This window comes from Anolis sagrei, chromosome 2, assembly GCF_037176765.1.
Source record: "Anolis sagrei isolate rAnoSag1 chromosome 2, rAnoSag1.mat, whole genome shotgun sequence".
Lineage (NCBI taxonomy): Eukaryota > Metazoa > Chordata > Lepidosauria > Squamata > Dactyloidae > Anolis > Anolis sagrei.
In genome coordinates this window covers 85529052-85589999 of record NC_090022.1, presented here as the reverse complement: position 1 = coordinate 85589999, position 60948 = coordinate 85529052, and the positions used below count along the sequence as shown (strand labels likewise).

Genomic DNA, 60948 nt, shown 5'->3' with positions numbered 1-60948 from the left:
AGTATGGGTAGTGCCTTGTCCCATTGTCCCCGTCTGATGGGGGAAAGAGGTAGGGTGCATGGAGTGCCATGAAGCAGCCCGCACACCTGCCATTTCACCAACGACAAAAACAGGAACACCAGAGCAAATCATTCCCTAACTGAAAAAAGGAAGCCTTTGGAAGAGAACTGCAATAGATTCAAGAAATCACTATAAACAGACTCCTCATGGAATTAGTGGATGTGGAGGCAAAACCCAGGAAGCTCTATTTCAAGAATGTAAACTTGGATTGATCTGGACTGCACGGCCCCAGTGTGAAGAGGCCCTTAGTTTGAAAGGCTTGTGAGGAAAAACCCAATTACAGCTCAAAAGTTTACATGCTTTTGGATGTTCATATGCTCTTGATTAAAAAAAAAATCTACATCTATTGATTAAAACTGCCATCATTTCCTCCCTTTTTCTACACCAGAATAGCAACCTTGCACAAGTAAATGTGTTACTTGCTACCTACTATACAAGCCAAAAAAAAATAGGTTGCCTATAAGTGTATCTACATTGTAGAATTAATGCAGTTTGACACCACTTTAACTATCAGGACTCAGTGCTTGGTTTCTGCACTTTTTACCATCTTAGGGCTCCTCCAGATCAATCCAAGTTTACATTCTTGAAATAGAGCTTCCTGGGTTTTGCCTCCACATCCACTAATTCCATGTTTATAGTGATTTCTTGAATCTATTGCAGTTCTCTTCCAAAGGCTTCCTTATTTTTCAGCTAGGGAATGATTAGCTATGGTGTTCCTGTTTTTGAAGGACAAATGTTCTCACCTTTTTTTAAAAGTTAATAGTTATATTTATAGTGTGAAAGTGCCATTTCATTGATGCATTATAGCACTATAACTCGCTAAAAATTAAAAGAAGAAGAAAAGGGAACATACTGTTCTGATATGTCTTACAATTAAAAAGAAAACACTAGGGTGAGAATAAAATTTTGTAACTGTTCTCTAAAATTGCTAGGAAAAAAAGTCCAGGACAAAAGAAATGTCACATGGATATTTTTGAAAACCCTGAGAACTATGGAAAGAAATGCTGTAGCCTCCCACATTTTCCCTCTTTGGAAGAGCCCTTAGTCACCTTCCTCTGAGTTGATCCAGATAATAAGCAGATTACAAATGGGTGAGGGAGGGTTACGTGCAAAATGCTCAGACTTTCTTCTTGCAATTCACTATTGTTTTCTCTTAGATAGGCAGAGGTCCTTCTCATATGTTCAGCATGGAAACACATTGGGCTTAGCATAGAAAGCAAGCAACCTGGCAAAGGAAAGACCAAGTCCTCTTCCCTGAGACAGTTGTGTTTCTAGCTTTTCACTTCCCTGTTTTTTACTCATCGGAGAGTCTGGTAAATGAGGAATGGAGTGTTCTGCCTCTCCTCTGAATAATAACAGATGGGTAAAATGCAATTGCAAGCTAGGAATATGAGTGTGACTGTCTGCACATACAAGCAATTTACAGTGCTGACACCTATAAGCCCAGACTTACCACAGCGTGTGTGTGTGTGTGTGTAATGAAAATTCTATTTGTAAATTATCAGAGGGGTTATCTAGATTCATTTTGAAAATTACATTTATTGCCACATATGATTATTCAGATGCAAGATACATTTCAGATTTCAGTCACAGTTATTTTGATATTAGAGGCACAAACAATCACAACTGAAAGGACCAACTAGTTCCCAAATAGATTTAGATATACCTAAACAGGAAGGAGTTTTAAGAACAATTCGTTTTCTCTTATATATTCTTTGTCTTCTATTGTGAAGCTGCAAACAGTTCGGTTATCCTCAGCTCTATTTTGTAGGGGTATGGGGTTAGGAAAAAATATATTTTAATTTTTGAAGAGAGACTATAACTTTGTGTGCTGAAGGTCCCATGTACGGTATCTGAGGATCTATGTCTAAAACCTCAGAGAACTGCTGCCAGTTTGTGTGGTAGATAATTTTGAGCTAGATGGAACAGGGTAAAGCTAGACAGCTTCTTGTCTAGGAAACCAAACCCATTCAGTTTTTAGGAGGATTCAAAAACAATGATGATAGAACCTCTTAGGCACATTTGTTCATCTGAAACTCCATTGTCCTATTCTAATAATCCCTCTATCTGGAAGTTGTTTTATGTGGAGGAATTTACAACATTTGGAGTCAACTCCTGCAGCATGCCAGGGCCGGTTGTATCATTAAACAGAAGAAGGCAGTAGCTACAGGCCCTACTTGAATCAACCACTGGCTAGTTCTCCTAAGGTTTCCAGGAAACTGTGCCCACGATTGGTAGAGAGACCACATGAGTCATGTGATCCACCCTATCCCCTCCCTATACAAACTGACTGTGCAGAAGTCATTAATACTATGTATATGTTTAACTGTTAGAGTGTATGTTTATGTTTGTAACAGTAGCTAAGACTAGAGTTATCTGGTTTGAACCAACAGGGAGCGTTGCCAAGGAAACCAGGCAGGCTAGCTCAGAGAGTGAGAAGTGGGCGGAGCCAAGGAGGAGAAGTTATCTGCGTCTTTGGAAAAGGGGCAGTGTGAGTCTGAGAGAGTTGGAGTCAGTCAATGTGTGAGAGTGGAGGCTTGAAAAGCCTGGGAGAGAGGTGTGTGTGGATAGCTAGAAGTTTTTCAGTCTAGGAGGGCAGAAGGGAGAAACCTAACCAGTTTCTTTAGTTAAAGTAGACTAAAGGAAGCTTGTAAGATCCCTAGTCGAAGAAGGAGTAGAGATCAGATATTTGATCAAGGAAAGATCAAATGAGAAGGCTATTCATATTAGGAAACATTGTTCACCAAAGTGCTTCGCCTCAGTAAGAGGTAATCACGAGCTGTTTCATCTAGAAAAGGACTATATTACTAACCAAGTTATATTCAAAGTTCTATAAGTTATTTAACAGCCTGCAACCATAAGCTTTGTACTCAATAAACTTGTTAACTTTTGTTGAAGACCGTCTCATCTCCATTAATCTGCATCTGTAGAGCCAGATCTCATCAGTGATACCTTAAATACCTCACGTTGGTGGCAGTTACCTTAATTTACAAACAATAATTGGCCTCCTCTATAACAAATTCTTATCAACAATAGAGGCCTGAGATTAATTCTCTCTATAATCATCCACACCTGTAAAACAGGTGCGTGCACCTGTACAATTGGTGGCAGCCCTCTACAAATTGGCTCGAGACTTCTACAATTGGTGACAGTGGGATCTTTAAAGTAAAAAATCCCTATGCCCTGTCTATTGTTGGGTTTGCACCTGTACAATTGGCTAGCATCTGTACACTGACCTATCTCAAAACCATTGCTGCTAGTGTTAGAAGCTGCTAGTTCAATTGGCTTGTGTGTGTAAAGTGGGGAAGGAGCACAATTACAACCTTCACTCAAGCAGCAAAATGTCTTGTCCCAACCCTGCAACACAGCAAATACTTGGAGGAAAATACAGTCAACCTTCCAAATCTGCTGTGGTTTGAGGCCCCAGTGAAAGTTTAAAAGCACAATGAAATTGCTCTTTTTACACAGGTCTTCCAGCATTACTATGACCAACTTCCACTGGAAGCTGACCATATAATTGCATTGGAAGACCTAGAGATATCTAGAGAGTTATCTAGCTCCTCCAGCTTGATTGGGGGAGTGGACAGTACAGGCACTTTGGAGGACCTGTGAATTCATAGACATTCATAGAAATAACATTTTAAATAAAATATGTGAATGATCAATTTTGCAAAAGTCAAAACCACAAATGTGGAGGGGAAACTGCATTATCGTTGGCTAATATGCAATTTCTGTTGTGAATCTGCAGCCAGCTTGTTGGTGCCTCCCACCCAATGTATTTTCAGCTTGAAGTCTGAAGATGTAACATTCTTTTGATTTGGTATGCAAGAGAGTGAAGTTAGACCTCTTCTTAAATTCTTTTCCAATCAACCCTTGTCTATGCCACAGAAGTGCAAGGAAACACCAAATGTTGAAAACCAAACATTTGGGAGATGAATGGAAAATCATCAGATAAACTAGAGGAGGAGTATGGAGCACATTAGTACAAAAGGGAAATCAATCTCTCATACAGCATCATAACATTTAGCAAACAACTGTGCAGTGCCTTGTTATTGTTTTCCTTATGTCCCAAACAACTTCACAATGGGAGGCAAAAGTAGGGAGGATCAAGTGATGTTGAATCCAATGGAAAGGCACAGTGTTGCTGCTGGTGCTAAAAATTCCAGGAAAACAACTGCACAGAATTGCCCAGAACAAGAGGGATTACATTTGCAGCTCATCCTGGATTATTGTTCTGCGGAGTCAAGAAGGGCTGGCTGTTTTACTTTGAAAATCTATATTTTCACAATGCTTTCTTGAACCTAATTGCTTTTTCTCTCTTGCTGTGCTCTTTATGGATTGACATACTGAGCAAAGGGAAATCAACAGCTTTCACAGACGCTTCCCTGAGGCGATTTCATATGCTCTCCAAGTATTCACAGCTTTCCAAGCTTGCTACAGTGATGGCCACGGCAGCAAGTCCAAACTGGGGCTTAGTGGGGACTATCAAATGCAGTGGCCCAGCCAAAGAGAGACAGCTGCAGGAACTCCTGTCATTCTGCTTGTTCCCTTTCATGCCAAAACCATGTTGCTTGATTTGACACTGCTCATTGCCCAGAGCCCACCATGGGACATTTTGCAGCTGGTCTTGCTGACACATTAAAGAGCTCTTACAAATATACATTAGCTCACAGAGAATCAGCAGAACAAGTAAATTGTCTCCTTATATCTTGGCATTTCTCCAGCAAAAATATAACCAGGCAGAAGTTGTTCTGGGAAGACAAAGACAAGGCAAATGTGAGTCAGCCTATGTCATCCCATTGCCATGATTCACAGAAGAGATGGTATGAGATGGGCACTCCTATATGAATGAGTTTGACCTTGAGTCGCAATTAAATCTAATACTTCCAAAGCTCAAGCACTCACAATTTTTATTCCAATTGTGTTTTGTAAATTGGCGTGTTTCCCCCAATTTCACGAAGCTTCCATGCAAAAAAATAGCAATAGAACATAGAACAATTATTAACAAATGGGAACCCACTACATATCATAATTAAAAATGCCTAGAACTATTGTACTAGAATCAAACTTAAAATTCATTATTTCTTTGGGTTTTTTAAGGTTTTCTCTTAAATTGTCAATTTATTAAAATCCTGAAACCTCCAGATGTAACGTATACTGAGATTATCACTCATATTCCTAAGTGGTTCCTGTGTAAGATTTTATGTTATGTGTTATGACAGGAGAAGAAAACAATTGCTTTTGCCATATCACAGTAACACAATAAACACCTGGAAGTATTTCTAAGGAAGTAGACTTACAATGGTATCACAGCATGGCTTTAAAGCAGGTAGCCCCACATTTCTGTCACCTGCAGAATTCTGAGAAATGTAGAGCGGGGCCTTTTGAATTCTCAGCTACAGAGGTCCTCACCTTCCCAAACTACATTTCCCAGAATTTTGCAGGTGGCAGAAATGCAGGGCTGTCCTCTTTAAAACTCTGGTGTGATATGATTAAGGTGCATCTACTCTAGAATTCATAGAGTTTGAATGTACTTTTACTGCCATAGCTCAATGCTATAGGATCCTGAGATTTGTAGTTTGGTGAGGCACAAGCACTCTCTGGTAGAGGCTTGTATTATTATTAGTGTTCATACGATATATTATAATTATTAGAATAGCACAATATTAGTATTATATATTACTATATTGTACTATACAACTGTTCCGCAATATTATTAGTAATATTACACGCAATATATAATATACCATTATTGTCATATTATTATTATTATATTACATTATAATATTATCAATATTATACATATATATGTGTGTGTGTGTATTGCTAGCACAGCACAATATTAGGGGCTCCCAACTGATGACCCAGGAGACATGGTGGAACTGCCTTCCTGGCTCCCTTCTTCACTCTGTTTCATGTCTAACATTTCTAGATCTTTGAATTCTACACCCTTGGTGATGGTTACAAAAGAAACCAAACTACACAGACATTTCAAGGTTCACAACATAATTTGTATTATGCTCCTGGCAGTGACACTGGGAAAACTAAGGCCAAGAAGCCAACAAATGGCAAATATCATTATCTGATAAGGGAGGAATGTGTTTATACTTACTTAATACAAATAAGGGAAATGGCTGTTTATTTTTATCCCTTACTAAATCTAGCTACAGCTGCAGGTGTAGTCACTAAAAGTACGGTTTAAATGGGTTTCTAATTTTGAATTTGTTTTAATGTTTTTAACTGGGATTTTTTAGTACTGTCTATATTTAATCCTGTTTTAATGTTTGTATATTTTAAATTGTTATGATGATGCTTTTATGTTATGCTGCTTTAAGTCCTCTTCGGGGGAGATAAAGGGGGTATAAATAAGTATAATATTGGTGGTGATGGTGGTGATGGTGATGATTGGATGAGATCTCCTTGGGAAGGTGAAACCAGTCACTGCTGAAATTTTCTTTTAAATCCAGAGGACCTTTTGATGAGAGAATATGGGGCTTATCACTGCCGCACAGCCAAGAGCTGGATTCTATCGACCAGGTTTCATGTCTTTTCCCAATTTTGAAATCCTTCAGGGCAGCCTAAGGAAATTTATCTGCATGAAAATCCAATATACAACACCCTGTAGCTCAGTCAGCCTTAATGTTTAGTAAGCATGTTTTGACTTGCAGTCCAAATTCATTTGAGCTGGGGGCGGGGATGATGGAGAGAAGAATCAATCAGATTTTAAGACCCAGAGGGCCCCAATATGCCAGAACAGGGGGATTATATAATAGAAAACAACAAATGGAGGTTGAATTTCATGACAGTAATATTATGAAGAGGCAGTTCATTGCTTACTTGATGTCATCACAGGAAAAGGTGAGATGGGACAGAAGAACATCAGCTTGTGCTTCCAATTGAAAGAAAGGGGGACACTACCTCATCTCCTGGGCCGGTTGTGTGGCTTGATGTCATCTGAGTTTTAATCTGCAGCACTCAAATCACCTAAACCTTCAAAAGTATGAGATTTCAACTCCAAAGATGTAAAAATAGAGGAGATGCCATTCAGCGTGAAGGATCAAGCTTGGGCAGGCTGGACAAATCCATAAGCATCCACTTACCAAATAGCTATAGAGCAGTATGTTGCAATAGAGCAGTGGTTCTCAACCTGTGGTCCCCAGGTGTTTTGGCCTACAACTCCCAGAAATCCCAGCCAGTTTACCAGCTTTTGGGGTTTGGGTTGGGGTTGAAGGCTAAAACATCTGGGGACCCACAGGCTGATAACCACCACAATAGATACTACTTCATTGTTTCAGTTTCCTTGATTTTTTTTTCATTGGATGGACATTCCCATCTTGGAAACATTATTTTTCTGGATTACAACTTTCAGAATCCTGCAGTTAATATATGTGTTGTGAAGATTATTAGGATTTGGCCACAGCATCCTAAGGGAAATCACCACCTAACAGTGATATTAATTTCTTCTCCTTCTGAATCAGAATTATTGATAGGTTTTACATTTATTTAGAACACCTCAGAATAGTGAAAGTGGAACCTTACTTCTTTAGCTATTTCAAGGGGAAAGCCACCAGTTGCTGCATCACACTTCTTTTATTATTCCTCACCTCTTTCCCATTTGCGATGTCCCCTTCCTGCAGGCCCAAAGAAATGGGAAGCCATTGCTGTGGTAAAAACAGAAGTAACACTGCAAATCCATGTTTTGTGTAAAAACACACACAGATCTCAAAAGTACCACCAAAAGGTACACAGTATAAGAGTTGCCAACTGTCACAACTTCTAGTGACAGATTTTAAACGAATGTTATTTCATTTTTTTTTTCAAAAGAAAGAAAGAAAAAGACCCTCACACAGCTCATCCAAGTGCTGACAAGTCTTAACAGGGCTCATTTTCCAGTGACAAAAATAACTTTTTTTTTTCAAAATTCACAGAAGGGCTCTCGCCTACACACAATGCACCAAGTAAAACCTGGGGGAGAAAATATAAAATGCATTTTGTAAATGTAAATGCATATCATAGTCTTTAAAGACATTTACCCTCTTTCTTTATGGTAAATCCCCATCTGGGGTACCAATACAGAGATGACCACTTTGAAAGGGCTTGAAATTGAAGGAAAGCGAGCTGAGTGGAGGAGGCGGCCATTCGCACATTGCCAAAACGTTCCCAATGACTTCCTTCAGATAACAGATGTCACCTCCTTGCTATAAAAACTGAGTGATACTCAGTGGGAAATTAAGAAAGCAAGCAAGTTGATTCAGCATCGTGTGACAGTTCAGTCACTTATGCAGCTGCCCTCTGCATATGTTAACAGACCTGTATTTCACAGTACACCTAAAAGATGCTTAAGCTGAAACCCCAAATGCCACTTTTGTCTCCTGTGCCTGGGGCCTGTAGACAACCCTCTGTCTACTACCAGTACACAGGAAAACAGTCCTCCAAACAATGGTTGTAATCAGGCCCGTAGCCAGGATCTCGTTTTTTGGGGGGGGGGGGCTGAATTTTTTTCAGGGGGGGTTTCGGGGGGTTGAGTTTCAGGGGGGGGGGCTGAGTCTGAGTGAAAGAGGGTCTAGCCTAGCAAATCTTTTGTATCATTACCCCAATACCCCCATGCATATGGGATATATTGAGTATGGTGATCAGATCATGATATGAATAAACATAACAGTTTAAATAATGCACCAGTAAGGCCTTTTCACGAACCACCATGAGAATTCGGGGGGGGGGGGGGCTGAAGCCCCTTTGGTGTGCCAGGTTCCATATGGTAGATAGCTTTCATTAAACTACTCTAAGGGCCCTTCCACACAGGCCTATATCCCAGAATATCAAGGCGGAACATCCCACATTATCTGGGTGTGGAGTCAGATAACCCAGTTCAAAGCAGATATTGTGAAATTTTCTGCCTTGATATTCTGGGTTGTAGGGCTGTGTGGAAGGCCCTTAAAGAGTCAATTCTGCATTTTAAAATGATAAAGTTAGGCTCTGAATATAAACTCTGTCTGTGAGTGTATATATATCAAAAATAGCAAATCACTGAAATCAATTATTCAGATTAACACTATACAGCTTGCACTATAAATAGCAACACAGGAGAAGGTCTATAGGACACAAAGCATGTATTGACAGAGATGATGGTCCAATGTCTCATTTGATTCTTAATTTAAACAGAAGCTGGATGCATTTAGACTAGCAGATTTCATCAATGGCCTATGTTGTTGTTTGTTGATTCATGCTTATATGTTTTATTTAACTGTATTAATTGTTTTCCTTTTATGTTCTGTTTTGAAGCACAATGACGGGATACAATAAGGTTGTTATTATTATTATTATTATGTAAATCATATATTTCTTAAACAAAAGACAATGTTATACAAATTTGTTACAAATTAAAATTGCCTCTGATGAAGACTACGAAGTCAAAACACATCTGTCTTCTGTTTAAATCAGGGAGCCTCAAACTTTTTAAGAGAGCCGGTTCATGATTCCTCAGACTGTTGGGGGACTGAACAATAGTTTGAGGGGAAAAAAACATTAACAAATCCATATGCACACTGCACATATCTTACTTTTAGTGTAAAAAAAATGAAAGAACAATACAATATTTAAAATGAAGAACAATTTTAACCAACATAAACTTACCAGTATTTCAGTGGAAAGCGTGAGCCTGCTTTTGGCTGATGAAATAGTCAAGTTAATTAAAGTTCTTGTTGTTGTGTGCCTTCAAGTTGTTTCAGACTTAGGGCAACACTAAGTTTAAATTAAGGGTGGAGGCCCAGTCAATGAACTTGGAGGGCTGCATTCAGCCTGCGGGCCTTAGTTTGCAGACCCCTGGCTTAAATGAAGAATCAGCTAAGAAGTTAGACCATCTATGCATGTCCTACGAACTTTTTCCATATTGCTATTTATTGTGAGGACTATGTAATTTGAATAACTGATTTTAGTGATTTATTGTATAAATTATATATTTCTGCACACACATATTGTATATTCATATCCAAATTTTTTGTTTACCTTTTACCAGTTCAGTAAATTAGGACTTCTCTCTTACTTTAGTCCTGTGTTGAAAATGTAGCTGAGAGAAAATGGATGCCCATTAGGCAGATGTTTCCTCACATGATCAGTGGGGTATCACCAGCCTTGGGATAAGAGCCTGTGTCCGCCTTTTCCTCACATGATGCATTCTGAAGTCACTCTGTTTTAATGTGGAACATGATATTTAAGCCATCTTTGCTCAAGTGCTATAGTGCAGTGCTAGAACTGTTTCTGAAGTCCCAGATTCAAGCTCTTTTTAAAAGTTTAACCCTATAATCACACTTTAACTGCCAGGTTAAAGTGTGATTATAGGATTATAGGATTTCCTAATTAGGAATGGGACAATTCCTAATTATGAAATCAAAAAAACCTTTCCTTTTAGAATTCCATGGGATGGAAGTTAAAATGGAATCATACCATTATAGTGTGGTATGAAAGGGGCATAGGGTTCCAAGCAGGTCTAGACAAAAACCGAACCCTTGGAAGAGATTCTGCCAATGAGTGTAAACAACAGTACTGGGCTAGTTGTAACAATAGTCAGATTTGGTGTGAAACAACATGCTATAGTCTAACAATCTTGTTGTTTTTACCAAGAGTAGGCAGCTTTGGCAGCTCTGGGAGCCAATGTTCATTCCTGTAGACTACGCCTTTGCTTAAAATGGGTTTTTCTGTGTTTCCTCCACCAGGCCAGAGAGTTCATTTCCACTTCTACAAACTCTAAAAAAGGCCTAAAGACTTGCAATTGCTTTAAACAATTGCTTCTGGTAGCTGCAAATCTTCATATTGGGAGGAAAGGAAGTTTCTTCTTTAGAGAACCCAAGACTACAAAGCACCACATGTAAGCTCACATTGCCTAGCCCTGGTTTACATACTTGTCAATTGTAGGAAAAAACAGAATGCCTGAAACAGAATGCCTCTAGAACATGGCCATACAGCCCGAAAAAAAATCTACAACCCAGAATGCCTGGTTTTTCTAAGGTTTGTAGATTCCTATTCAAATGGTTACAGACTCTTTGAATGGGAAAATGTTGCCACTTATGAAATGTGAGATCATCAGAACTGTTTTGCTGGACCAGACTGCTGGCTCTTCTTATACATAACATCTCCCATGGCACCAGTCCGATGTTTCTGCACACAGCCCATGTTGGTTATTCCATATTTTTCAGTTAATATTTGACACTCTGCTTTTGAATATGGTTTTATTTTGCTGTCATGACTAATGGCTATTAGTAGACTCATCCACTTGCATTTACCTAATCTCCTTCCAAAGCTAGTACTACTAAGCTAGTAGTCATCACCACCTTTGTAGCAATTAATTCCACAAATTAATTATGCACTGCATGAACAAATCCTGGAAGCAACTGCTGCCAGAGTGTAACAACAGTAGGATTCTGATTAACTGTTTCTGGCCTAATCATATGTATGCACCATTCCCATGTTCTGTTGTCAAACATAAACTCTTGTATGGAAGCATCATGTGCTAACTCTCCTATATCCTAAACTGAAATATAAGCACATAAGAGATACCTATAGCCTTCCTGAGATTACAAAATAGCACCCATATGGTGGAGGAAGCTTCATAACAGCAGCAGCTTCTTTTCATGTCCGATGTGAGTCATTGTGCGTATGTCAGTGGCTAAGTAAATAGATGGGCAATCATTTCTCTCTGCATTTCCGTAACAGCTGGCAACTCCCATGTCAGTGAGGTGCTGAATTCACACTGGGATTTAGTCTGAACTTTAAAGATGTCCAAGGGGCTGAACTTATTTTGAGGACAGGCTACAGCTATTTGGATAGTTCTGTCAAGTTTAGACTAAAATGCTGAGTGGATACACCACTAGTTACGTACATGGAATCCACCAGCCCTATACCGCTACAGGTACATGGACAGCTATGTAAACATTGCTCAGTTTTCAAGATTTGCCTGTTCATGTAGACCATGTAATACTTGTGGACCTTTTACTCATGCCCACATTCACAAGTTGTTTGGCATTATACGTATTTAGGATGAAATGTTCACACTGTTCAAGATCAGTATTCTATTTCAGATAAAAATAACCATCCCAAGTCTTCTGCACCACCACCCACATGCAATGAAGTTACCTGGAGGGGGAGGCTGCAGCCTTAAGGGAAAGCAGAACCCACAGACATTTTCTCCAGAGCAAAAAAAAAGTTACATAAATGAAGGCTTATTTGTGGTCAGCAAACAAAGCAACTCCTCTTCCTCAGAAGTTGTGCCTGAATACCTTTAGCACTTGGAGTGTGATTGGTTTGATCTTTGAAGACAAGCTATTCCATATAAGTGCTTTCCCCTTAGCTCCTGAATTGCCTGAAAAGGACACCTTCTCTGCATTGTATCTCATCTTAACATGCAAGGGTGCATTGATCACCCTGCCAAGTGGTTACATGTTGCAATGAAGAATCAATAGGAAGGTGCTGTCCCTACAACTGGTCAAGCACTCATAAGTAAGAAATAATAGGTACTGCATAGTTTCCCAACATAGATGTGTGCCAAAGGATGGGAACAAAAGTGGGATGAAAAAGAATTGGAATAAAGTTGGTTCTGTCCAACTGATATCCCACTCAACTAAGCACCGAATGTTAATGGAGATGGGTAGAATGAGACTAGCCTATTCTGTCTGTGTTCCTTTCCCTCCCTACTTGCACATCATTTATATGCAGGAGGTCCCAGGTTCAATCCTTGGTATTTTGAGGTAGGGTAGAATAGTTTCCTGCCAGGCGTTGTCAGCAGTCCTGGGATAGATAGTTCAAAGGTCCAACTCAGTATCAGGCAGCTGCCTATGTTCATATAATACTGAGTGGCTATGATAAGCTGCACCTCTTTAAGGCTGCGTTTGGCAACACACATACACACACACACAAGTTAGATGCGGTTTGACATCATCCGGGTGTTCAGTTTCCGGAAGAAAGAGCGCAGCTTGCAGATCTTGCACTTCTTCTTCCGCTTCTTGTTTTTCACTTTCCCATGCCCTGGCTCCCACACATCTTCTTCACCCGTTGCCCAAGGTCCCCAGGCACCACCGTTGAAGTCTGGATGAGCGCGAGGATTTTCTGCTGGATACCTGACAGGGATAGCTGTCTGGTTGTAGTGAACCAGTCTGAGGAGGAGAGCCCGGACAACATCAGGACGCTGCTCTGAAAGATCATAGCGCTCATAGGGATCAGCAGTAATGTTGAAAAGCCAGACAGACTTCCGTATGCCACCTGTCATGCGCTCCAGGTTCCACCAGCTCCCAGGGAAGGTGGCTAGAGTCTGTGGTGGGATCCAGTCGCTGTAACCTGGGTCTCCAGTCAAGAGCTTCCAGTCCCCTACCCGTACAGAGGCTTGAACTGCTGTGTTCCAGATGCCAAACCCACTTTCTAAGGACCCATATTTGGCATGGTTATAAAGGGGATCAATGTTATGCAGGATTTCAGTCCGTGGAGATTCTTTTCCCTCACTGATGGCTGGCCACACATTGTAACCATCCAAATTATCTGCTTCAGACACATTGCCCCGAGCCAGGGTCACTAGAGTTGGGTACCAGTCTGTTATGTGAATAAGTGCCCTGCTAATTCTCCGTTTGTGTTTAATCAGTGGGCTATGGACAAACCCAATGCCACGGACTCCTCCTTCCCAGTAGGTCCCTTTGCGGCCTCGCAGAGGCCAGTTGCTTCCCCCAGAGAAGGTTTGCCCACCATTGTCTGTGGAGAAGACAATCACACTGTTGTCATAGTACCCATATTTCTTCAGTGCCCAAGTGATGTTCTTCACAGCTTCATCCATGCACGTGACCATGGCTGCATATTTGCGTCGTGCCACGTTGCCCATGGAACGATAGCGATAGATGTACTCTTTTGGGGACTGTAATGGGGTATGTACAGCTTGGAATGCTATATAGATAAATATGGGTTCCTTGGGGTTGTGGGTGGCCAGAATTTTGTTGACGCGCTGAGCATAAAGGAAGGTGGAATATTTGCCACTCTGTTCCCAGGCCACATTTTCACCATCATGAAGATCATAGCCACATACTCCAGGCCCGTCACAGTTATCATAGGTATAATAATCCACATTTCCAGTCAATGAGCCCAAGAAGGTGTCAAACCCCCTGCGGGTCGGCAGGCATTCTTTTCGATAGAAACCTAAGTGCCACTTCCCTACCATGTGTGTAGAGTAGCCAGCTTCCTGTAGCTTCTGGGGAAGCGTGACTTGGTTCAAGGGCAGGCAATTTGGCTGCTGAGGACGGATGATAGAGTGTTGAAGGCCTGTATGGATTTGGTACCTAGTAAGAGAAGAAGGAAGGCAGAAAGAGCATCATGAGTTGCAATAACTTACAGATGATAATTTAGCATGATTTTAGAAGAAGTGCTCCCACAAGTGGTGAAATAATAACACCACAAGTAACAACAATAATGAATTTAGATGTCACCTTTTTCCAGTGCTGTGACTCTAATGTACTTACAGAAATTGAAATAGATTCAGTTGAGAGCTATGTGTATTTCTCAAGAGTATATTATTTTCCTCATCTTTTTATCTTCAGTCCTGCCGGCACAAGGGTTTAACCCACTGCGCCACCAGGGGCTCCAGTTTTGTCAGCTAGAGATAGGCGAAGTCACAGGTACCAAACCCTTGGTTAAGAGCAACATATAATGAAAGACATATGTGTGTTCATTTTTCAGCTGCACCACAAGTCCACAGTACATACTAGACAGGCATGCTTTCCTACTTTCCCTTTGCTCCATATCCTTCCCTCAACTCCAGCTGCCTTCATCTTTATCTCCCTTTGAGAAAATTTAGTAATGTGTTGGGATACTTTAGCTTAGATGTGAAGCATTTGGTTACCTTCCCTGAGCCAGTAATTGTAAAAGCAACTGGAAAAATGATAGAACAAGCAGGAAAGGAATAAATTTTGGCAATCTGGTGTGTTTTACACAGAAAAAAAGAACAAACCATTAACTCCTCTTTAATATGTCTCAGTGAGAGGCATCATTCTAACTGTTTCTGGAAATCAATGGTGATCTCTCAAAAGGATGATAATGTTATTTCTACCATAAAATATTTACACTGGTATTATATCAATTTCCAGTATTTATTTATTAAAATATTTATATCCTACCCTGTATCACAAGATCTCAGTTTCATAAATATAGATAAAAATTTAGATGTCTCCTGGGCAACTGTTCAAGATCATCCTTAAAGGTCACATCATTAGGAAGAGCAGTTCCTAATTTCAGATCATGTAATGTTTCCTTTTCAGGTTCAAAAAAAAATGTTTCCAGCATGGCAATTTTTTTAAAAGCCAGATATTGGTTTTCTAAGAGGTTGGGTTCAGGCTGCAAGGCAGGCAGAGCTGCACTCCTAACCCAATAAAGCACACAAGGAGGACACTATAGGGCTACTTCTGGCCATTTACTGATGGTTGGGCAGCAGCTTCCAGAGACATTATTTCTTACATGAAAGTCTCCAGAATGACTTAGAGGAGAATTCTATGATTCTATAGAAAACAGCAGGACCCATCTGGCTAGGGAATCTAGCTAGGGACGTTTCAGAAGTGTTACTTTGAAAAGGTTCACAAGCCTTCTTACTAGAAACCTTTTAATCACTTTCCATAAGGAATCAAGGTAGGGTGGGGGACATTCTGTCCAGAAGTTGGTTCTGGGGGTAAGACTGGATAGATTCTAAGGTTGCCTTTGTCTGCGTCTGCCTCCTTCACTCCCTTTCTCCTTCCTATAGGGCAGTGGTTGCCAACCTTTTTTTGACCAGGGACCACTTGACCAGGGACCATTTTCCAAAAAAGATCGGAATCAGTTTTTGGTCAACTTTACATTCACTTTGGTTATTTGGGGTAGTGAATCAGAAAACTGCATTGGAAAGACAACATCAGATCTAGTTTCTGATACAGAACATATGCTATCCTGTAGTTGCCATCTGCTTGCCCAAAGAAAACCATATTTCATAAGCCTCAACACTATAAGAGGATTTTGTGAGACCAGTCGCTTTCATTGCAACAGTGTAGTAATGGTGAGGCCGTGGACTATATTTTAGTTCTTGTGGGCCACTGATGGTCCACGGACTACAGGTTGGGAACCACTGCAGTGGGGCAACAGGCAGATATAGACAACCATATGATTGATTTAAGTCTTGTTTTCTTTTGTTTTAGTCTATTGCTTTACTTTAGGATCTTTCCCAAAACAAGCTGGTTCTTTTTGTGCTCTGTTGTGAGGGAAATTGGGGGGGGGGGGGGATCCAAATGCACAAAGGTCACATGGGATACAGAATCATGCGATTATTAGAGTGATGGACTATGATTTGCAAGTTCAAGTCCTTCTAATATCATGAAATGGGATCCAGTTAATCTCTCACAATGTTAGCTAACTCATGGGGTTATTATGAAGATAAAGTAGAGAGGGGAAACATGTCCTCACTTCACAAATAAAATTTAAAGGAAATAAAAAGGACTACATGTGTTTCATGGGTTCAGTTGTGGTGCTCATCCAGCAGAACCTGTTATCTGCTCAGAAGCAAGACCCCAAAGTTAAGTTGGAAATTGTCATTGTGCTCATCATACACCTTCAAGTCAACTCAGACTCATGTAACTCTGTCATTGGGTTTTGTTGGCAAGATTTGCTTAGTGGGAGGTGGTCATTGCCTTCTTTGAGGTTGAGAGATTGTGATTTGCCCAAGACCATCCAATGAGTTTTCTTGGCCAAGAGGAGTTTGAACCCTGGTATCCCAGAGTCCTAGCCCAACACTTAAACCACTATGCTATGTTTTGCACACCTAATAAACATGCTTATCTTGTTGAAAAGCACCGTGTTGTTCATTCTAGAGGATTTAATATCAGGTAAAACAAAAAACAAACAAACGCACACATAGACACACACACAAAAGACCACCAGGTTCATTAAAGTCTAAATTAACCTATCATCTGAAATCCATTAAAAGAGCTCTAATTCCTTAAAAGTGTTTGCTATCAAAAATATAATTACTATACAAATCTTATACATTTTTAAAACGTCATGCACACTTTCACTGTTCTCTTTATAGTCTTCTATGTGAACTATGAATTCCTATGGAATACCGATGTAACAATATGTGTGGGACGGGGCCATGTTATTTCTGCATCACCACCAAATACTCTTTCTCTCTATACACACACACACACACATACATATCAGTCGGAAATGACTGAATGAATGAACAACAACAAATATTCCATTTCCCAAGATTATGCATTCAGCCCAAAAGAAAGAGAGAGAAAATGTATGAAGTGGAATTTATGCATACAGCCCCAGAGGTCGACTTCATAAGGTTCAATGGGATTTACTTCTAGATAAGGATGTACAGCAGTCAATGCTTTTCCCCTCCCCCACATCCCCTCCCTTTCCCTCTACACCACACTGAAGGTAAAAGTAAAGGTTTCTCCTTGACAGTAAGTCTAGTATGGAGTGGCATTACCTTCCTGCTGACACGGTACCTAATTGATCTACTCACATTTGAATGTTTTTGAACTGCTAAGTTGGCAGAAACTGGGGCTAACAACAGGAGTTAACCCTGCTCCCCAGATTCAAACCGCCAACCTTTCAGTTAGCAAGTTCAGCAGCTCAGCGGTTTAACCCACTGCACCACCGGGGGCTTTTCACTAAAAATAACCTCACTACCCTCACTACCTCCACCTTCTTTATTCCCCTTACTATTTTTGTGTGAAAAAAATTGAAAATATTCAATAAAAACATTTTTAAGGAGTATGCAGCAGTGGTGACTTCCATGTCAGTCTGGCAGTGAATCTGATCTGAGATTTAAGGGAATTATCCAAAATGTTGAATCCTTTGCCCCAAATTAGGTGCCGCCTCTTGGATAATTCATTCAAAATCTACAGTAATATGCAGTGTGGACCACCACTGCCATCAGTCAAAAGCAGGCAGATTGCATTGGACTGCTTGTCTTGTACATCGCCTCGAGAAGAGGTGAGTATCAAATAAAATTATTGCTATTATTATTACCCACTGGGAACCATATTGCCACTGAATTTGCCACCCTCACAGTTGCCTCCCAAATTCGACAACTATAGGATGAGCTCCCTCTGGTATGGGGCGACAAGCCTAGAGGAATACAGAAAGAAAACAAGGGCAGAACACACAGGAGAAAACAGGAAAATAAAAACGAGGCTTTGCTCGGGAGAGGAATCAAGCTGAAACACTTTTTTGGAACTGGGAAGAAATGCAGACTTGGGTTGCATCAATAATACTCCTTCAGCAAGGAAATATAATAGGCACCACTAAAATAGCCTTGAGGGCTACATATTGCCCATCCACTGATGTATAAGTTTCTTGTTGGGGTTACCTAAAAGAAGACTTTATGCTCTTTCCAGACTTGTTGCCTACGTGGACAATGTGTTCAACTTGCCAATTATTCACTCAAGTGATATTAAGTAATCTTATTGTACGTAGTCTGTGTTGTCTGCACAGTCACGCTCGCCAGATGCAGAAAGGATTTCCTGCTTTCCCGGGATTGCTGACTGTCCAACCTTCTGGAAACAGAACCACATGTAAGAAGTGCACAAGCCTACTTTCTAGGATAAAATCCCTATGACTCACACAGTAAGTCTGTTCTGTTCACTCTCAGCAAGACTGGGCACATCATCTATTCTCCAGTCCTGAAAGTCCTTTGCTTTTTAAGGAAAGGCCACCCTTGGCTCTGAAAGCCAGGAGTTTCCTGCTCTCCTTGGCCTGGAGTATATATTCTGGGAAGAGCATTGTGTTACTTCATTCTTTTTTTTTCCTCCTGTGACTGGAAAGTGCTTGGATGACGAAATTTGGGAGGTTCCTTTACTTTTTGGCTCTTTGGCCCCTGGGAATTTGGCGTTTCATTATGTCTTAAGGAAATTGGTCATGGCAGAAATTCAACACAAACTATTTTATTATGATACAAGAAGTTTTAGGATTGAGCTGCATGGCTGTGCTTGGCAGCATAACTGCATGAGTGAACAAAGGAAGGTAGGATACGGGAAGGCATATGTGATGTGCGGTTTAGAAAAGGCATCTGTGATGTGCTTATAGAGAAGGGTGTGTGTGACCTTTGGCAAGTCACAAACTCTCAATCCCAGGCAATGATTGATGAAGGCAATGGCAAACCTCTTTGGAATTGATCTTGCTAAGGAAGCCACGTGATAAGGTCTACTATAGGTAGGAAAAGACTCGCAGGCACACAATGGCAACAAATATTTGAAATTCTCCACCAGAGTGCTTCTCTGGCAATTCCAATCAATCTACACATCCTAGGGTCCCAGGGATAATGGGATGGTAGCCCTATCACTATGCAGTATAACTGGACCTTGGGATTCCTAGTCCAAAACAAGTCACAACACCTGGGTGGCTGGATTGAGGCCTGTAGGAGATTTAAGCACTTTAAAGAATTTGGTGCCCCCATATATATCTACTGTTCATATTGATGTATAAACTAGTGGTGTGGGTAAGTCAAAGGCTAGCTTTGGGGCCAAATTATTGACTTTTATATAATCCTTGGATTAGGGATCATTTTGTGGAGGGAGGGGTGGAGTTGCCATTTCCCTATTTGAACAGCGTAAGGGTGTGTGCTCCTTTTGGGATCTCCCAGGATGGACTGCACTCTTGCCTTGCAACCCTTTACTCTTCCTTTTTTGAGAAAAGCTAAGGTACAGTACTTGCCCCCCCCCCCGCCGCCCCCGTGGTGTAGCGGGCTAAACTGCTGAGCTACTGAACTTGCTGACCCAAAGGTTGGTGGTTTGAATCTGGAGAGCAGGGTGAGTGCCCACTGTTAGCCCCAGCTTTTGCCAACTTAGCCGTTTGAAAACATACAAATGTGAATAGATCAATAGGTACCACTTCAGTGGGAAAGTAACAGTGCTCCGTGCAATCATGCTGGCCACATGACCCTGGAGGTGTCAACAGACAACACCAGCTCTTTGGCTTAGAAATGGAGATGAGCACCACATCCCAGAGTCAGACATGACTAGACTTCATGTCAGGGGAAACCTTTCTCTTTATTTAAGGTACGGTACTCACACTGAGTACTGTACCTGAAAGTACTGTACCTGAAAGCAGATCCAGGCTTTGGGGGTTGGTTTTGGGGGACTGCAATTCCTTGAGGTATTCATGAGCAGAGAGGGTAATTGAAGATATAAACCAAAAGAAACTGCCAAATAAAGTTCCCTTTTCGGAAATTAAAACTTACAGTAAAATGGAAAACGGTGTTTATTCTCCTTTCCTCCTTCCTCATTCATATTTGAAAACTTTCCCCTGACTTTTCCTAGTTGCCAAGTCCTTGATGGTGAGAGGAGCCCCTTTTTGTGGAACTTGGTTGGCAGTTTTGCACCCTATGGTCCCGGGTAAACCTGGGGGTGGGCATGGTCTGTCTGTGGTGCCTCTCCCCCCCCCCCCCCCCAATTCCCTTCCCTTCCCTTGATGCCTTCACCTAGCAGGTCCTTCTTTGGCTTCAGGGTCCCTCCTGCCTAGTTTGAGAAGGGTTCTCCCCGCTTCAGGCGCTCGCTCTTGGAAGGAGCAGGTGGATCCTGTGAGAGCCCGTTGGGCGCCCCATTGTGATGCCCTGGGAGACCTCTCTCCCTCCCATTCTCCCCCTCTCCCTCCCTCCCTCCCTCCCTCCCGATCCCAGACCCAGGCGCCCAGGGCCCGGCTCCTGCTGACCTGCCGGTGATGAGCTGGCTCCTGGAGGGGGTGCAGATGGGCTGGATGTAGTAGTTCTCCAGCTTGACCCCTTCGCCCGCCAGCCGGTCCAGCGTGGGCGTCTGGATGTCGGAGCCGTGGTAGCCCACGTCGTGGAAGCCCTGGTCGTCGGTCAGGATGAAGACCAGGTGGGGCGGGCGGGAGGGGCGGGCAGGAGGAGGGGGCCTCGGCGGGGCCCAGGGCCAGGACGAGGCCGAGCGGGGGGGCAGGGCCTTCTCCCCGCCGGCCTCCAGGGAGGCGCCGCCGGGCTTGACCCAGTCCCAGGACAGGTAGCCCAGGCTGAGCAGGCTGAGCAGGGAGGCGCCGGTGAGGGCCGACACCGCCATGCTGGAGCCCGGGGGCCCCGCGCGGGCATCGAAGGGCAAGGCGGGCCAAGGCAAGGCAGGGCAGGGCGGGCAGAAGGGGCAGGGCACGGCTTCTCTTCTCCTGCTTCCTTGCCCGCCTGCCCGCCCGCCTGCCTGCCTGCCTTCCTCCGGGAAGGAACTTTCAGGGCGCCGCGCCCGCCCAGAAGCCGGGACAGAAGGGAGGGAAGGAAGGAAGAGTGCCCCGCCTGCCTTCCCAGCCGAGGAGGAGAAGCCCCCGAGGAACCCACGGATGGCCTGTCAGGAGGCGGAAGAGAGGGCTTGGAAATCGCCCCCCAGGAGAGCCAGATCGGGCGCCCCTCTCCGCCAGCACTTGCGCTTCCCGCCCCAGATCTCGAAAAGTTTTCCCCAGCCCCTGCTTGCTTTCCCAACTTATACCCGCCCGGCGTTGGCCGTCCCTCCCCCCTCCCTCCCCCCTCCCTCCCCCCTCCCACGGTTCGTGGCCAATTGCGAAGGCAAGCCCTGGTCCCGCCGGGTTCATGGGGAGCCCGAAGAACACCTCCCCACCAGCACACACACACACACACACACACACACAGGCAGCCCTCCCTCCTTCCCTTCTCCTTCTCCAGCCCAGGGAAGCGCAGGAGGTTTTATTTATTTATTTATTTATTTATTTGATGCATTTGTTAACCGCCATTCTCAGCCCTTTAGGGCGACTCATGGCGGTGTACAACACATATAAAAGGCAATTTACAAAAAGGCAATTACAAACAACATATTAGCAATACAACAATTACAAAGTTACACTAAATAATCCGCTTCGTCTCATAGTAGAATCATAACCAATCTCATATTCCTTGTTCCATTCCAGTCATCTTTACCACATTGTTTTCCCTCCCTTTCTCCCCCAATGCACCCTGCAAGTCGCTTCTGGGGTGAGAGAATCAGCCCTCTACAAAAACGTTGCTCAGGGGACGCCCCCATGTATTGCCCTCCTGCGTGGAGGCTTCTCTCATTTCTCCCGGCGTCGTATTTATCTGGAAGTAGCAGCCAGTCATAAAAGAATCAAGGCATGGATGTCTCCAGGCCATCCTCTGTACCAGTGGTTCCCAACCTTTTTTTTTTTCTTGGACCAGGGACCACTCCAACATCAAGACCAAAAGGTTTAGGAATCTGGTTTTGGTCAGCTTTAGATTCGGTTTGGTTATTTGGGGTTCTGGATAGGCCACATCAGCCCTAGTTTCTGATACAGACATATACCACCCAGTAGTTGCCATCTTCTAAGCCCACAGAAAACCATATTTAATAATCTAGAGCTGATGCGGTCTATCCAATGCAATTTTCTGAATCAGGACCCCAAATAACCTCAGGAACAGGCCTAAAAACAAAGACACCAAGGAAAAAAAATATTTGGTTGGGTTGTGGTATTACTTGTGGATTTTGTTAACACTTGGCACTATAAGAAACCAATCACTCTCATTGCAATGGTATAGTAGCAGTGAAGCTACGGACCATATTTTAGTTCTTGCAGACCACTGGTGGTCCACGGACCACAGGTTGGGAATCACTGATCGGTACAGATATCGGCCAGCTTGCCATGTCTTAAATCAAGAAATAGCTTTCTAAGATCTACAACAGGCATGGGCAACTTGGACCCTCCAGGTATTTTGGACTTCAATTTCCACAATTCCTATCAGCCTCAGGTCTCTTCTTTTCCTTCCATTCCTTTCTGCTTAAGCAGCTGATGGAGAAATGGAAAGGGACTGAGGCTGATAGGAATTGTGTGAGTTGAAGTCTAAAACACCTGAAGGGAGGATCCAAGTTTGCCCATGCCTGATCTACAGAGATACTCTCAGGAACACCTCAGCAAGCCAGAGTCCAAAAGTGGCAGGTTAAAACCCGGAACTTCAATCAGGACACGCAGAAAACTGGGTGACTTGGAAGGCGCTGAACAGACTGCGCTCTGGCACCATGAGATGCAGAGCCAGTCTTAAGAAATGAGACTACAAAATGAAATCTGCGACATGTGAGTGTGGAGAAGAGCAAACCACAGAGCACCTACTACTATGCGGCCTGAGCCCTGCCACCTGCACAATGGAGGACCTTTTCACAGCAACACCAGAGGCACTCTACGTGGCCAGCTTTTAGTCAAAGGAAATGTAGTATAATGCCAAGTTTTTCACTTGAATGTTGGTTTTTCCATACTTTATAACTGTAGTATCTATTCACTTCTGACACAATAAATCAAGAAATCCATCAATGCCTCTGCCTGGAACTCCTTGATAGGCACTTCCTACAAAGGAGCTCCTGCAGTTGGTGCCTTCTTTCTTCTCCTTGACTGAAAAGCTATGAGTAGAAGGCCCATTTGACACCTACAGGTTCAATCATGGGTTCCCTGGGTGACACAGCAACACACCTTCTAAGGTGGTCCAATTTTTTATGGAGAGCTCAGCTCACAGCCCAAATCTGGCCATCACCTCATTTTATGTGGCCCACAAGGCTTTCAGTACCAGGGCAACATAGTTACATTTATATAGTCTTACAGTTACAGTTGAACCTTTGGAGACAACCCTTAGGCTGATGTGGCCCTAGATCAGCATTTCTCAACCTGGAAGTTGGGACTCCTGGGGGGTTAACGATGGGGGTGTCATAGGGGTCACCAAAGACCATCTGAAAACACAGTATTTTCTGTTGGTCATGGGGGTTCTGTGTGGGAAGTTTGGCCCAATTCTATAATTGGTTAGGTTCTTTGATTGTAAGTGAACTATAAATCCCAGCAACTCCAACTCCCAAATGACAAAGTCAATCCCCCCCGCACCCCCACCAGTATTCAAATTTGGGTGTATTGGGTATTTGCACCTAATTTGGTCCAGTGAATGAAAATACATCCTGCATATCAGATATTTACATTATGATTCATAACAGCAGCAAAAGTTCAGTTATAAAGTAGCAACGAAAATAATTGTATGGTTGGGGAAATAATTGTATGGTAACATAAGGAACTGTATTAAGGGATCACGGCATTTGGAAGGTTGAGAAACACTGCCCTAGATGAAAATGGGCTTGACACTCTTGGCTCCCTTTTAATCTATCACTCACAGGCCAGCTTCCTCCTCTTCCTTTTCTCCCTGTAGCCAGAAAATACAGTTTGATTATGTTTTTCTAATTCCATCCCAATCAGTTACCTTTAGAGTGCCCCTTCTCATAAATGTTTGGGATCAGAAGAGTTTGGAATGTCAGGGTTTTTTCCCCAGATTTTAGAATGCCCATATTGCCCTACATAATGAGATAATTCAGGGGCCCAAGTCTAAATGGAACCCAAGACTAGACCCAAGTCTAAACAAAAATTAATGTCTGTTTCACATACACCGGAGTGCTATTTTATGGAACATTTTAATAACTGCATGAAGCAAAGTGTGTGTACACTGAACCATTAGAAAGCAAAGGTGTCTTTGTTTCAGCCACCTATGCGGACAAGTTTGAAAGAATTTGAAATTGAAGATAAGAGATGTTCAACCTATAGTTTCAGTTGAGATTTCAGGAATGAGAAAGGCTTAGTTAGCCTAGTCCATATCCCTGAGTTCTCCCTACTCTGAGTGACTCCCAGTTCTACTACAGGTTTCAGAAGGATGTTGCTCAAACGCAGTGTCCTTCTGGGAACCCTGAATGGCATAGTCTTGAAGGCCACCATTCCCAGGAGTTGTTCCAGGTGGTGGCGCTAGAAGACAACCATTTATTACTGAAGAGAGTGGAAAATGGTGGGCCTTTCATGTCACCAATACATCAATCACCTCTGACTTACTCTATGTTTCTTTTTCATCATGCTCTATTGAGGTGGTAGGCCATCAGGACATCTTCTGTTGGGATTCTTTGGAGGTCTCTCTGCATAGTGTCCTTATAAACAGATGCTCTTTTCACTCTTAACTACGGTACCAACAGAATGGTGGAAGCAGGGAGACTTTGAACACTGTAGAACAGTTGTTCTCAACCTGTGGGTCCCCAGATGTTTTGGCCTTCAACTCCCAGAAATCCTAACAACTGGCTGGGATTTCTGGGAGTTGTAGTCCAAAACACCCAATGACCCACAGGTTGAGAACCACTGCTGTAGAGGAAGAAAAAGAAGCTAGTCTCTTCAATGACTCTGCATGGTCCTGTCCCAAGAGCTTGCCATAATTTGCCTCTCTATCAGGAGAAGGGTGGACACTTGTTCACTCACCACCCTTTTCCCCAGTGTCTCAGAAATCCCTTTGTTGACATGGCTCCCTGGTGGTCATTGTACTGGTGTGATGACCATAAAAATCTATTTTAAAATTTGCAATGCTTTCAGTTCATGTTGTGGCTGTAAGCCTTCCATTCATTTCTGACTTACATCAATCCTAAAATAATTATGGATTTTCTAAGGCCGAGAATGCATGACACGTCACCCAGCAGTTTTTGATGGTCTAACATGAAATCGAACCCTGGTCTCCAGAGCCATAGTCCAACTCAAAAACCACTACACCATGTTTGCTCTCCATGTTACAACACCAGAAATACCAAACAGGAGACCAATCACAGGAGTATACTATACCATAAGAAACTAGCTGGAGGTAGAAATCTGTCATTATCTTTGCATATTTCCTTTTTGAAAAGAAATGTAAATGTATTTTACATTTTATTTTTATTTTTGCCGTGACAGAAGTGACTTGAGAAACTGCAAGTCACTTCTGGTGTGAGAGAATTGGCCGCCTGCAAGGACGTTGCCCAGGGGACGCCCGGATGATTTGATGTTTTTATTATCGTTGTGGGAGGCTTCTCTCATGTCCCCACATGAGGAGCTGGAGCTGATAGAGGGAGCTCATCCGCCTCTCCCCGGATTTGAACTTGCGACCTGTCGGTCTTCAGTCCTGCCGGCACAGGGGTTTAATCCACTGCGCCACCGGGGGCTCCCTTTTTACATATAAAAACATATTTTCCACTAAAATTGTTGAAGTTGTGGGATATTGCTGCTACTGCTGAATCCTGTATTTGTGTATGTGTGTTATGCTGCTGCTGAAAAACATGGTAATATTTTCACTCCCACTTGGGGGCAAAAACTGTCACAGCAATTGACAATTTTGGCAATGTGTCTTGACATATTGAGACAACCTTTATTGTCGAAGATGAGAAAAATGGTGAAATAGTTCACTATTCCTGCCAGATGCTGGTGACATAGTCCTTCAAAGATGATAATCTTTGAAATCAAGCAGAAGTTTTGGGAGTTTTGATGTCAGCAAAGTGATGAATCTATACCAGTTTTTCCCACACATTAAACAAACTGTATTCTATGTCACCAAAAATAGGTTTGGCACCTTGAATAACTACTTTTAAGATCAGCTAAAATCCAGACTGGATTCACTGGCCTAAATCACCATCTGCCAGTGCTTAAGACATAGTGGCTTCCTTTCATTGGAACTTCTGATTCATATTACCTTTGTTTATTTGTTATTTATTAAAAATCTATGATCTTTTCAGGTGTTCATGTACTGCTTAATTATATCTGTCTACCATGCAGTCCAACAGAAGCATGGCATATATATAATCCCATAGCGTTTGCAAGGACAAAACTGGAAAGATAAGCATGACTCGGGTAATATGTAATACTCTGATGCTCTCACCATTAGTCTTCCTCTGTCCCATCACTGTGGAGATCTCTGCTAATATCCCATCAGTAGTGCCAACTGTGGAGATTCATCTCAAGCAATCCCAGCACTGTGGATAAATGTGCATCTCTTTATCCTTAGTCTTGCCAGTGTTCTTTGCAAATACTCAGGCAAGCTGACTAGGGTTTTGGGGAGTTGAATTCTAAAACATCTGGAACACGAACCACTGGTGAAGGACTTACAACCTGACCTGGTCCCCCATTGGAGAGGAGCATTAACTATAAGTTCTGCTAAATATGTCAGTTCAATGCATTCAGAAGAGTATAGTTGCTAATAATGTGAGGATGCTAGTACAACATTGTTTTCTTGTTTGTTTTATCCCCTGCCTTTGTTCCATTACAGGATTTTGACCCTTATATAAAATTTTGCCAAACTTTTAAATAAAAATCAAATTGTGCATGGAATATGGCTGTCGGAGAAGGAGGATTGGCATAGAAAACTTTTATCAGTAGGAGGAATCTTGTTTTATATTGATGCAGAATTATGCACGAAGAGGTAATGTAGTTTAGTAACGAGAACAAGAGATGCAGTGGGGACAATAGGGTTCAACTGTGTGTCTCACATGTTGCCATAATCCAACTTTGCATAAAGATCCACATGGGGATCTATGCTAGACTGAGCCATATACTCTCCCCCTGCACCTGACTTTCTGAAAAGGCCCTGAAGCAGACCCACACAGCCATTTCATGCTTTGTGGGGAGCAGGCAGGATCACAGATTATATGCCCATAGTCAGATGTAAAATGATGACAGCAGTGGTAGTGTCTTTGTTTCACCCTTTTGTGACCCTTTTGTTTGGGGTGGCTTTTCAGTAATGGAGGCGATAAGGCATTTGCTGTTGCAGAGGCAAGAGGGAATACCAACCGCTGCATCATCCCAAAAAGAGAAATCTTTTGGGATACATACATAAGAGAAATCTGTGTGTGGATATGCTTAACAGCATATTAAGCATATTGTTTGTCCTTGTCTTCTCTGTGTCTCATATACTCCACAATTCTATCTATGCTTAGGGGGAGGGGGGGGGGGACATAGGATCATGCCCATGTAACCTATGCATACACATACACCTACCTACTGTGATAGTAAGAAAAGGTTAACATATGCAAACCCACAACAGATGGTGGTCGGGGTAGAGCTTTCTGTCAGTTCAACCTGTTCTTGAACCCATATTTTTTCATTAAAGAAAGTCAAGCAGCTCAGCACTTTTCCATAAATGCCTCAGAAATCTGTACTTAATCTTCCAGTGTTTTCTTTCTCCTTTTTTGGAAATAATATATCATGCTTTATCTTCTCTGTTTACGACAAAGGAGTCTGAGTGCTTGCCGACACTGTGTTCTTTGCATATCCTAGGCCATATAAAGAATTTCTCCTTCAAACACTGTTTGACATTACTTGTCCCTGCAAATTCCAGTTCAGCTTTTCAGTACTTAACTCTCTGATTGACTGCTTGTTCATCCACTTTGAGCTGCTTTTGCCACATTTCATACAGATGAACATCAAACTGTGAGGGCTGCACTGTCACTCTTATAAACTGGCTGCAATTATACATATGCAGCTTGTGAAAATTGTGTTTGGAAGACATGGATGCTACACTCACTGCACCACATCCATCAGAATTTCAATTCCTACACATTCTTTTTACATCCATCTGCTCAAGAGGAACAGTAAACACAGGCCAATTATGATCCTGTATCAGAGGCTGTGGTACAAAACTTTACAAGGACAGAACGACATCTCTGACATGAAATTCAACCATGTTAGTGAATTTCAGTGATGCATTGACAGCCAGCATGGTGTAGTGGTTTGAGCATTGCAGTACAATTCTGGATACCAAAGATCAGATCCCTGCTTGGCCATGGAAACTCCTGGGTGACTTTGGGCAAGTCACACAGTCACGGAAGGGGGCAATTCTGAACAAATCTTGCCAGGAAAATGCAAGACCATGTACACTGCAGAATTATAGCAGATTGATGCCACCATGACTGTCATGGTTCCATTTAATGATTTTTGTAATTTGTAATTTGTTGTGGTGCCAGGTCTCTCCGACAGAGAAGGTTAAATATCTCACAAAATTACTGATTTCAGAATTCCATTCCTTTGAGCCATAGCAGTTAATGCGGTACCAAACTGCCATAATTCTGCAGTATGGATACAGCCCCTGTGATGGAGTTGCCTTAGGGTCATGATTGGAAAGCATACAACAACAACAATAGTGGGACAATGCGCAAGACATCTGTTGCTCTATGGAATGCATTGTGCACTGGGGCACACACCATAGGACATGTGCCTTGGGATGCAACAGGACACACTGTGCACCAGGATGCTCAGCAACAGTCACTCTGCTGGATCTCTTTGTGTCATCAAGCCTGGTTAACTGATAAAACAGTTGCCCAGGAATTGGAACTAAAACAAGAAACACCATATCTAACAAATTAGGAAATATTTCCCGATACTGACCTCTCCTTCCCACTGAGTTCTTGCCCAGTCATGAAGGGAAGGGAAGGGAAGGGGAGGGGAGGGGAGGGGAGGGGAGGGGAGGGGAGGGGAGGGGAGGGAAGGGAAGGGAAGGGAAGGGAAGGGAAGGGAAGGGAAGGGAAGGGAAGGGAAGGGAAGGGAAGGGAAGGGAAGGGAAGGGAAGGGAAGGGAAGGGAAGGAAGAAGTGAAACTCTTGGTGAGTTCACAACACCTTCTTTCTAAAGCCAACAGTAGCATTAACAACACATCAAGCTAATGACAGTAGATGCATTTCAGGGCACTACTCTCACCCTAAGTGTCTCTCTTACCCTAAGGATCAGAGATCATCCAGTCTTTAAATCTCAGAGCTGGGCCCAGAGTTCAGTGGACACTACATGTGTTTGTACTGCGAGAACCTCTTGTTCATTTAGAGCAGGTATGGGCAGGGGCGGCTCAACCCATTATGCAAAGTAAGCATTTGCAGTATAGTTGATTTTGCCCAGGGGCACTCTTGAGGCGCTCTTGGGGGAAAATAGACCTTGACATATGCGAGTTGTAGTTACTGAGATGTATAGTTCACCTACAATCAAAAAGCATTCTGGACTCCACCAATGATGGAACTGAATGAAATATGGCACACAGAACTCCCATGATGAACAGAAAATATATATCAGTAATTGGTTGGGGGGGGGGGTGCCAAAATACTGTTTGCTTACCATTGAAAATTACCTAGGGCCGCTTCTGGGTATGGGCAAACCCACGTCGGGGGCAAGAGGTAGCCTTTTGGGCTCTTTTCTCAGGCCTTCCTCTCATTCACCTTCTTATAAGCATGGGGACATGGCAGCCTGCCCATGTCCTCATCCTGAGAGGAGACCAGAGAAGTCACCGGCCCCAGCCAGAGCCTCTTCCTGGCATGCACCTTGGCCTCTACCTCCACTGGGCTTAGCTGCTTCTCACTGGTGCTTATGGAGCCAGTGTGTTCCCTTTTTTCCAGGCCTCCACCCCACCCCTTCCAGCTCCTCTTCCATCTCCTCTTCCTCCTTCACTGCTGCTGCCACCTTTCTCAAGGGCAAGTTCCCTCTCAGAAAGAAGAACAACAGGAGCAGGAAGGAAGGGAAGGAGAGCCCTAGGTGGCTGCCTGTCCAGGTGGCAGTGGTGGAGGAGGAAGAGCTGCCCACCTTGTCACCAGGGTCAGAGGCACAGAAGAAGGGGAGTGTGCTGGTGAAGAGCAACTGAGTCCCATGGCAGTGGCGGTCAAGGTGCAGGCCAGGAAGAGGTTCTACCCGGGGATGGAGTTGATGAGCACAACCTCCTGGGTGAGGCCATGGACCAGGCAAACTGCCATGTGTGAAACCTTCCCTGCCCAGCCCACCATGTGGCCTCCAAATTAAAAAGCTTCCCCATGCCTCTTTCTTATGATCTTCTTTTAAATACAGAAGTTTATTAAAATGGTGGCAGAAAGGAGAGAAGTGAAAGCATCAATGCCCACTCCCTCTCCTTTTAATACTCTAGAAAGGTTCTAAAAATCTGTCCTTAAATTTTTTTTCTTGCCTTCCATATCTTTTTTTTAAAAAAAAAAAAACATCCTGATTATTGAATTACTTGTTTCAAACTAGTGTTGAACTTTTCCTAAACAGAGTTCAATTCTAGTACAAGGTCACAGGAACAGAAAGATGTTTACTTTGGCTGTGGTTCCAGTTCACGGAAAAGAATATCTTCGAATTTTAAGTTTAGGATAATTTCTACTCCCTGGTTGCTTCATAAGTGCCATCGTCATCATCAAATCTAAATTCTACCAATGACCTCATGACTTAGGAGACTTGACTAAATCCCAGAGTAATTTCTTTCAAACATTATTCATCTTTCTTTTTGAAACTAAGCAGCATCCCACTGAAATGCATTATCTAAGGAAGCGACAGCAGCAATGTCAAGAACATTAATATATGTAGTTCTGTTTTTGAGGCTGATAACCATTTATAGATAACTTAGAGCGCTTATGATGATAAGAAAGCTGGAAAAACTTTAAGACCAAAGCATATTCTTTAAGAAAAGAATATAGTTAGTTTGTATCACTCCAGACTACTGCTGAGAGTCTTGTTGATGCTTTCAGTTGTTTCCAGCTAATAGCAACCCTAAGGTGAACCTATCACAGAACTCAGTACTAAAACCACTTCACTACACTTGCTCTCACATATACATACATACCTAATTATTGCTCTGTACAATCAGAATCTGGCCTTGATCTACAGAGTAGGCGTTTTATGGCATTGTCACCTCAAGAGTTGTACACAATGTCTGTGAGTTTCAGTCATATGTACTATAAAGTCTATTACATCTTGTTGTCCCACACCCCACCCTATTACCAAAACAAGGCTGATAGCTATTCAAAATAAATATTGCATATCATGTCAATGGATGTGGAGCTGGATCATAAGGAAGGCTGAGCAAAGGAAGATAAACACTTTTGAACTATGGTGTTGGAGGAAAATTCTGAGAGTGCCTTGGACCACAAGAAGATCAAACTAGTCCATACTCCAGGAAATAAAGCCTGACTGCTCATTGGAGGGAAGGATATTAGAAGCAAAGATGAAGTATTTGGCCATATCATGAGAAAACAGAAAAGCTTAGAGAAGATAATGAGGGAAAAATGGAAAGAAAAAGAAAGAGGGGCTGTCCAAGTGAAAGATGGATGGATGTTATGTTTGAAGGGACTGGCTTGACCTTGGAGCTGAAGGTAGTGACAGCCCGACAGGGAGCTCTGACGTAGGCTGGTCCATGAGGTCACAAAGAGTCAGAAGCATCTGAACAAATAAACAACAACAACATGTTAATGTGGGTTTTCTGGCTCTGGATGTTTGAATATTGTGCAATATGAGACAATTGTGATTGCTACCGCTCCTTATTGTGTACTCAGCAATCATCCTGTGGTCACCTAAAAAAATACTGGACTTTTCCTTGGGGTCAGAAATTAGGCCAGATTAAAGCCAGCAAAAGTTTTGTTCTGTTTGTAATCTGCCACAGTGAGAAGTGAAAAGAGGATGATTTAGGACAAGAGATACACCCTACTTTGGACTGAATAGTTCTCACTGAGGTGAGAAATTTGTTTCTGACTTTGGATTACAGCCATTTATAGGGCAGGCGGAAGTTGAACTGACCAAATTCTCCGTGTAACAAACATTCTCCCTTTTGCTCTGCCTAGAATTTGTTGCATGAAATAGCATTCATCAGCTGAAATAGATAAAATCCAGAGTCAGCTGCAACTTTCTGGTTCATTGAAGACTAGGCTTAGAATCTATATGAAATCCAAATTGGGTTTTGTTCCTGCTACAGAGGAGAGAAAATTGAGTGGATTGGTAGAGCTCAGAATATAAACGTATCTAATATGGATTGGTACAAGTCTTTGTTGTACTGCTGGCCTTTGTTGAAAATATGTGTTCGCGAAGAACAATTGCAGCAAATGCTGCAATGTGATGGTTGTTATCTTAGACCAGATTTATATTATTTACATAATTCCTTCATCCGTGTAACTGAGGGGGCATTCCAGCTGGATGCAGAGTGATGAACCCAGTAGATTCCTCCTACAGGCAAACATAATGATTTTCAACATGGTATTAAATGTGGCTGCCTTTTCCACCCCCCTCCTCTGCTAATGTAAACATTAACCAGAATGGCTGGGAGATTTGGGGAATTAGAGCCCAAAAAATAACTTTTCCAAGTTTGACACAGAGTGGGATTTGATCTGTACTTGACATCACCCTAACAATAGAAAGACACAATCTGGCTATTGTATTTCTTAAAAACTGGTATCTGACATTTCACTGAAATGTTTAGACAGTACCTTGCATTGTAAAGGCATTTTGATCTTGTAGTCAGCCATAGCATTCACTGAATTCAAAACATAGTCAAAGCAAATTTTGAGATCCAAACTAGAAGGCTTTACAGTGCTCCTGAACGTAGTTTCAGCAACTGCAGAAAGCTCTATAGTTGCACCCTCTATTGATAAATAACAATGAATTGTGAATATACAATGTTAATGAAAAGGATTAGGAAAGAAGGATTCAAATATTAAACAGAGTTAATTTGAGTCAGATTGAAATGCTTCTTTTGGTTCCCAAATACTTCTATGTGAAGTCTCACCAAGTGAACTGAAATCTTGGGGTTTGTAGTTTGGTGAGGCATCCACACTATTTGTTAGAGAAGGCTAAAGAATATGTAAAGCTACAACTCCCGTGATTCCATAGCACTTAAAGTGATGTCACACTGCATTAATTCTACAGTGTAGAGGCCCGCTAGGTCTTGGGGTTTGGCCTCAAACTTTCATGACCTGGAAGCAGTGTTTCCTTGGCAAACCCAGGGCCCTTCCACACAGAATATTAAAGCAGAAAGGTAAAGGTAAAAGGTTTTCCCTTGACATAATTCCAGTTGTGTCCCTCTCCGAAGAGGCGGCATTGTCCGTTGACACCTCCAAAGTCATGTGGCCGCCATGACTGCATGGAGCGTTGTTACCTTCCAGCCGGAGCGGTACCTACTGATCTACTCACATTTGCATGTTTTAGAACTGCTAGGTAGGCAGAAGCTGGAGGTAACAGCAGGAGCTCACCCCACTCCCCAGATTTGAACCTGTGACTTTTTGGTCAACAAGTTCAGCAGCTCAGCAGTTTAACCCACTGTGCCACCGGGGGCTCCATTGAGGCAGAAAACCCCACAATATCTGCTTTGAACTGGGTTATCTGAGTCCACACTGCAATATATTACAGTTGAAAGCAGATAATGTGGGATTTTATTCAGCTGTATGGAAGGGGCTCTAGCCAAGGGATTTGATGTCAGGAACAAGGGACAGTGAGGAGAAACATGGCGTATTCTTCATACAAGTGTAGAAGTTAAGATCTGAACAAGGTGACTCTCTCCCCAGGATCAAAGCAGCCAGGAACTCTTTTTCATACATCAATGAAAATATACATGTTAGAGTTTATGAGATTTTATTTTACTGAAATCTGCTTCGGGGAGGATTACTCTAATTACATGACAATATTCACAGCAGCAACAAATAAATAATGTGAGGTAGCTGAAACAGGTAAAAATGGTTGTTGCCACTGATGCTTCTACCATTCTTCATTCTTCATTATCCCCCGTCAAGTACAACTATTAAAAATACATAGCACAAGCCAGACTGCAACTTCATAAGTCTTCCAATTTTGCAGTAAATCTTTTCCCCTCCACTATTTTATTGGTTTATCCTTCAATGTATCACTTTCCATCTGTCTTATGATAATATCACAGATAATAATTCTGCTCTCCATAACACAGTTAATTACTGAGGTTAATACAAATGAATGCCCTGGATGGCTCACAGAAAAAGCATTATATAATCCCCAGGGTTCTCAGTGACAGAATGGAGATCTGTCAAATGATGGGCTCACAGTGTTACAATCATCCCATCAAATCACAGTGACAGGTCAAGCCATAATTGCAGCAAGTGTCAGCATTTTCCTGTTTTACCCCAGACATTGCCAGGAAACAATGCTATGTGGGGAATGCAGCCTTATGTTACTCATCATCATCATTGTGACAATCAAGAATATGCCCTGGCCTCTTTTCGCTGAGCTGCTGGATAATTTAATTCTGCCCCCCATCTTGTTCTTTTGACAGCCGTTGCTAGACAACAAGTGGTGGGGTATTATTCGTACCAGCTTTTGACAAGACTTGACAAAAACTGGAAATATTATTTTTTGGACTGCTGCCCCAAGAATCTGCATGCTGCCTGGGAGATTCTGGCAGTTATTTGCCCCAAAAAGTGACCTTTCTAAACTGGTCATTTCAAGGAATTCAGCTCTGATTTGGGTGGACCCAAAATGCTACACTGCTGCTCTCTGATATGACAACTTACACCAACAGTATAGTTTATACAGAATGGGGGATGACTGGCTCGAGAGCAGTACGTGTGAAAAAGATATTGGGGTCCTCATGGACAACAAGTTAAACATGAGCCAAGAATGTGATGCGGCGGCAAAAAAAAGCCAATGGGATTTTAGCCTGCATCAATAGGAGTATAGTGTCTAGATCCAGGGAAGTCATGCTACCCCTCTATTCTGCCTTGGTTAGACCACACCTGGAATATTGTGTCCAATTCTGGGCACCACAATTCAAGAGAGATATTGACAAGCTGGAATCTGTCCAGAGGAGGGTGACTAAAATGATCAAGGGTCTGGAGAACAAGCCCCACGAGGAGTGGTTTAAGGAGCTGGCCATGTTTAGCCTGAAGAAGAGAAGGCTGAGAGGAGACATGATAGCCATGTATAAATATGTGAGAGGAAGTCATAGGGATGAGAGAGCAAGCTTGTTTTCTGCTTCCCTGGAGACTAGGACACGGAACAATGGCTTCAAACTACAAGAAAGGAGATTCCATCTGAACATGAGGAAGAACTGCCTAACTGAGAGGCGTTCAGCAGTGGAACTCTCTGCCCCGGAGTGTGATGGAGGCTCCTTCTTTGGAAGCTTTTAAACAGAGGCTGGATGGCCATCTGTCAGGGGTGCTTTGAATGCAATTTTCCTGCTTCTTGGCAGGGGGTTGGACTGGATGGCCCATGAGGTCTTTTCCAACTCTATGATTTTATGATTCTATATACCAGCATATTAAAATTATTATTGTTTAATACAGTACAGTGAGGTCTTGGTTTCTGCTGGGATTTGGTTCCAGAAACTCTGTGGATATCAAAATCCCAGGATGCTCATGCCTCATTATATACAATGTAAAATGATGCCCCTTACACAAAATGGCAAAATCAAGGTTTGTTTTTTGGATTGAAAAATATTGTCAAGACATGGGTGCTTGAATCAATACAGTAGCTGTATATTTTATCGCACTTTGCAGTAACGATTGAGCTCAGAATAATATACTTGTTTGCCCCTCTTGCAATTCCCATTTTGCCTTTATAATGCTTCATTCTGCCAACCAACACATATCCATTAATGTCTGTAAAATGAAAAATGCCAAGGAGGGAAGAGGTGTGAGCGGCCAGTTTCTTACTGCTGTCCAAGCCTCTATGTCAAGAGTCAATGAGAAAGATTTACATTATTTTGCACTTCTCCTAATTCTCTTAATAAATTGTCATGACCCTTGCATATCCCCAACTTTATGCATAAAGCTGTTATTAGCAGAAGAGTAAGAGAAATACTCTTCAACTACTATAGGGAAATGGTTTGCAGGACATCAGAAAGCTGACTGGGAAATAGGGCGCTGAAGGAGAGTTCTATGGATGCCATGGAGTGCCTAAAAGGCAAATGAATGCATTCAAATAAAATCAATTCTGAACTTTCACTAGAAGTCAAAATGACTACCCTAAGACTGCCACATCTTGGGCATATCCTGAAATCACATGACTCACTGGAAAAAGTAATAATATGTGGAAAGCAATAGGAAGATAGAAGGCCGCTTTACAGGTGATTGATTCAATCAAAGAAGTCACAGTCTTGATTTTGCATGACTGGGCTATTGGTCGCCAAGCCTCATGGAGGTCTCTCATTTATTGGGACATAATAAATTGAAGCCAATTTAAGGGAAAATAATGACATCAACAAAAAGTATATCAACATAATATGTGAACATACCAATAGATATAATCAAGGTATATAATTTACTGAGTATACATTTATGTGGTGAAATTTGTTGAGCAAATTCATGAAGCAAGGTGGGTTTTCTGTTACCCCAAAGACAAGAACTCAAAGCAATGGATTGAAAATACAAGAAAAGAGATTCCATGTCACTACTGGGAAGAACTTATTTATTGTAAGATCTATTTGGCAGTGAAATAAACTGCCTGGTGGTGGATTCTTCCTCTTTCTATGTCTTGAAACAGAAGCTGACTGGGAATCTTTCAGTGTGTGTTAGTTGTCCATTCCTGCATGGTATGAAGTGAGACTAGATGGCTCTTACAACCCCTTCTAACTGTAAGAATCTATAAACCTTGGATTCTACATCTTCCTTTTCCTAGAAAAAAATGCAGCTCAGAAATACAACAAATGAATGCTGAAATTTTCAATGCAATTTGCTGGCCAACTTGCTTCTTCAGACAGTTGTTTCTGCTTCAGCAGCAGCTGTAGTCTTTATTTACATTTCATTCATTGCAATAACACACGTTAGCAGAAGAGAAAAAGACAGAACAAATGGTGTCTGCTATATTTATACCTCACTGTTATCAGCTGATTAATTCAGCATTCAGCCTCCTAGTCTATTGTAATATCTTCCTTGTTTTTTCTACACATGCTTCATAATGTTCCAAAGATTAACTCTTTCACAGCTAGCAGGATGGACATTTTAAATTTGATGTTACACTGATAGAAATAACTATGCTTGACTTTGATTTTTCCCTCATTTAATTTTTATCCAGTTAATATATTTCCTTCTTAGAGTTCATATTTTCACCAGAGCTGTGTGGTTCATGCCTCTTGATGCATTGCCTTGTCTAAAATGCCACCTTCAAAAGTCAGTTGTTTGTAAAAGAAAAGGAAAAGGAAACCACTGGAATGCATACTATGCAGAATAACTGAAACACTGGTTTCAAAAGGCTGCTTGTGTAGTCTTCAATATTAATGGACAATGGGCCAAGCTGGATAACATGTTAAGTGTGTATTCATTTCTTCAAATTTCAGATATTTGACTTTTAAACCACTTTCGAGAACTCCTAATTCTTCCCTGCATTCTGTTTTCCAGATATTATCACCAAAGCTCTTCTGTATCTTTTTCGAAAGGGAAGCTGAATTGAGTTTTACTACACTTTAATTATCATTATATTATATTATATCATTATATTATATTTAGATACATCAACTGGAAATTAAGGTCAATGCTTCTTTATCATTATGTCAACAGTAAGAATTTGAAGATGGTCATGGTGCTTTATTTTGCTCTGCTCTATTACATTAATATAATTTATTTCAAAGCAAACTGTGTTCCAAAATTTAGGCATGTTGTTACAGACAAGCGATAAACATTGAAATTTTACCCTGAATGTGTAATGTCTATTTTCATGGAAGTCAAATGCCATTAACAGTTTTCAAAAATGCATCTTTCCTTATCAAAGCCAGGAATTTGTTTAACATACTATCCCACTTCTTCTTATGTTTACAAATGCCCCAGTCAGTCTCCCAAATCCTTCTGCAACCATCCGAAGGACACCTATCAAGATCAATGAATCTAGTGCACGAAAAGGAGACAAATTCCTTAATATAGCCATCTGTGGTATCTAATAGAATTGGAAATATGGTAAGCTTTAGGAAAGCATATATTTTAATATGTGGTTGCTTGACAATATTACCAACCTTACACTATGTAAGCTAACTTAATATTCTAATCCGTATGTTGCCTCTTCCACAGATCCTATGGAAGTGGTTGGGCATCATTATGAAAACCTCACAATTTACTTCATCCTACTTTATCAAAATATTTTACTTTACATTTTTCCCTTTCTAAATGAAACTCCAGATGATGGTGTAATGGGATTAATGGCAAAATGCCAGACATCACAGACTCTTTTCTACATTTCCAGACTATATTTTTAATAGTTGAATAAGTACATTTCACACAAATGGGATTTGTGGAGCTATTTGAAAATTAAGTAACAATTTTTCAATTTGTGCCTCGTGTGAGTTTTTCTGCTATTTATAAAAAAATAGATAGCATGACTGATAAGCGACATAATGTGCTTTAAGAAATACTTCATTATGGGTTCTTGCTCTTTTGTGCCCGAGTGTCTACACTGCCATGATGTGCAGAGGTGGGAGAGCAGGGCAGAAACAAGCTTTTCCCAAGAAAAGGCTGATGAGCCTTTTCTTGGGATTGGAATACCAAGCCTTCCAGATTGTTGAGATCCCCTTAGAAATCACAGTTCAGCACCACTGAATGGTCATCCTTACCATCCACTCCTATTCCATATTGCTGCAGTCTATGACCATGACATGGGTCCTACCAGTCCATCACTCTTCCTCCTCCCAATCTCTCTGTTACCCTGGCCAGCATCACTAGAAGTTATAGCTTTCAAGTGAGACACACGTAACAGCTGGAGACCACTGCAACACAGAGCACAAAAGGGGACATAGAGAACAGGAGGAGACAGTAAGTGCCATCCCAGGTCCCTGGGCCACGCAAACCCAGGTAACATTAGATGGCAGTGAAAACAGTTGTAGTGGGTTCTGTCATGGAACCAATACTCTGTATTCTTAGTCAAATTAAGCACATCCCTTAACTTTGGTTAATGTGGGAGAAGGCTGCATTAAGGTTTCCTTATGTCGTGTTGCCCTAGATCAGCTCTGCATGGCATTTAGCCACCATGGAGCTGGTTGGTGGTTTTTCCATATTAAGTGATCAGTGCAGATATGCACTGGATCAGGGGGATTTATAGCAGCCATTTCTATTTTGTGTGCTTGAAGGGAAAAAATCTGAAAATGAAAGGTCTACTGCAATTTTGTGACTCATAGTGCACCTACACTCTAGAATTAATGCAGTTTGACACTACTTTAACTGCCATGGCTCAATGCTATGGAATCATGAATGTTGTAGCTTGGTTAGGCACCAGCAACTCCTATGATTCTATAGCATTGGGATAAATAAAAAAAAACCAGCAACATGGTACGAGAGTTTACAGGCCCTTTGCACAATATAACGAAGGCCCCTTCTACACAGCTATAAAATCCACATTGGACTGGATTATATGGCAGTGTGGACACGGATAATCCAATTCAAAGCAGATATTGTGGATTATCTGCCTTGATATTCTGGGTTATACGGCTATGTGGAGGGGTGCAGAATCTTACATATTTCCCCCGTTTGCTTGATATATTGACTGTATTAAAGTTTATATAATCTAGGTTTTCCCAGCTAGTCTATTATGAAGCAATGCTGATTCCACTGAGCAGGCAACCCAGATACTGAATCCCATCTGCAAAACTAGTTCCTTGTCCTTCATTGGATCTATATTAATTTCTGTTCAGCTTATTGATGCACAAGGCCAAACTCTTCCATGCCTTTTGGTAAAGTGTCCCTAGCTAACACACATATCTAACCACATGTTTAAGATTATGTATTTAAAAACAAAATAAAATCATGTGGCCTGGGGCAAAAATCAAACCCACATTCTTGGCGTACATTGTACCCCCAACCTGCACATTTGTGAGTGTTTGTGTTCTGCCTTATAAAAAACCTATGAACATTGACAAGTCACACAGATTGGTGGCACATGTTTCTCAGATGCCCTGATATACCATATGGGCCACATGGTATGATTCTATGCCAACATTTTAAAAAAATTAACTCTTCATTGGAAATACAGTCCTATAGTGATTCAATGCTGTCTTTCTCTTTGGACTCAATGGGGCATTATTAGCAGCAGGATTATTGAAAGCAGAACTCTTGGCCTTTACAATGAAAGCTCTGTGCAAGGCAAAATGTTGTGTGAGCTGTTTGCATGGGCAGTTGGTTCCCTTCCCCTCTTCTCCCCACACCCTTTTAACCTCCCATCCCACCTAACATGAAGTCAAGATGAATGTATGAAAAGGGTTTAATAAGTCCCATATCGCCTTCCTTACAGCAAGACTGACCTAACAGGGCAACAGGGTCCAGACCTAAATTGCAGGGACCATTGATCTCCTGGCCTTAGATCTTTAAGGGCTTCCGTTCACCCTGCCAATGTGCAACTCCCCCTACTTTTTTATTGGGCCTTTGATTAAAGAGTCTGGGTAAGTCAGAAACACAAATAAAAAATGAACGAAACGCCTTTGAAAACATTCAAACCTACCCAAAAAATTCAGAGCTACATGGATGTGAGGTTTACTCTGGCCCAGCCATTATGGGCCATTTCAAACAGTTTCTCTCCCCTCTCCCCTGCTAAACAAACCTAGATTTTTCTCTCAGTGCTTTATTTATGTGAGGTATGATTTATTATCAATGGTGCAAAATCTTCTCCTTGAATAAGGGATTCCTTCTATAGTATAACTATAGAGTTATTTAAAACTCAGAAAAGATACACATGAATCTCTTTGGGAAAGAACACAGTAAATAGTTTTCAGAGAACCAGGGGGAACTTTGTTAAAGCAAATATACAGGAGGAAAAGCCATGTCATCCAGATCGCTCCAGAACGTCCCCTCTTAAGTTGCCGAGCTAAACCATCTCCTTGGTTTACTGAGGAGTTGGCAGCGATGAAGCGAACAAAGAGGAGACTAGAGTGCGTGTGGCGGAAAAAGCCTAGCAAGTCTAACCAAACACGCCTATGCCTTTATCTAAGGGCATATGATGTGGCAATAGAGGCCGCAAAAAACTCTTTCTATTTGGCCAATCTTGCGTCTGCAAAAAACCGTCCGGCTGAGCTGTTTCGAATAGTCAGAGGGTTGTTGAACCCTGTTTCGCAAGACGGGTCCCCTGTCGACTTGGCAGCCCACTGTGAAGCATTTGCTCAGTTCTTTGCAGACATAGTTGCTTCGATCCGCTCAGGCTTTGACACCATGTAAACGGCAGTCTCTGAGGATGTAACGAGACCACCTACTTGTCCAGTTTTGATGGATTCATTTCAATTGGTTCATCTTGAGGATCTCGACAAGATTCTTGGAGGAGCGAGAGCAACCACATGCATCCTAGACCCCTGCCCATCCTGGCTTCTAAAGGAGGCCAGAGGGGGATTGGCCAAGTGGGTGAAGGTGGTGGTTAATGCCTCCCTGTGGGAAGGCAAGATTCCAGCGAGCTTAAAACAAGCTATAATAAAACTGCTGTTGAAAAACCATCACTGGACAACTTTCGGTCTGTTTCCAATGTTCCCTTCTTGGGCAAAGTCCTGAAACGTGTGGTGGCCTCGCAACTCCAAGTATTCTTGGAAGACACGGCTTATTTAGATCTGGCACAGTCTGGCTTTAGGCCGGGACATGCTACTGAGACAGCCTTGGTTGCCTTAGTGGATGATCTACGCCGGGAGCTCAACAGGGGGTGTGTGTCCCTGTTGGTTCTGCTGTACCTTTCAGTGACCTTCAATACCGTCGACCACGGTAGCCTGGAATTTATTTATTTATTTATTTATTTATTTATTTATTTATTTACAGTTCTTATATTCCGCCCTTCTCACCCCGCAGGGGACTCAGGGCGGATTACAGTCAACACATATATGGCAAACATTCAATGCCAGTTTGACAAACAACGTTTAACACACAAATACATCGAGGCTATTTAACTTTTTTCTGGCCGCCAGGGGAGCTGCTGCTTTTCATCGTCCATCAGCGACACCGATGAAGTTCTTCCGCAGGTCTCGGCGGTGGCCGGGAGAGCTTTTGCACAGTTAAAACTTGTGTGCCAGCTGCACTCATAGGAACACACACTTTTAAGCCAGGAACAGAACTTTATCATTATCTACTATTTTTAGAGCCAGGCTGCCTGGCCATCTGTCCAAACAGATTTGGTTGTGTACTTGTGGCATCAAACAACAGGGTGCTGTTCCAAGGTTGCACATTACTGTTTCTGATTGCTCTTCTTTTGAAAAGATGTATGTCATTGACTAGGGGGCCATAACTTTGTCCTGGCCAGAGAAAATGTACCCTCCATTTCAAGAAGTTTCTGGCACCCAAGCAAAGTTTTTACCTACCAACCAATCAGGAACAAGCATCTAAAGCTCAGGAACAAACCCAGATAAAAAAAATCCCATGATTTCCAATTGGATGGACATACAGACACATGAAGATCCAGATATTCGGCTCAAACCCAAAATATTCCCACACCTGGATTGCTTCCAGGCTTACAGGGAATAGCATCTGGCCACTCTCCTGTTTGCTGCAGAAACTCCTGGGATAAAGGTACTGTCTGGATGGGCCCTGGGGTCTGAGCAGTCAATCTCAGATCAGATCATGTGATCTGCAGCTGCCCCCCCCCCCCCAACTTCTCAGAAAACATAGAGCAAAGGAAGCTGCGTATCAGAACATACATTAAAAAAACAGTAAGCAAACAGAATCATAGATTAACAAATTACTAGAGGAGGCTTGAAGAAAGTTGTAATTTTGAGCAAAGTCAAAGCAAATACAGCTAAACCCTTGTGATTAGAAGACACATACATTGATTGCTCACAGCTTGATAATATAAAAGAGTTATATTCATTTGAATTTGCAAATCACCGAGTCCTAGTTTTGGAGAGCAGACAGAACATGATCAGTGATAACTACAAACACAGCAACATACCTTGGAGCCCATTATCATCTTCTGGAAGGAACCAAGACCTATTTCTTGGCAAAGACGTGGGATATTCTCTGATCTGGGAGCATATCCAACAGTCTGTTAAATCAACTCTGATCCATAGAATGAGAGGGTCAACAAAATAAAAACAGGAGGAAAAAAAAGCAGTAGAAGCTTTATTACTACTCGGTTCAAAGATATTGTAGATACTCTCCTCTATCTTTAAGCAGCCAGATGCCTCGCTTTCATATGTGAAATGTCTGTTCAGATACTGTTTATGACTCCATACACTATTAAGGGTCTTACTTGGAAATTGCTGTCCCTGTGTTCCAACTAACAATCTTAATTGTGCCACTTTCTGAATAATGCAGAATCAGGAAGGGAAGTCTTTGCCACACTGGCAGTGGAGGATTTTCTGCCGTTGTGGGAGGACAGGGTGCTAGCACGGTGGGAAACGGTATTCATGTCCAGCACTGCCAAAATGACTTCGCACAGCTGAGCTGTCCGGTCACTGTCCCAGTGAGGAGGAGGCTTAGGGCAGCCTGCAGTGGCCTCTACGCAGCTTGTAAACAGCAGTGTTTATGCCGTTTGGAAGGATCCTGCATTATACAATTCTAACCTGACCATATAATGCAATTCAAGCTGCATAGATCCAGCCCGGCTTCATAATGGATCTGATGGGCATGGATGAGGGCAAAGCAAACACTGATCTTGATTGTTTCAAGTTTTTAGGGAGGCTGCTGCCTTTCCTGGATTTCTGTGACTCCTCACAATTGCTGAAACAAGAGGACCACACTGTCACTTCTCAGCTTTCTTACAAAGAAAATGAAAGACTATTTGCTAATCTGAGGTTCTTTTCTATGAAACCAAGGGGATCAGGCAGTTAATTGTGGATGCATAGTAGGCCGACTGTCAAAGGTTCATTTCTTGGGTGGGGCAAGCATATTGCTAAGAGCTTTCCGGTCACTTGTATGTTCTTTCACTTAGTGTCTCATTAAGAGTCTAAACAAGAAATTTGATTTATTAGTCTAGGACATTTCAGCACATACTTTTTTCAATTCCCTTCACTGAATGTGTGTGGGGAAAGGACTCTTAACTTTTGAACCATATTGCTAATTGAGTCACAATGTTTGATGTTTCTATCTAAAAGTAGAAGTCTAGAATATCATCAGTCAATGCTTTTATTATTATTCTATTTCCATGATTTCCAAAATCAAATTGTCTCTTTCAGATTACTGTGGATGTAATTCTATATATGTCTTCTTTACACGGAATGTGCCCCTTATCAATATTCACTCATTTTTAATTAGCATTCATGATTACATTATTTCTAGCTTTTAAATATATATATTTAAGGGAACCAGTGTTCCCTGGTTTCCTTCAAAATCAGAACATCAAAATCAAACCCTTTTTCTTATTACATATTTTCTAACTTAATATTTTATAACCATTTTGTTGAAAAACAGCTAACTTAAAAATTACTCTATAGGTGTTCTTGCCACTGAAGTTTTTCCAAGTCTCAGGAGCTATACACTGCAAAAAAGAAAAATGCAGGGAGAAATACATAAATTGCTTTTAGTCTAAAACAGAAGTTCTCATTCATGTTGGATATATATATATATATATATATATATATATATATTCTGGAAACGTCTGTTACCAACCATTCCATAATCTTATATCATCTCCTTATTTTGTTTCTGTATCTGTGTTTATAAGAAATACAATGTTAATGTTTTTTTATTTCTGTATTACATTTCCACTCAACATGACTTTCATACAGGGCTGCCAGATTGAAAACTGGAGAAGCTTTTTATACTTCTAACGATTTTTGTAAAGAAGGAATTTAGGTAGGTGTTGCTTGTCATGCAACCATATAACAAGCCATTTTTGTGCATATGTGTGTTCATGTTGCCTGTTGACTTGTGGTGACACCATAAATATTGTGAGGTTTTCTTAGGATGGTTTACAATTGCCTTTCTCTGAATGCTGAAATATGTACTGAAATTCCTCTTCTACACAACTATTAAATATATAAGAGTCCAGTACAGTTTTCACTATGGGAAACTTGCTGTGACAGGATGGCATGGATAGCACAAAAAGGGAAACAGAGACAGGGAAAGACAATAGAAGTGGGGGAGGGGGAGCTTGAAGTTGGAAATGAGGACTGAGAGGTCACATCAAATTCCAGTGGAAAAGCTACACCAGCCATTGTTTCCTTTCCTTCACAGCTTTATGTACATTTGAAAATCTCATTCCAGCTTTTATGGGTAATAGATTTTTAACACATGTAATATGTTATTCCAACTCTGGGAGTTGATGCTCATCTCAATTTCTAAGCCAAAGAGCCGGTGTTGTCCATAGACATCTCCAAGGTCATGTGGCCAGTATGACTGCATGGAGCGCTGTTACCTTCCTGCCAGAACAGTACCTATTGATCTACTCACATCTGCATGTTTTTGAACTGCTAGGTTGGCAGAAGCTCAGGCTGCTCCCCGGATTTGAACCTGCGACCTTTTGGTCAACAAGTTCAGCAGCTCAGCGGTTTAATGCACTGTGCCACCGGAGGACACTAGTGGACTTAATGTCAGGGGAAAACCTTTACCTTAACCTAATATGTTATTACATGTACTAGGATCATATCCTGAAGGTACATGATCCCATCTGATCATGGAAGCTAAACAGGGTCATGTCTGATTTGTCCCTGAGTGGAGAACTGCCAGGGAGCATCAGGTACTCTGGGCTATATTTCAGAGGAAGGCAATGGCAAACTACCTCTGAATATTCCTTGCCCAACCCCCCCCCCCCCTTTATTTATTTATGTATTCATTTATTTATGTATTTATTTCCTATGTTTATACCCCGTCCTTCTCCCCCTGAAGGGAGACTCAGGGCGGCCTAACAAAAGCATCATACGATGCTAGCATCATAAAAACAACCACAGTATAATCAAAATATTAAAAATTAAAACAATTAAAACAATTAATTAAGACACATCCATTAAAATTGAAATCCAAAAACTAGTCTGGGTCAATTCATTGCCATAAGTTGTGTGATCTTCTTCCACTTGCTGCTCACTGATCAAATGCTTGGTCCCATAACCAGGTCTAGATTTTCCTTCTAAAAGACAAGAGGGAGGTGGCCAATCTGATATCTCTAGGGAGGGCATTCCATAGTTCCTTTGAAATTCATGAGGGTGCCCCAAGTCAACAAGCAGCTTAAAGAAGCACAGAGTGAGATACATAGATCCCCATGCACATGTGTGAGTCACAGGAAAAAAGGCTGTCCCTGTTGTGTAGCATGTTGATTTGGCCTTCCTCTTGTGACCCCACCAGATGATGGCACAATTTTGTATCTATAATGTAGCATGACTTTTTGAACTGCATTGGCCCTAGTAGCTAGATCAGATGTGGCATTTGTCCTCCTGATTCAGAATAGGTAACAAGTTGCTTGTTTTAAAGGAAGCAGACCTCGAACCAGCAGGCAAGTTGCTATTCCTTTAATGTTTATTTTTCCTCAGGGCTTGGCCATGCAGGAGCTTCTTTCTGTACTTTCCATTCAGTGCTTTATCACAAACTCACAGTCCAAGAAGTGTGAAAACCGTTACAGTGTACAGGGTGGAATGAGAACAGGCCACCCACGATGTGCTCTTCCCCCTGTGTAAACTGTGCCACCCATACACTGGCTGTGGTTTCCCCACTGCATCTGCTTTGTGGACAGGTGGGGTGGGAACACAGACCATCCCTGGGTGCCTCTTATTTGCTGAGCGGGATCACTAAGGCCATTTTTAAAAAGCACCCCTTCCTGCAGCAATACATATCCTCCATTTACTTTCCTTCCAGCCAATTCCCATTCTATACCTCTCCTCCTAAATAATGAGCATATTTTCTTTGAAGAGATGACAAGCTGGAGAGGAGGCTGTGGGTTTGGCTGAACTTACTTCTTCACATGATTAATGCTTTCCACATGGTTTTACCATCCTCCATTCTCATTTGAATTTGTATCTCCACTTTCAGATTCCAATTGCCTTCGCTCTGGTGTGCCATTTGTGTTGATGGAGTTTCACTCCTCTTTTTTAGGCATTCATGTAGGAAAGAAGAAAATTAGTGGCCTGCGATGCCTTGGATGCAGGTTTATATTTCTTCAAACAGGGTACAGTGCTCACATTTCAAATGGCAGCCCACATGTGTGTTTGTGTCTGTGTGTGTGTGTGCGCGCGCGTGCACATGCACACTCCTCCCCCACCAAAAAAAAATACAGGAGTCCCCAGTGGCGCAGTAGGTTAAACCCCTGTGCCAGCAGGACTGAAGACCAACAAGTCGGAGGTTCAAATCTGGGGAGAGTGCGGATGAGCTCCTTCTGTCAGCTCCGGCTCTCCATACAGGGACATGAGAGAAACCTCCCACAAGGATGGTAAAAACATCAAAACATCCTGATGTCCCCAGGGCAATGTCCTTGCAGATGGCCTATTCTCTCATGCCAGAAGTGACTTGCAGTTTCTCGAGTCACAAAAAAAAATTACTTGGCTTACAATTTAAAAGTAGAATACAATCAAAAACATATGAGAAGAAAATAGTAAAATAGAATTAAATTTATTTAAATATGAAAGCAATTCAGATTGGAATACAAAAATAGCATGCAGTTACAAAATAAAAGATCTTTAAAATTACAAAGCACCTTCTATATATTTCTTTTTAAAATGTTCTGTTTTAAACGTCTATTTGAATTCAAAGGTTTTAGCCCACCAATGGAAAGATAACAGGGAGAAGGCATACTGATCTCCCAAAGAAAGGACTTCCAGAGCCCAAGGCAACCAATGAGAAAACCCACTCCTGGGTCCTCGCCAACCATGTTTGCTTTGGTGATAATAAGCAACAGTTGCACTATGTTCCTCATTGGTGCAACAATATAGAGAAAAAGTTGAATTCCAGTTACAGAAGCACTAGAAATGGATTTTTCCCCCAGCAATGTCTCACTCTCTTCATCCCATACAACTTCTCAGAAGCTTAACATGTATTTCCTCAAATAAAATAATCTCCCATCTCATTGGGTTGCCTGACTAGGCAAGAAACTTCACTTTGCTCTCCATTCAAACATTGGAGTTAAAAAGCATCGATGAAAAAGGGAACACACCCTTGAATTATGGGACCCAGTTGGCTCTTGAGGTGCAAGTGCGGTGAAAGGAAGAATGTAAGCCATTAAAGTACCGCTGATTCCTGGCAATGTATTCCATTGCCAATGATTCTGGCACTTAAATTTCAAGGACATATTGACTTTGGACTGTTTTCTGCTCATTTCTGAGAGGATTAATCATGAGGTACACAGCTATTTTATTTATTTATTTTACTCCTGAAGATATGTTGGAAACTCATGTGTCCTTCTATGTTGTCCTGGTAAATCAAAAAGAGAAGCCGCAGATGTTGACGTCTAACCAAGAGTTACTATCCAGCCTAGCAAAACCCAAAAAATGGCTGCCTCTGGCTTTCATAACAATTGTAGGAGGCCCTTTTGCAGCTAAGGTTATTCTTCTAACTGTTCTTCTGCTTTGAGTATATTCCCATATATCACTAGTCAAGCTCAGTGTGCCCATAAATCTGGCCAGATGTTTTGCCCAACTGGTCTCATTCAGAGAAATGTCATGCTCAACGGCATTCCTGTTACTGCTGCAAATGAGGAGTTTAGCCTTCAATAAAAATTAAATGGTACGCCAACACCCTAAACATATGGAATGGTGTAGAAATCTTTAATATTGAGCTACCTTTTGACTGAGATATCTTTACATTTTCCTCCCTCCCCATCCTCAAAATAGAGTCTGTTTTTAAGTTATTTTACACAAGTTTCTATTCTTTCTATGGGGAAAAATAGCTTAGTTTGATGAATTGTGCCAGATTTCAAGAAAGTTGGGTGTACACCTGTTCTGCACATGAGTAAATACCCAAGGATGTTCAGAGTATGTTCAGAGTAAAAAACACATTGGGAGACAGTTTCTGTATGGTTGATTTCAGACATTCAACCTGCATAGCAAGTTCCAATGAATTCACTGAATTAAGGAGGCATTTTCAACTGAAATGCACTCAGTTTACAATGGAACAATGTGTGGCATCTTAAAAATGAACAGATTAATTAATTGAATCAAATTTTGTGGAATTTAGCCTACAATTAGAAAGATGAATTTTCATCCTTATTTGACAAGTATGTATATTAGATTGGTTTATGTAAAATCTACCCAGATGTAACTAGGAAAGTGTTGATAATGGGATCGAATAGCATGTAGTGATGATTAAGGAGTGAGATTTTTAGAGTGTGGCGTGGGATACTTAACAATATATAATCCCAAATGTCTTTAATGCCTTGTGCACAATTTAACAACAGTTCATATTAGAATTTGTGGCATAATTAAAATAAACCACGTGTGGTTTATGTTTGAACAGCCCACACACTGCCTTGCCAGAGAAAGAAAATATGCCAAATAGGTGAACAGTAAAGAACAAGTAGTTTACTCGTCTTAGTTCAGAACAACATATGTACAATACATTCCGTTTCACCAACTCATTCTCCTTTTATGAGAGATTTAAAATAGTCTTTCTCTGTCCATGTGGATAAACTCCTTCAGCAGCTCATGAAGCGAGAGCACACTCCAAACCCTGTCTCTCTCTGCTTCACTCTTCTTCTCTCTCCAAACTGTCTCTCTCTGCACATGCATATCTCAAGCCAGTATCCAAAAGTCCCAGGCTCTGCCATCTCTCTGGGCATTGCCTGACCAATCAGCTTCATGTATCTTATTTTACAGTTGACGCACACACACTCACTAATTCCTTGCATGCTCCAACAAAATTAACTTCGTTACATTGACCAGTACTGGTACCCTCTAGTAAAATGTAACTATTTTCAATCTTATCATTTTTCTGTCATAGAGTTACTTTGTCTTTTTGCAGGAAAATCCATTTTCCTGCCCTGGCTGGTGTTTTTGTGATTTCTTTCTTCCCTGTGAGGTGTAGCCATGCCAAACACTGGGAGGTATGTTTAGCCTGGTTAGAAACCTAAAAGAGAAAATATATCTTTTAACATACAGAGAGATTCAAGAAATGTTTCTCACTCTCTCTGAGGTCTCTTGCTCTCTGTGGATGCAGCCAAGCACAAAACAAGATTTTTTTCCCCCCTAAAGTCTCTCTGGTTAGCTTGTGCCAATGCCTACAACAAGGAACTCTTTCTCACTTCAAAAATTCTTTGGAAAGGTCCAGCGGAGGCAACATGATCACCTGGTCTTTCTGTTTATTTATAATCCAAGCCCAGTTCACAGAAAGGAAAACACACCTGACTGCATTAAGCTTATGCAAAAACATAAAGTCTATTAACAGGAAAAGGATTGTCTGTTTATGCAAAGCGTGCTCCCCTTGTGTTCCCAGGCGTTTCTGCTGAGGTGGTCAGTTTCTAAGATATGAGCTGAGATATGCTATTTTTCCTTTGGTGTGGAAGGATGCAGGCTTTATCTCAGCAAGGCAAAATAAAGGTCCCCAAGATAACCATCTATATTAAGAAGGAAGGTCAAAAAGGGTTGGTGACTGGGTTAATTTGACAGAAATACAGAGGCAAAACTTGTGAAATAATCCTTCTCTGTCTGCCTGTCTTATTGATTGATTGGTTTTAAAAGCTAACAAACAAATCTAAAAACAAAATAACATATATTCAAAAAAAGAGAAAAAAGAAAAAAGAAGTAACGGGAAAAGGCATATACCTAACACAGAATAGGGCTCTGAACTTCAGCCAACCTTATCAAGACTGTAAAAGAAAAAGAGAAAAAGAAAAATCTGCTATTACAGATCTAGCTAAATAGTAAAGGGTGAAGGTTTTCCCTTGACATTAAGTCCAGTTGTGTCTGACTCTGGTAGTTGGTGCTCATCTCCATTTCTAAGCCGAAGAGCCGGCACTGTCCATAGACATCTCCAAGGTCATGTGGCCGGCATGACTGCATGGAGCACAGTTACCTTCCTGCCAGAGTGGTATCTATTGATCTACTCACATTTGCATGTTGGCAGAAGCTGGATCTAACAGCGGGAGCTCACACCACTCCCTGGATTAGAACCTGTGTCCTTTTGGTTAGCAAGTTCAGTTTAGCCCACTGTGCTATTGGAGGCTCCTCTGGCTAAATAATCCTACTAAAAATATGAATAACCATAACCACAGATTATTACTTTTTTAGACTTCTTATTGCTCCAAAAATCCATAAATGGTTTCCAGTTTTTCCCCAAAAATATTCAGTGCGGTTAATTTGGTTATTTGGGATACATCAGCAGTGCTTCAGTCTTTTTCCAAGCTTGAACAATATTCTGGCTGTTGTTGTTATGTATCAAGAAGCGATCCATATTTACTATGCAGTTCTTTTATACATAATGCCCAAAATGGTAACATCACCAATTTTACCTTTAATTTTTTTGAATAAACATACAAATTTTAGAAATCCTTTGCCTTTTTACAAGCCCTTCTTATTTTAACATCCCCAACATAGGGTAGAAATATTCAGGAATATTTTTAACAGTTGTTTGGGGTTAAATGTCATAATCCTTATTAGCCAAAGAAATTGTAGTCTTTTGAGTTTTACATTTCTTCTTCTCGGGGTGGTGGGGGCAGTACTCAAAGTACATTTAAATAACAGAAGATATTAATACCCATGTTAGTGTCAGCCTGGGTACTTTCCGCAGTCAAGTGACAGGCTTCCTTGCTAATTAGTCTTCCTTCCAGGCACAACTGACATATTCTCACTGATTGTCAGATTACAGAATTTAAATGTGCCACCCAAGATTATTACTGCATTAGGATGAGACACGGGAGTGTTAAAATGGAAAAGAATCACTTTTCTAGTAGAAATATTACCAGAGCTTAGATATACCACTTGTTTAGTACAGGTTCAAGGATCCACCATACAGCACAGGGCTGTGGCCATTCTCAGTTGAAGTCTGCAAATAATAATATTTCCAAGGTATAATTCTACCATGTAGGACAAAACTGCTTCTCCTCTCATTCATTTTAGCTTTTCAACCACTCCCTCCCGCTCCCCCCTTTTTTTAATTACCCATGGGAATGGGAATGCAAGCAACCATTGTTTGTCTGGCAGCTGATCTCTATTTAGAACACACATAGACTGGGATCTGATATCAAGGGAGCATCCAAGTAGTTCCACATGCCCAAGAGGTGTTTGGGCTGGTCTTAGGCAGCTGTTTCCCATCTTCAAGGCAGCTGCTTCTGCTTTCTCAAATATGGGAACATGGGAGGTCCTATGTTAACTCAAAAATGATATATTTTTAATGTTCCTCAAAGCATGATCAAGTCCTTGGGTATGTGAATAATAGTTTTTTTGGCTTCTGGCAAAGTCAGTTATTATGAGTGGAAAGCCATCACAAGTCCTCAAAATGAAGTAGCAAGAAATATGGTACATAAAGTCTACTGAGAATTTCCTGAAGAGTGTGAATAGCTCCAGACCTAAGGCATTTGCTTTACACTAATAACTAATAACTATTGAAGACTCAAGTTTTTATTTTAATCAGAACTTCCCAATCTATCTATTTATTTATTTCCCATATTTGTATCCTGCACTTTTCACCCCAAAGGGGACTCAGAGCAACCTCACAACTGGCAACAATTCAATGCCCAACAAACAAACAGATTCCCAAAAATAACAGTTACAATTAAAACCAGCTATAAATTAATTGTATAAATTGCTAAAACAGCGATTATAATCACACAAGTTCAAAATCATTGTCCAGAATTAGTCCATTAGTCCATCACTTTAAGAGATCTCAAGTATTGCACTGCTGTATCTAATGCGTGGTTCCCAACCTTTGGGCCTCCAGGTGTTTTGGACTTCAACTCCCACAAATGCTAATAGTTGGTAAGATGGCTGGGAACCACTGAGAGGGTGGATATTGTACTGTCAAAGGCTTTCATAGCCTGAATCACTTACAATTTACAACCCACGTCTGAATTTTTGCATAGCTCTAGTTGGTATTGCTATTAACCAGATTTTGAGATACAATTAATGCACACCTAATTAAAAATTAGTTATTTTGCAATGGTTTAATAGCATACCCCTGTACATACCCCCTTTAGATTCAAGGAACAAAATCCTTGCTTTGTAAACCAGAGAAACCATAAGCATCTAGAACAGTGGTTCTCAACCTGTGGGTCCCCAGGTGTTTTGGCCTACAACTCCTAGAAATCCCAGCTAGTTTACCAGCTGTTAGGATTTCTGGGAGTTGAAGGCCAAAACATCTAGGAACCCACAGGTTGAGAACCACTGACTGAGACAGTTACCTAATATGACAGCACTCTTTAAGGTGGCAAGTTTTTCTTCTTTCCTACTTTATAAAGCACATCTGCAAATATTCTGTCACATATACTGGTCTACCATCATTCCTACATCATTTCCCTACATTGGAAAACAGGACTGTAATCAGAACCCCCTTCACATTTTCTGAATGGTGATAGGCTGTCAGTCCTTATCCAAGCGAAAATAATATATGTCTTTTAAAAAGTCAGGATCGGAAAATGTTCAGACAATAATCTTTATATGATAGTAGTTAAGAAAAATAAGAGCACTTGGTAACCACTGCTGTCCCTTTGAACAAGAATGTTGATAAATCACTCACTGAAAAGTAAAGAACTGTAATCCTGTATTTACCGGAGTCTAATGCACTATCAAATCTCATGTGCACCTCAATTTTCAAAACCCTGAAACCCAAAAAAGTAATTACCATATTATGCGAATCTAATGCACACCCTAATTTTAAGAAGGTAGTTTAGTCAAAAAAGTTGAGCTTTAGAATCAAGTAAATATGATATCTCTGGCAATCTAAGATAACTACTTTAAAGATGGGGAGGTAGTGTTATTGGGATCTCATTTAGGCGCTCAGGGGCTTTGGTTATTTCTATTCCAACTCACTAGTTGCCTCTAGGGATTGTATTATTGCAACAGGAGGAATGGAAAAAGTTTTGTCAAGGAATCTTTTATAATACATTTTAATATAGGAAGACAAAAAACAGAAAAGCCTCACACTGTTAGCTTCAAAGGATCTTCTATTAAAGTAACACGCAGAAACTAGAAAAAAACAAAAACAAAAATAAGACCAGCAGTGGTTGTCTCTGAGAGATCAAGAGATACATTATAGGAGCAAATAACAGATCAAGCACAGACACCAGGATTTCATTGTTTAGGTTTTAATTCTAGAAATCAGAATAGACAGAATAAATATAGATAACCTAAAGAGAAGACAATTATGCTGGGGAAAATGGAAGGGAAAAGGAAGAGGGACCGACCAAAGCAAGACGGATGGATGGCATCCAAACAGGCACAGAAAAGAGATGTAGTAGTCATGGGCGATTTCAACTATCCCGATATTTGCTGGAAAACAAACTCGGCCAAGAGTACAAGGTCCAACAAATTCCTCGCTTGCCTTGCAGACAATTTCATGGTCCAAAAGGTAGAAGAGGCAACAAGGGGATTGGCTACTCTTGATCTCATCCTAACAAATGCGGAGGACCTGATCGATGCGGTCGAAGTGGTAGGATCCTTAGGGGCAAGTGACCATGTGCTCCTGCAATTTGAGGTACAAAGGAAGGCCGAAACTAAGACAAGTCAAACCCGCATTTTGGACTTTAGGAGAGCTGACTTCCAAAAAATGAAGGAAACGCTGAGCAGCATTCCGTGGACACAGATACTAAAAGACAAGGGAGCTACGGATGGATGGGAATTTCTCAAGAGTGAAATACTCAAGGCGCAATTGCAAACCGTGCCAACAAAGAGAAAAAATAGGACAAGTGCAAAGAAGCCAGAATGGATGTCCAAAGAACTTCTAACTGTGCTAAGACACAAAAGAGACATGCACAAGAAGTGGAAAAAGGGAGAAATCACCAAAGAAGAATTCAAACAAATAGCCAACACCTGTAGGGAAAAGGTCCGCAAAGCTAAAGCAAAAAACGAGCTCAGACTTGCCAGGGACATTAAAAACAATAAAAAGGGCTTCTATTCTTATGTCAGTAGAAAAAGGAAAAACAAGGAGGCGATAGGACCTCTTCGAGGAGAAGATGGGGCAATGCTGACAGGGGACAGGGAAAAGGCAGAACTACTTAATGCCTTCTTTGCCTCGGTCTTCTCACAAAAAGAGAGTCTTCAACCTCAGCAAGACAGAGTGGATGAGGGATTGGAGGACATCCAACCCCAAATTGGGAAAGAAGTCGTCCAGGAATACCTGGCCACTCTTAATGAGTTCAAGTCCCCAGGGCCAGATCAACTACACCCAAGAGTACTGAAGGAACTAGCGGAAGTCATTTCGGAACCATTGGCAATCATCTTTGAGAGTTCTTGGAGAACGGGAGAAGTTCCAGCAGATTGGAGGAGGGCCAATGTGGTCCCAATCTTCAAGAAGGGAAAAAAGGACGACCCAAACAGCCTCACGTCGATACCGGGCAAGATTCTGGAAAAGATTGTTAAGGAAGCAGTCTGCAAACACTTAGAAACAAATGCAGTCATCGCTAATAGTCAACATGGATTTAACAAAAACAAGTCATGCCAGACTAATCTGATCTCTTTCTTCGATAGAGTTACAAGCTGGGTAGATGCGGGGAATGCCGTGGATGTAGCGTACCTGGATTTCAGTAAGGCCTTCGACAAGGTCCCCCATGACCTTCTGGCAAGGAAACTAGGCCAATGTGGGCTAGGCAAAACTACGGTGAGGTGGATCTGTAATTGGTTAAGTGGACGAACACAGAGAGTGCTCACTAATGCTTCCTCTTCATCTTGGAAAGAAGTGACGAGTGGAGTGCCGCAGGGTTCCGTCCTGGGCCCGGTCCTGTTCAACATCTTTATTAATGACTTAGATGAAGGGCTAGAAGGCATGATCATCAAGTTTGCAGACGACACCAAATTGGGAGGGATAGCCAATAGTCCAGAGGACAGGAGCAGAATTCAAAACGATCTTGACAGATTAGAGAGATGGGCCAAAACTAACAAAATGAAGTTCAACAGTGACAAATGCAAGATACTCCACTTTGGCAGAAAAAATGAAATGCAAAGATACAGAATGGGGGACGCCTGGCTCGAGAGCAGTACGTGTGAAAAAGATCTTGGAGTCCTCGTGGACAACAAGTTAAACATGAGCCAACAATGTGATGTGGCGGCAAAAAAAGCCAATGGGATTTTGGCCTGCATCAATAGGAGCATAGTGTCTAGATCTAAGGAAGTAATGCTACCCCTCTATTCTGCTTTGGTTAGACCACATCTGGAATATTGTGTCCAATTCTGGGCACCACAATTCAAGAGAGATATTGACAAGCTGGAATGTGTCCAGAGGAGGGCGACTAAAATGATCAAGGGTCTGGAGAACAAGCCCTATGAGGAGCGGCTTAGGGAACTGGGCATGTTTAGCCTGAAGAAGAGAAGGCTGAGAGGAGATATGATAGCCATGTATAAATATGTGAGAGATATGATAGCCATGTATAAATATGTGAGAGGAAGCCACAGGGAGGAGGGAGCAAGCTTGTTCTCTGCTTCCTTGGAGACTAGGACGCGGAACAATGGCTTCAAACTACAAGAGAGGAGATTCCATCTGAACATTAGGAAGAACTTCCTGACTGTGAGAGCCGTTCAGCAGTGGAACTCTCTGCCCCGGAGTGTGGTGGAGGCTCCTTCTTTGGAAGCTTTTAAGCAGAGGCTGGATGGCCATATGTCAGGGGTGATTTGAATGCAATATTCCTGCTTCTTGGCAGGGGGTTGGACTGGATGGCCCATGAGGTCTCTTCCAACTCTTTGATTCTATGATTCTATGATTCTATGATTCTAAGTGACTGGCTTGACCTTGAAGGAACTGGGGGTGGTGATGGCCCTCAGGGGGCTCTGACGTGGCCTGGTCCATGAGGTCACGAAGAGTTGGAAAGGACTGAACGAATGAACAACAACAACATACATTGAGCAATACATTTTCTCGGTTGTCTGGATTTTTAAAAAATATCCACAAAAGATTTAATTTAGCACTATTGCTCGCTCATTTTATGTAGTGGAGGACAATTTTCTTAAGGGCAGGAAAAAAATTGGAATTATGTAAATTTATGGTCTGCACTATCTTCCCAACTACACTATACCTACAGAGAAGAAGGGCAAAAAACTGTTATGTGTCAGAGTGAGTATGCACATGCATGCATTGGAAACATAAAGCCTTGTGCCATTTCCAACACCTGACTGTAGCAATTATACAGGTTCTTAGAAAGTTTCAGAAGCATTTATCCAGATGTAGCAGCAGGCGTTAACTGGCATTGAATTTGTATTTGCAGAATAAATTGGATGTAGTTTTGGAAATTCCCAATGCAAAAATTTATTTTCCAGCTTCTAAGCTTTCTTTTTAACATGTGCATGGCAGGAAGAGTTGTTAATTTAATTTAGTTATTTGGATGTTTTCATGATAAAAGTTCTGTTCCCTGCTGGTCACTGATCTGATTTTGTGGAATTCTTTGCAATGCTATAGTAATAAATCTTAAAGTGTGTGCATTCACTATAACAGCGTCATGGTCAAAACTGCAAAAAGATACAAAAACACCAGCAGTTATATAGATCCCCATCACAAGATGCAGATTTTTTTGTAATTCTAATAGATCCAGAAAGCTAATGTGATTTAATGCCTTAAATCCTGGATTAGGTTTAGGGAGTTATTGCTATTGCTATTTGTGATCAAGTCAACTTTTATTTATGACAGCTGGGAGCCCTCATTGTCAATTGTGCTGCTCAGGTCTTGCAAACTTTTGATGCATTGGGCAAGGGGATGCTCTTGCAAAAGTTTGTCTGCATTGTAAAAGGCATACTAGAAACATGGGGCAGTGAGCGCATAGATCTCTGGTCACCTTGGAGAAGTCAAGTATTCAAAGGCACAATCAGTGCTTAACTGTCTCGTTCACTGAATGGAGACCCTGCTAAATTAACTCAAACTGGGACACCCCCATTATAAAGTATTGTGCAGTTTGGACAATCCCCATTAGATTTAAAAGAGGGCAAATACGCTTGATTGGTTTTGACCCATATGTACATCTCCATTGTTTTCAACTTCCCAGACCATCCAAGTGAAGACTTCAGCTAAACTTTGATGTCATTCCTTGGATTCTGGGTTCAGTTTCCATGTGCTTTGGAAATGGAGTCCCAGGGGAGCGCCACAAAGGACATCACATGACGTAAGGGCACTTCCGGTGGGACTCAATGAGACTCCATCTCCTAAGTGCATGGAAACAGAGCCCAGAATGCATTTTGTCATCCCAGATGACTGACCTCAAGGAGAGGGAGCAGAGTAAGACGGTTCTCTCTGTTTTCCCTGCACTCAGGGAATGAGGTCCTTATAGGGTACATGAAAGTCTGAGCAATGCGGGAGATGGTGCCATTGTCCTCATAATCATAAAATCTCACGTTCACTGACCTTGTAAGCAATGGTTCTACTACATCACTGATTCTTATATATGCCTAATAGTGATGTAAAAAAATTAGAACATGGGAGATTGCTCTGGAAGTCCCTTTGCTTCAGAAGTAGCAGTTTCTCGCAAATCAGGCACTGAAGAAATATCATTTCCATAAGTTTTATGCAGAAACTGACAATGAAGCGCATTGGGATTATTGGAGCAGAACTTACTTGTAAATCGTCTTCATTTTTTAACCAGATTGTGTTCACACAAATGACTGGAGAATGCTTATGTTTGGAGGACATTGGTGAAGAAATTAAGGTGTCTAAAATGTTATAGTAATCTCTTTGTGTGATATATATGAGTGATTCTATTCACCCAAGCTGGCCAGTGAATTGTTTCTGAGTAGGAAAGAGTAACAGGAGAGAAAGAGAGGAAAGGATAGCTCAACAGCCCAGGGAGTAGACAGAATATGAGTTCCTCCAAATGAGTGACTTTTAACACTACCAGTCAAAAAGCCATTGTGTAGCTTTTCTTCCTCCCTAACAGAAAAAGTGAAATATAAAAAACAGGAAAGAAATAATGCAAAAACACACTTGTGAGTATAAATGAAATATGAGAACATCTGGGCCCTCTATTAAATTATGTGAAGGATGCGGAGTAATTGCATTTTCTCAATGCAGTGGAGACCATTTCCTTCACACTGGGATCTGGCCCCATGCAGCAGAATAGGAGATCCTACCCCTTTCCCAGCAAACTACCACAGGGGCTTGGGGAGGGCTGCTCTCAGAGGTCCCATTTTATGGCCTCACTTGGTACCTCTGATGTATTTATTATTCAGTCCCCATGTAGTTGCATCCTTTCCTGTCACACCAAATAAAAGAAACAAATAGGGACCACAGAAATACCCACGCACAGTTGTGCTTGCAAACATTAGAAGCTCTGTCTAAAGCTCTGACCAAACATCAGCTGAAGCTTGATTCAGAGAGGAAGGAATGCCTTTTCAGCTATTAAGAATTTGGATTTGAATTTTAGCTCTTTCTGGAACTTTAGTTGCTTTCTTGGCAAACCTCACAACACAAAATTAACCACAAATGTGTGTTTCACAACATTGGGGCTATCGGATAGCCTCTTTCACATTCCTGCTCCCAGGATCATGAGTCTGCTTAAGGGAGTTTTTGTAGGCCAATCCCACATTATTTTTCTGCATATTAATTCCTGTGTCTTCCCTTCTGTTCACAGACTATTTTTTCCTATGAAACAAAATGCTCTCAACATTTTGACACTAAAACACTCCATGTGCTTTACAAAATGCACCAAAGGAAATCTGCTCCTTGAGTTCCTTAAAAGTAATAATCAAAAACCAACACGCAATTCCAGGAAAAGTCTGAAATCTTTTCCGTTTATAATTCAAAAATGGCTTGCTCTTTGCTTAAAAGGGGTAAATAAAGCTTTTAGGAGCTAAAGCTAACATGGAATTGGCAGAGATTTTGTGTCATTAACATTACTTGCTGCAACTGAATATTCAGAGCAAAAGACTGTCAGCATTTTTATAAAATGCTCTCAGACTGAGGGGTTTACAACTGAAATACATTTGTTTTTGACAGGCAAGTTTACACCTTAGGCAACTGGAGAATGTTTAGATGCACCTTTTAAAAAACGATTGCTAGGGAAGAGCAATGTTTCAGAAAAAGTGAAGTTCAGTAAAGCCTTTTGTTCATTTTCTAGCTCAGCTATATAGAGCCCCTCAGTTTCAACCTTAGCTAGCTTAATTTTGGAAGGTTTTGTACTACAATTGAATGCATTAAAGAACTCCACCTTTATCAAGATATTTGTGTTTTCACCTCATAGTGGAGAGCTTTTCACAGATGTTGTGGGAACGTGCCCAGTAGCACCAGTTGCATTCATATGCAATGGTAGGTGATCCACTCCTGGCTTATTTTGAACCAATTATGCAGTAAGTTAAAAAGACAAGTGTTGTGTGACAGTCACAATGAAAGACAATTAGACCTAAGGCAGTTAGCTAAATTCAGCTAGGACTATGAGACAGAAAAGGTATTAGTGAAATGTGCTAGAG

At 41.5% G+C, this 60948-nt stretch overlaps 1 protein-coding gene and 1 long non-coding RNA gene across 2 annotated transcripts; both read right to left on the bottom strand.

Annotated features, from left to right (window-relative positions):
• Positions 1–1579: 1579 nt before the first annotated feature.
• On the bottom strand, positions 1580–8543 carry LOC132768952 (uncharacterized). Its single transcript, XR_010909175.1, has 2 exons — positions 7665–8543; positions 1580–7050 (listed from the first exon to the last, which is right to left on the bottom strand). It is a non-coding gene; the product is annotated as an uncharacterized lncRNA (long non-coding RNA).
• A 2728-nt stretch (positions 8544–11271) lies between these two features.
• On the bottom strand, positions 11272–21529 carry ARSI (arylsulfatase family member I). Its single transcript, XM_060765446.2, has 2 exons — positions 20770–21529; positions 11272–14369 (listed from the first exon to the last, which is right to left on the bottom strand). Exons 1-2 carry the CDS (start codon positions 21132–21134, stop codon positions 12971–12973), a joined length of 1764 nt encoding a protein of 587 aa, XP_060621429.2. The 5' UTR covers positions 21135–21529; the 3' UTR covers positions 11272–12970.
• Between the last annotated feature and the right edge of the window lie 39419 nt (positions 21530–60948).

Bases quoted from the DNA above. Each gene is read 5' to 3' on its own strand.
- ARSI (XM_060765446.2), bottom strand. From the start codon at position 21,134: ATGGCGGTGTCGGCCCTCACCGGCGCCTCCCTGCTCAGCCTGCTCAGC. The intron at 14,370-20,769 runs GTCAGCAGGAGC...TTCTCTTACTAG, and splicing joins AGCCAGCTCATCACCGGCAG to GTACCAAATCCATACAGGCC.